Source organism: Bufo gargarizans, chromosome 6, assembly GCF_014858855.1.
Source record: "Bufo gargarizans isolate SCDJY-AF-19 chromosome 6, ASM1485885v1, whole genome shotgun sequence".
NCBI lineage: Eukaryota > Metazoa > Chordata > Amphibia > Anura > Bufonidae > Bufo > Bufo gargarizans.
Genome location: NC_058085.1, coordinates 83,785,781 through 83,857,869, shown reverse-complemented (window position 1 = coordinate 83,857,869; position 72,089 = coordinate 83,785,781). Strand labels below are relative to the sequence as shown.

Genomic DNA, 72,089 nt, shown 5'->3' with positions numbered 1-72,089 from the left:
GCCTTAGTTTTTCCACACGCTTCTTGCGACCCTGTTGACTATTTTGAATGAAACGCTTGATTGTTCGATGATCACGCTTCAGAAGCTTTGCAATTTTAAGAGTGCTGCATCCCTCTGCAAGATATCTCACTATTTTTGACTTTTCTGAGCTTGTCAAGTCCTTCTTTTGACCCATTTTGCCAAAGGAAAGGAAGTTGCCTAATAATTATGCACACCTGATATAGGGTGTTGATTAGGGATGAGCGAACTCGAACTGTATAGTTCGGGTTCGTACCGAATTTTGGGGTGTCCGTGACACGGACCCGAACCCGGACATTTTCGTAAAAGTCCGGGTTCGGGTTCGGTGTTCGTCGCTTTCTTCGCGCTTTTGTGACGCTTTCTTGGCGCTTTTTGAAAGGCTGCAAAGCAGCCAATCAACAAGCGTCATACTACTTGCCCCAAGAGGCCATCACAGCCATGCCTACTATTGGCATGGCTGTGATTGGCCAGAGCACCATGTGACCCAGCCTCTATTTAAGCTGGAGTCACATAGCGCCGCCCGTCACTCTGCTCTGATTAGCGTAGGGAGAGGTTGCGGCTGCGACAGTAGGGCGAGATTAGGCAGATTAACTCCTCCAAAGGACTTGATTAACTGATCGATCTGCAGCTGTGGATCATTGAGCTGCTGATCCTCAATTGCTCACTGTTTTTAGGCTGCCCAGACCGTTTGTCAGTCACATTTTTCTGGGGTGATCGGCGGCCATTTTGTGTCTTGTGGTGCGCCAGCACAAGCTGCGACCAAGTGCATTTAACCCTCAATGGTGTGGTTGTTTTTTGGCTAAAGCCTACATCAGGGTGAAGCTGTCACACCAAGTGCATTTAACCAGCAATAGTCTGTTTATTTTTTGGCCATATACTACATCAGGGGCAAGCTGCGCCTGTCACCAAGTGCATTTAACCCTCAATGGTGCGTTTGTTTTTTGGCTAAAGCCTACATCAGGGTGAAGCTGTCACACCAAGTGCATTTAACCAGCAATAGTCTGTTTATTTTTTGGCCATATACTACATCAGGGGCAAGCTGCGCCCGTCACCAAGTGCATTTAACCCTCAGTAGTGTGGTTGGTCAAGCTATCACACCAAGTGCATTTAACCAGCAATAGTCTGTTCATTTTTTGGCCATATACTAAATCAGGGGCAAGCTGCGCCCGTCACCAAGTGCATTTAACCAGCAATAGTCTGTTCATTTTTTGGCCATATACTACATCAGGGGCAAGCTGCGCCCGTCACCAAGTGCATTTAACCCTCAGTAGTGTGGTTGGTCAAGCTGTGACACCAAGTGCATTTAACCAGCAATAGTCTGTTCATTTTTTGGCCATATACTACATCAGGGGCAAGCTGCGCCCATCACCAAGTGCATTTAACCAGCAATAGTGTGGTTATTTTTTGGCCATATCCCAGTCTAATTCTGTCACTAAATCCATACCGGTCACCCAGCGCCTAAATACTAGGCCTCAAATTTATATCCCGCCAAATCTCTCGTTACCGCTGTCCTGTTGTGGCTGGGAAAGTTATTTAGTGTCCGTCAAAGCACATTTTTTGTTCTGGGTTGAAATACAATTCCCAATTTAGCAATTTAAAAATTTAGTGGTTTCTGCTGTATCAGAGCTATTTGAAATCTATCCCTAAAAGGGTATATAATATTCAAGGTGCACATAGGGTCATTCAGAATAACTTCACACACCCGCTACTGTGCATTTCCAAGTCTAATTCTGTCACTAAACCCATACCTGTCACCCAGCGCCTAAATACTAGGCCTCAAATTCATATCCAGCTAAATCTGTCGTTAGTGCTGTAGCTGGGCGAGTTATTTAGTGTCCGTTCAAGCACATTTCTTGTTCTGGGTTGAAATACAATTCCCAATTTAGCAATTTCATAATTTAGTGGTTTCTGCTATATCAGAGCTATTTGAAATCTATCCCTAAAAGGGTAGATCATATTGAAGGTGCACATAGGGACATTCAGAATAACTTCACACACCCGCTACTGTGCATTTCCAAGTCTAATTCTGTCACTAAACCCATACCTGTCACCCAGCGCCTAAATACTAGGCCTCAAATTTATATCCAGCTAAATCTGTCCTTAGTGCTGTAGCTGGGCGAGTTATTTAGTGTCCGTTCAAGCACATTTCTTGTTCTGGGTTGAAATACAATTCCCAATTTAGCAATTTCATAATTTAGTGGTTTCTGCTATATCAGAGCTATTTGAAATCTATCCCTAAAAGGGTATATAATATTCAAGGTGCACATTGGGTCATTCAGAATAACTTCACACACACCCGCTACTGTGTATTTCCAAGTCTAATTCTGTCACTAAACCCATACCTGTCACCCAGCGCCTAAATACTAGGCCTCAAATTTATATCCAGCTAAATCTGTCCTTAGTGCTGTAGCTGGGCGAGTTATTTAGTGTCCGTTCAAGCACATTTCTTGTTCTGGGTTGAAATACAATTCCCAATTTAGCAATTTCATAATTTAGTGGTTTCTGCTATATCAGAGCTATTTGAAATCTATCCCTAAAAGGGTAGATCATATTGAAGGTGCACATAGGGACATTCAGAATAACTTCACACACCCGCTACTGTGCATTTCCAAGTCTAATTCTGTCACTAAACCCATACCTGTCACCCAGCGCCTAAATACTAGGCCTCAAATTTATATCCAGCTAAATCTGTCCTTAGTGCTGTAGCTGGGCGAGTTATTTAGTGTCCGTTCAAGCACATTTCTTGTTCTGGGTTGAAATACAATTCCCAATTTAGCAATTTCATAATTTAGTGGTTTCTGCTATATCAGAGCTATTTGAAATCTATCCCTAAAAGGGTATATAATATTCAAGGTGCACATTGGGTCATTCAGAATAACTTCACACACACCCGCTACTGTGTATTTCCAAGTCTAATTCTGTCACTAAACCCATACCTGTCACCCAGCGCCTAAATACTAGGCCTCAAATTTATATCCTGCTAAATCTCTCGTTAACGCTGTCCTGTTGTGGCTGGGAAAGTTATTTAGTGTCCGTCAAAGCACATTTTTTGTTCTGGGTTGAAATACAATTCCCAATTTAGCAATTTCATAATTTAGTGGTTTCTGCTATATCAGAGCTATTTGAAATCTATCCCTAAAAGGGTATATAATATTCAAGGTGCACATTGGGTCATTCAGAATAACTTCACACACACCCGCTACTGTGTATTTCCAAGTCTAATTCTGTCACTAAACCCATACCTGTCACCCAGCGCCTAAATACTAGGCCTCAAATTTATATCCAGCTAAATCTGTCCTTAGTGCTGTAGCTGGGCGAGTTATTTAGTGTCCGTTCAAGCACATTTCTTGTTCTGGGTTGAAATACAATTCCCAATTTAGCAATTTCATAATTTAGTGGTTTCTGCTATATCAGAGCTATTTGAAATCTATCCCTAAAAGGGTAGATCATATTGAAGGTGCACATAGGGACATTCAGAATAACTTCACACACCCGCTACTGTGCATTTCCAAGTCTAATTCTGTCACTAAACCCATACCTGTCACCCAGCGCCTAAATACTAGGCCTCAAATTTATATCCAGCTAAATCTGTCCTTAGTGCTGTAGCTGGGCGAGTTATTTAGTGTCCGTTCAAGCACATTTCTTGTTCTGGGTTGAAATACAATTCCCAATTTAGCAATTTCATAATTTAGTGGTTTCTGCTATATCAGAGCTATTTGAAATCTATCCCTAAAAGGGTATATAATATTCAAGGTGCACATTGGGTCATTCAGAATAACTTCACACACACCCGCTACTGTGTATTTCCAAGTCTAATTCTGTCACTAAACCCATACCTGTCACCCAGCGCCTAAATACTAGGCCTCAAATTTATATCCTGCTAAATCTCTCGTTAACGCTGTCCTGTTGTGGCTGGGAAAGTTATTTAGTGTCCGTCAAAGCACATTTTTTGTTCTGGGTTGAAATACAATTCCCAATTTAGCAATTTCATAATTTAGTGGTTTCTGCTATATCAGAGCTATTTGAAATCTATCCCTAAAAGGGTATATAATATTCAAGGTGCACATTGGGTCATTCAGAATAACTTCACACACACCCGCTACTGTGTATTTCTAAGTCTAATTCTGTCACTAAACCCATACCTGTCACCCAGCGCCTAAATACTAGGCCTCAAATTTATATCCAGCTAAATCTGTCCTTAGTGCTGTAGCTGGGCGAGTTATTTAGTGTCCGTTCAAGCACATTTCTTGTTCTGGGTTGAAATACAATTCCCAATTTAGCAATTTCATAATTTAGTGGTTTCTGCTATATCAGAGCTATTTGAAATCTATCCCTAAAAGGGTATATAATATTCAAGGTGCACATTGGGTCATTCAGAATAACTTCACACACACCCGCTACTGTGTATTTCCAAGTCTAATTCTGTCACTAAACCCATACCTGTCACCCAGCGCCTAAATACTAGGCCTCAAATTTATATCCTGCTAAATCTCTCGTTAACGCTGTCCTGTTGTGGCTGGGAAAGTTATTTAGTGTCCGTCAAAGCACATTTTTTGTTCTGGGTTGAAATACAATTCCCAATTTAGCAATTTCATAATTTAGTGGTTTCTGCTATATCAGAGCTATTTGAAATCTATCCCTAAAAGGGTATATAATATTCAAGGTGCACATTGGGTCATTCAGAATAACTTCACACACACACGCTTCTGTGCATTTCCAAGTCTAATTCTGTCACTAAATCCATACCGGTCACCCAGCGCCTAAATACTAGGCCTCAAATTTATATCCTGCTAAATCTCTCGTTAACGCTGTCCTGTTGTGGCTGGGAAAGTTATTTAGTGTCCGTCAAAGCACATTTTTTGTTCTGGGTTGAAATACAATTCCCAATTTAGCAATTTCATAATTTAGTGGTTTCTGCTATATCAGAGCTATTTGAAATCTATCCCTAAAAGGGTATATAATATTCAAGGTGCACATTGGGTCATTCAGAATAACTTCACACACACACGCTTCTGTGCATTTCCAAGTCTAATTCTGTCACTAAATCCATACCGGTCACCCAGCGCCTAAATACTAGGCCTCAAATTTATATCCCGCTGAATTTGAATACAATACATTGGGCCAAATAATATATTTGTTGTTGTGGTGAACCATAACAATGAGAAAAACATCTAGTAAGGGACGCGGACGTGGACATGGTCGTGGTGGTGTTAGTGGACCCTCTGGTGCTGGGAGAGGACGTGGCCGTTCTGCCACATCCACACGTCCTAGTGTACCAACTACCTCAGGTCCCAGTAGCCGCCAGAATTTACAGCGATATATGGTGGGGCCCAATGCCGTTCTAAGGATGGTAAGGCCTGAGCAGGTACAGGCATTAGTCAATTGGGTGGCCGACAGTGGATCCAGCACGTTCACATTATCTCCCACCCAGTCTTCTGCAGAAAGCGCACAGATGGCGCCTGAAAACCAACCCCATCAGTCTGTCACATCACCCCCATGCATACCAGGGAAACTGTCTCAGCCTCAAGTTATGCAGCAGTCTCTTATGCTGTTTGAAGACTCCGCTGGCAGGGTTTCCCAAGGGCATCCACCTAGCCCTTCCCCAGCGGTGAAAGACATAGAATGCACTGACGCACAACCACTTATGTTTCCTGATGATGAGGACATGGGAATACCACCTCAGCATGTCTCTGATGATGACGAAACACAGGTGCCAACTGCTGCGTCTTTCTGCAGTGTGCAGACTGAACAGGAGGTCAGGGATCAAGACTGGGTGGAAGACGATGCAGGGGACGATGAGGTCCTAGACCCCACATGGAATGAAGGTCGTGCCACTGACTTTCACAGTTCGGAGGAAGAGGCAGTGGTGAGACCGAGCCAACAGCGTAGCAAAAGAGGGAGCAGTGGGCAAAAGCAGAACACCCGCCGCCAAGAGACTCCGCCTGCTACTGACCGCCGCCATCTGGGACCGAGCACCCCAAAGGCAGCTTCAAGGAGTTCCCTGGCATGGCACTTCTTCAAACAATGTGCTGACGACAAGACCCGAGTGGTTTGCACGCTGTGCCATCAGAGCCTGAAGCGAGGCATTAACGTTCTGAACCTGAGCACAACCTGCATGACCAGGCACCTGCATGCAAAGCATGAACTGCAGTGGAGTAAACACCTTAAAACCAAGGAAGTCACTCAGGCTCCCCCTGCTACCTCTTCTGCTGCTGCCGCCTCGGCCTATTCTGCTGCTGCCGCCTCGGCCTCTTCCTCCGCCTCTGGAGGAACGTTGGCACCTGCCGCCCAGCAAACAGGGGATGTACCACCAACACCACCACCACCACCTCCGTCACCAAGCGTCTCAACCATGTCACACGCCAGCGTTCAGCTCTCCATCTCACAAACATTTGATAGAAAGCGTAAATTCCCACCTAGCCACCCTCGATCCCTGGCCCTGAATGCCAGCATTTCTAAACTACTGGCCTATGAAATGCTGTCATTTAGGCTGGTGGACACAGACAGCTTCAAACAGCTCATGTCGCTTGCTGTCCCACAGTATGTTGTTCCCAGCCGGCACTACTTCTCCAAGAGAGCCGTGCCTTCCCTGCACAACCAAGTATCCGATAAAATCAAGTGTGCACTGCGCAACGCCATCTGTAGCAAGGTCCACCTAACCACAGATACGTGGACCAGTAAGCACGGCCAGGGACGCTATATCTCCCTAACTGCACACTGGGTAAATGTAGTGGCAGCTGGGCCCCAGGCGGAGAGCTGTTTGGCGCACGTCCTTCCGCCGCCAAGGATCGCAGGGCAACATTCTTTGCCTCCTGTTGCCACCTCCTCCTTCTCGGCTTCCTCCTCCTCTTCTTCCACCTGCTCATCCAGTCAGCCACACACCTTCACCACCAACTTCAGCACAGCCCGGGGTAAACGTCAGCAGGCCATTCTGAAACTCATATGTTTGGGGGACAGGCCCCACACCGCACAGGAGTTGTGGCGGGGTATTGAACAACAGACCGACGAGTGGTTGCTGCCGGTGAGCCTCAAGCCCGGCCTGGTGGTGTGTGATAATGGGCGAAATCTCGTTGCAGCTCTGGGACTAGCCAATTTGACGCACATCCCTTGCTTGGCGCATGTGCTGAATTTGGTGGTGCAGAAGTTCATTCACAACTACCCCGACATGTCAGAGCTGCTGCATAAAGTGCGGGCCGTCTGTTCGCGCTTCCGGCGTTCACATCCTGCTGCTGCTCGCCTGTCTGCGCTACAGCGTAACTTCGGTCTTCCCGCTCACTGCCTCATATGCGACGTGCCCACCAGGTGGAACTCCACCTTGCACATGCTGGACAGACTGTGCGAGCAGCAGCAGGCCATAGTGGAGTTTCAGCTGCAGCACGCACGGGTCAGTCGCACTACAGAACAGCACCACTTCACCACCAATGACTGGGCCTCCATGCGAGACCTGTGTGCCCTGTTGCGCTGTTTCGAGTACTCCACCAACATGGCCAGTGGCGATGACACCGTTATCAGCGTTACAATACCACTTCTATGTCTCCTTGAGAAAACACTTAGGGCGATGATGGAAGAGGAGGTGGCCCAGGAGGAGGAGGAGGAGGAGGAAGAGGGGTCATTTTTAGCACTTTCAGGCCAGTCTCTTCGAAGTGACTCAGAGGGAGGTTTTTGGCAACAGCAGAGGCCAGGTACAAATGTGGCCAGCCAGGGCCCACTACTGGAGGACGAGGAGGACGAGGATGAGGAGGAGGTGGAGGAGGATGAGGATGAAGCATGGTCACAGCGGGGTGGCACCCAACGCAGCTCGGGTCCATCACTGGTGCGTGGCTGGGGGGAAAGGCAGGACGATGACGATACGCCTCCCACAGAGGACAGCTTGTCCTTACCCCTGGGCAGCCTGGCACACATGAGCGACTACATGCTGCAGTGCCTGCGCAACGACAGCAGAGTTGCCCACATTTTAACCTGTGCGGACTACTGGGTTGCCACCCTGCTGGATCCACGCTACAAAGACAATGTGCCCACCTTACTTCCTGCACTGGAGCGTGATAGGAAGATGCGCGAGTACAAGCGCACGTTGGTAGACGCGCTACTGAGAGCATTCCCAAATGTCACAGGGGAACAAGTGGAAGCCCAAGGCCAAGGCAGAGGAGGAGCAAGAGGTCGCCAAGGCAGCTGTGTCACGGCCAGCTCCTCTGAGGGCAGGGTTAGCATGGCAGAGATGTGGAAAACTTTTGTCAACACGCCACAGCTAACTGCACCACCACCTGATACGCAACGTGTTAGCAGGAGGCAACATTTCACTAACATGGTGGAACAGTACGTGTGCACACCAATCCACGTACTGACTGATGGTTCGGCCCCATTCAACTTCTGGGTCTCTAAATTGTCCACGTGGCCAGAGCTAGCCTTTTATGCCTTGGAGGTGCTGGCCTGCCCGGCAGCCAGCGTTTTGTCTGAACGTGTATTCAGCACGGCAGGGGGCGTCATTACAGACAAACGCAGCCGCCTGTCTACAGCCAATGTGGACAAGCTGACGTTCATAAAAATGAACCAGGCATGGATCCCACAGGACCTGTCCGTCCCTTGTCCAGATTAGACATTAACTACCTCCCCATAACCATATATTATTGGACTCCAGGGCACTTCCTCATTCAATCCTATTTTTATTTTCATTTTACCATTATATTGCGAGGCTACCCAAAGTTGAATGAACCTCTCCTCTGCCTGTGTGCTAGGCCTAAATATATGCCAATGGACTGTTGCAGTGGTGGCTGACATGAAGCCTGATTCTCTGCTATGACATGCAGACTAATTCTCTGCTGACATGAAGCCAGATTGTCTGTTACGGGACCTCTCTCCTCTGCCTGGGTGCTGGGCCTAAATTTATGACAATGGACTGTTGCAGTGGTGGCTGACGTGAAGCCTGATTCTCTGCTATGACATGCAGACTGATTCTCTGCTGACATGAAGCCAGATTGTCTGTTACGGGACCTCTCTGCTCTGCCTGTGTGCTAGGCCTAAATATATGCCAATGGACTGTTGCAGTGGTGGGTGACGTGAAGCCTCATTCTCTGCTATGACATGCAGACTGATTCTCTGCTGACATGAAGCCAGATCGTCTGTTACGGGACCTCTCTGCTCTGCCTGTGTGCTAGGCCTAAATATATGCCAATGGACTGTTGCAGTGGTGGGTGACGTGAAGCCTCATTCTCTGCTATGACATGCAGACTGATTCTCTGCTGTCATGAAGCCAGATTGTCTGTTACGGGACCTCTCTGCTCTGCCTGTGTGCTAGGCCTAAATATATGCCAATGGACTGTTGCAGTGGTGGGTGACGTGAAGCCTCATTCTCTGCTATGACATGCAGACTGATTCTCTGCTGACATGAAGCCAGATTGTCTGTTACGGGACCTCTCTCCTCTGCCTGTGTGCTAGGCCTAAATATATGCCAATGGACTGTTGCAGTGGTGGCTGACGTGAAGCCTCATTCTCTGCTATGACATGCAGACTAATTCTCTGCTGACATGAAGCCAGATTCTCTGTTACGGGACCTCTCTCCTCTGCCTGGGTGCTGGGCCTAAATTTATGACAATGGACTGTTGCAGTGGTGGCTGACGTGAAGCCTGATTCTCTGCTATGACATGCAGACTGATTCTCTGCTGACATGAAGCCAGATCCTCTGTTACGGGACCTCTCTCCTCTGCCTGTGTGTGTGCTGGGCCTAAATATATGCCAATGGACTGTTGCAGTGGTGGCTGACGTGAAGCCTCATTCTCTGCTATGACATGCAGACTGATTCTCTGCTGACATGAAGCCAGATTCTCTGTTACGGGACCTCTCTCCTCTGCCTGTGTGTGTGCTGGGCCTAAATATATGCCAATGGACTGTTGCAGTGGTGGCTGACGTGAAGCCTCATTCTCTGCTATGACATGCAGACTAATTCTCTGCTGACATGAAGACAGATTCTCTGTTACGGGACCTCCCTCCTCTGCCTGGGTGCTGGGCCTAAATATATGCCAATGGACTGTTGCAGTGGTGGCTGACGTGAAGCCTCATTCTCTGCTATGACATGCAGACTAATTCTCTGCTGACATGAAGACAGATTCTCTGTTACGGGACCTCCCTCCTCTGCCTGGGTGCTGGGCCTAAATATATGCCAATGGACTGTTGCAGTGGTGGCTGACGTGAAGCCTCATTCTCTGCTATGACATGCAGACTGATTCTCTGCTGACATGAAGACAGATTCTCTGTTACGGGACCTCTCTCCTCTGCCTGTGTGTGTGCTGGGCCTAAATATATGCCAATGGACTGTTGCAGTGGTGGCTGACGTGAAGCCTCATTCTCTGCTATGACATGCAGACTGATTCTCTGCTGACATGAAGCCAGATTGTCTGTTACGGGACCTCTCTCCTCTGCCTGTGTGCTAGGCCTAAATATATGCCAATGGACTGTTGCAGTGGTGGCTGACGTGAAGCCTCATTCTCTGCTATGACATGCAGACTAATTCTCTGCTGACATGAAGCCAGATTCTCTGTTACGGGACCTCTCTCCTCTGCCTGGGTGCTGGGCCTAAATTTATGACAATGGACTGTTGCAGTGGTGGCTGACGTGAAGCCTGATTCTCTGCTATGACATGCAGACTAATTCTCTGCTGACATGAAGCCAGATTCTCTGTTACGGGACCTCTCTCCTCTGCCTGTGTGTGTGCTGGGCCTAAATATATGCCAATGGACTGTTGCAGTGGTGGCTGACGTGAAGCCTCATTCTCTGCTATGACATGCAGACTGATTCTCTGCTGACATGAAGCCAGATTCTCTGTTACGGGACCTCTCTCCTCTGCCTGTGTGTGTGCTGGGCCTAAATATATGCCAATGGACTGTTGCAGTGGTGGCTGACGTGAAGCCTCATTCTCTGCTATGACATGCAGACTAATTCTCTGCTGACATGAAGACAGATTCTCTGTTACGGGACCTCCCTCCTCTGCCTGGGTGCTGGGCCTAAATATATGCCAATGGACTGTTGCAGTGGTGGCTGACGTGAAGCCTCATTCTCTGCTATGACATGCAGACTAATTGTCTGCTGACATGAAGACAGATTCTCTGTTACGGGACCTCTCTCCTCTGCCTGGGTGCCGGGGCCTAAATATCTGAGAATGGACTGTTCCAGTGGTGGGTGACGGGAAGCCAGATTCTCTGCTATGGAACCTCTCTCCAATTGATTTTGGTTAATTTTTATTTATTTAATTTTTATTTTAATTCATTTCCCTATCCACATTTGTTTGCAGGGGATTTACCTACATGTTGCTGCCTTTTGCAGCCCTCTAGCTCTTTCCTGGGCTGTTTTACAGCCTTTTTAGTGCCGAAAAGTTCGGGTCCCCATTGACTTCAATGGGGTTCGGGTTCGGGACGAAGTTCGGATCGGGTTCGGATCCCGAACCCGAACATTTCCGGGATGTTCGGCCGAACTTCTCGAACCCGAACATCCAGGTGTTCGCTCAACTCTAGTGTTGATGTCATTAGACCACACCCCTTCTCATTACAGAGATGCACATCACCTAATATGCTTAATTGGTAGTAGGCTTTCGAGCCTATACAGCTTGGAGTAAGACAACATGCATAAAGAGGATGATGTGGTCAAAATACTCATTTGCCTAATAATTCTGCACTCCCTGTAATGCCTGCAGCCTTCCTCCATAATTAGAAGACTGATACTTACCTGCTCCCTGCCGATCCGGACCTTAGCGTTGGCTCCCACACATTAATTTTCCGATCCCCAGATTGATTACGGTACATCTGCCACGGGCATTGACCGTTGAAGTCAGTAGTTGGCAGCAGCGGAGCATGTGACCATGCCCATGCAGTGGCAGATGTAAACAGTCTGGGGACTGGAACCTAGGCCTGCAAGAGCCAGCACAGAGGACCGGAGTGGCGGGAGGCAGGCAAGTATGAATCTTGTATTTACGGAGGCATGCTGCTGGCATTATGTATAAAGGCATTATTTCTGGAGAACCCCTGTAAGGAGTGTTGTTGTTGACCACGGGACAGCGTTCTTCCTCCTTTGGCCGTGGGCCCTTGGACACTGATGCCCAAATGATTAGGCCACCCCTGCTGGCTAGGTTTTAATGATGTAAGCATTTCCTATGTATTTAAACAAAAGAACAGATAGGATCCTATATACCAGTGATATTGGTTAATGATGATCTGACACCTCTCCTGACATATCTGTTTTAGTAAATACTTGAATTCCCCATAAAATAACATTTCTGGATCATCTGTGTTGTCCCTCTGTTATTCCTACTAGAAAAATAAGAATGGGTGCCCCCTGTGAGTGGCATTGTCTGATTAGTGCTGATCGTATCAGACCCCTTTGACAAGGGTATTGGTAACAGCCAGTTGTCAATTTATTCATAATTATTTAGGAGGAATAACAGAGGAACGGCACAATGTAGCATTCTAAATACATAAAAAAATCCAGAATTGTTAATTCATAGAGAATACAATGATGTCAGGAGAGCGGACCGATCCTCTTTGACAAAAAAGGTTCAAAGTAAGGATTTAAAATGCTTAAAGGTTTAACTTCATTATGCTGAAGACAAAATAGTTGATCTTGACTCTCTGCCCGTGTGCAGGATCTTTTCCAATGTAACCGTTCATATGGGTGGCTAGATTTTAAAAGATTTTGCCAAATTGTGGTTGTGTAGAATGATCTTACCACATGTTAGGTTCTTTTGGCCAAAAAATGCAGCATTTTTTATTTATTTTTTTGCAGATTGAAATAACCATATTATATGAACACTCTATTAAAATTTCCAGCAGTGGAGGTTCTGGTGACCACACAAGCTGCAGTGTAATGTCTACATGTTATACTAGACTGGAATCAGAAAAGTGAAATGAAGGACCAGTACACAGCACGTAGAGTGGTATGGAGTATACACATGTAATAAATACTGGAATAAATTGTGGGATTCAAATTGTTACTTTTGGTAATGATTTACATTCCGCTACAACCCCTGCAATACAGGCTGCCATAAATAGTCATAAAATAGTCTCTACTCTGCTTACATTTTCAGTGTGAGAGCAGCCATTTTCATAGCAACATCTGCACTACAGAGCAACGGTACACTGCAAAATGGCTTAAAATGTATTTTTGTTTGGTAAATACATTTCTGCATATTTATGCACAAGGTGTTAATAGGCCGTAGTATCCACCACCAGCCACTAGGTGGAGCTGTTTAACTTCCCCACAGGGAAGAGTGAATCAGCAAATAGCTAGAGTACTCTGAGTTTAGACTTTGAAGAGTAAATACATGTTAAAGGGTTTATCTAGGAATAGATAATGATGACCTATCCTCAGGATTATCAGATCAGCAGGATTCCGAGTCCCGGCAGCTCTGCCAATCATCTGTTACAGGAAGCCGCCATGCTCACCTGAGCTCTGGTAAGTGCAACCGGCTCCCGGTATCTCTCATCATCTCCGTACATAGTATAGAGCAGGGATGGCCAACCTGAGGCTCTCCAGCTGCTGCAAAACTACAACTACCAGCATGCCTAGACTGCCTACAGCTATCAGCCTACAGCAGGGCATGGTGTGAGTTGTAGTTTTACAACAGCTGGAGAGCCGCAGGTTGGCCAGCCCTGGTATATAGGCTGTGCTTGATATTGCAGCTCAGCCTCATTTACTTCTAGGGGGCTGAGATGCAACTAGGCCATGTGACCAATGTACAGTGATGTAACATGGCCATAAGAAGAAGATGCAGTGCTCATGGAGTGCTGGGCCTCTTCTAACAGCTGATAGGTAGCGGTCCGTGGTGTCGAACCACCACCGATCTGATATTGATTACCTAGCCTGAGGATAGGTCATCAATTTTAATTATTGGATAACCCCTTTAAGTGTTGTAGCTGAGATAGGAATCATCCCTGGGTTAGATGTCAACCAGGGTTCGGCCCAGAGAACTTTGCATACTCAGAAAGCAGGCCAGGTGTACAAGAGGTGTAGTGAGAAGTCCCCTGGAAAGGACCACTGAGTCTCAATTGCTACTTGCCAAGGAATTTCAAAGTCTTATGGTGCCTTGAGAAGTGGCTTGATCACCTGCACAACAGAAACTATCCACATCCCACAGAGGACATTGTGAAGGCATACAATGGAAGTTCGGCAACTTGCTCAAACAAGGTGCAGAGCATAGTCTGACGTTAGGGTCTGCCTTGAGGTTCCATTGCAGAAAAGGAAGTTTTGCTTGTGCAAGATTCAGCTACAGAATTGGAGTGTAAGGGCACATGCACACGGCCGTTGCACAGCCATGGAGTGGCCTAAAACGGAGGCACGGAACCCCATGAAAGCACTACAGAGTGCTTCCGTGGGGTTCCTCTCCATGCCTCCGCAATGCAAAAACCCCCAAATATATAGAACATGCTGAATGGGTCTGGATCCATCTACGGCAACCGCACGGATGGTGCCCTGGCATTGAGGACCGCAAATTGCAGTCCCCAATGCTCAGAACAGCCGACACACGTTCGTGTGCATGGGCCCTAAGGAGGATTGCTTTAAAGAGACACCTTGGCCTAAGGCCCCATGCACACGGCCGTGTTTCACAGCCGTGTGCGGGCCGTGGAACCGCGGCCTGGATCCCTCCTGAGAGCAGGAGCGCACGGCGTCACTGGCTGCTATGACGCCGTGCGCTCCCTGCTGCCGCCGCAATACAGTAGTACACTGGTATGATCTATACCAGTGTATTACTGTACTGTGCCGGCAGCAGGGAGCGCACGGCGTCATAGCAACCAGTGACGCCGTGCTCTCCTGCTCTCAGGAGGGATCCAGGCCGCGGTTCCACGGGCCGCACACGGCTGTGAAACACGGCTGTGTGCATGGGGCCTAATAATTACCTTTACCAGAGATTTAACCTATAGAAACTATGGAAATTGCATGTGTGTACCATCTGCCAGTCCACTGCATGCTGAGAACTGTCACTGATGTGCTTAAAGTGGAATCTTCAGTAAAGAATTGTTCTACTGCAAAGCTGCCTCATCACCCATTACCTCCTCCACCAATAAATGGGACCCTGCCTTGCACCTCAAAACCACCAACACCACCCCAAACTACATCAGGCAGGAGCCCCAAAACCAAAGGGAGGAACAGGTGTGACCTTCCTATAACTACACAGCCCAGGGGTGTGTCAGAGTGTGTCCTGATTACTCACCATTCTTGCTACCATCACTCCTATCCAGTGTTGGACTGTGGTGCCTAGGGCCCACCAGTAAAATTTATTTTTGGGGGCCCACCGTACGGATACATTCAAATATTACCTGCTCACACAGCAACAAGATGCTACCAGATCAGAAGGTAGGTCCTGGGGAGAAGAGGACACTGGCAGGTTTCCTCTATACCTAGAAGTCATCTCAGCCCTGATCGTGTCTATAATAATAAACTGGGGAGTTTCTTTAATAATCTATCAAGTTTTATTATATGAACATAGGCTGGTTGAGGTGCTGTATGGAATATATGTATGTAATGCAGTAAGTCTACTGTGTTATGTGCCACTTGTGCAGGGGGTGGGAGACTAGGGGCCCACCTTGCTCAGGGGCCCGCCGGGGGATTCACCTGTACCCCTGTGGGCCAGTCAGAGCCTGCTCCTATTCTCTTGTCTGCTCTCCTCCTCCTGGGTTACAGCACATCATATATTGGGGTATTGCTATTCATGCATGTTAGTTACCGTATATATTCTAGAGGACTTGTATACACAGCCATATGACTACTTTGTTTTATAATGACTTGCTCTGCTGTAGTTCAGTATGCCTCCATCATCCATATGTTTGCAGTCATTCTCCCATAGATGGCCTGTATGCACTGTCATATTTAAAGTAGTTATCTGGGACTATAAAATTGATGGCCTATAGCTAGAACAGACTATCAATATTAGATTGGTAGAGGTCTGACTCGGCACCCCTGCCAATCAGCTGTTTGGAGGTGCTGGATGCCACAATCAGTACAGATAGCATGTTATAGAACAGGAGTTGCTGAGCAGACTGATATATGTTTTTGGTGGAAAAAGATCCAGTAAAACTGTAATTTATACATTTATAACTTTAAACAGGTTGTCTCACCTTGAACATTGGTGGAATATGGCTAGGATATGCCACTAATATCAGACAGGTGCAGATCCCACTTCTGTGACCCGCACCTATCTCTACAACAAAGCTCCCAAAGAGAATGAGAGCGCATGCGCAGACGTCCTACATTCATTTCTTTAGCAGTGGCAAAAATGGCTAAGCGCTGGCTCGACTATTTTCAGCAGCTCCATAGAAGTAAATAGAGGGCGGCTGCACAGTGTGCTTTCACGAAATTTAAGTACTCCATTTTAGAGATAGGTGTGGGTCCCAGAGGTGGAACCTGCACCTATCTGACATTTGTGGCATAGGTGAGCCAGAAAGGGTTATCCCCATGATTAATGTAAGAAATGAAAATCTGATACCATATAGTACATGAATAACAAACTTAGAACCAGCCCTGTACCTGGATCCAGAGATTCATTCATTGCTCCAACTGCTCTGCTAGATTTATTGTAAGCTGACAGTTTAGGGGGCGTGCACTTTCATGGGGATAGTGTCCTTTCTACTGCAGCTGGTGGCAGGTGAAGGATGGAACTAAGCATATACTTCTACCTCACTGAGCAGGTGTCACGGTAGGTAGGTAAGCAGGGAAATAACCAAACACAGGGAAAACAACCAGAACAATTTACTAGGCCCAAAAGCTAAGGAGAAAAGGGTCACCTCCTAGCGATCCCTAAGGCTTTCCCTATACTGCTGTGCACATGTGCATACCCTTATGGTGGATATGCACATGCCCTCGTGCCTAAGTCTATATACCCTGGGAAAACCCTGAGCTGTAGGGAAGAGGCGACCTGCTTCTTCAAACAGGAAGAAGCAAGCGTTTCCTTAGAGGCCTAGATAAAAGACACCAGGGGAAGAAACAGAGAGGACTTATCTTGAGCTGAGCTGGAGGAGACGATCCACAACACATCCAAAGCCCACAGGAATTAACTATAACCCGCACAGGCCACTGGGAGAAGGAGTAATAAATAGCCTATCTAACAATCAACCCAGTACACCTGAGGGAAGGTGGATCCAGCTCAAACCCAAACCAAAACAAAGAGAAGAGTCAGACATGTGCAGCCAGCCTGGCAGATCTCCGCACATTCACAGAGCAAGGCCTGACAGCAGGGCAGAGAAATTAGAAAAAGAGCAAACAGCAGGTGGCGCCATACAGATAGATTTTAGTGAATAACTGAGTGGCTATACAAAATGTTGAATTACAAGCAATTTCAATAGTATTCTGATCCAGGTGCTGCTTTGAAAAATGTTGAATGTTTTTCGTGGGATGATCCCTTTAAGATGAATCTCTGTGCACTTATACACACAGTGCTATCAATCACTGATAACATCTCTGTGTACAACTCAAGTCAGGAAAAGTAAAGATATAAATGTATAAATTACAAGTTTTACTGAATCTTTTCCACAAACCCGTATATCAATCTGCTCAGCTTCTCCTGCTCTATAACATGTTGCCTGCAGATTACACTACATTTTGTGGTGACCGGTCCCTTTAAAAAGGGGTTCTCCGGGCTGTCATAGACATACAGCAGCGGTGAGAAGGGAGATGGCACGTGTGCACTGCGCACACCGTCTCCTCGATCTGATATTGATGACCTATCCTGAGGATAGCAGAAAGAAATGAAGTTACAGCAGCATCTCCGGCGTATCCTTTATTGAAGCCTTGAGTGTGTACAGATAGCATAAATATGACGTTTAGGCTACATAGTAGCCTTTATCAAGCATGTAAACAATGATTATAGCAGCCATAAATATTAAAAGTTAACTCCTCCCACCAAATGGTGGGACCAACCATCGTAAAGCCACAACCCACTATTATCATCTGTGTAATCAAAAAGTGAACACATTTTAATATCTTAATAAAACACACCAGTGCCTAATTAGTCCATGTGTTTACCCTGTGCAAGATGATCACCGTCATCCCACCTAGAATGTAACTGGACTCCATGTCGGCGTCTAGCAAGGTGCATTGAGCATGTCCGTGACGTCATCGCCAACATACATACCCAACGCCTCCTGAGCGCCCTCATGATCGGCGTATCCACGCCGCCCACTTCCTGAGGATAGGTCATCAATATGGGGCTATGATGGCTAATCTCCGACACTCCAGCTGTGGTAAAACTACCACTCCCAAGATGTACACTTGCTTGGCTGTTCTCAGCACTCCATAGAAATCAATGGAGCATGCTGGGAGTCATAGTTTCACCACAGCTGGAGTGCCGGAGATTAGTCATTACTGATATAGGGCAGCCTGGAGAATTTAATTTTGTTCTTTGCTATGACTTAGGGCTCTTTCACACCTGCGTTATGGTCTTCCGGCATAGAGTTCCGTCGTCGGGGCTCTATGCCGGAAGAATCCTGATCAGGATTATCCTAATGCATTCTGAATGGAGAGAAATCCGTTCAGGATGCATCAGGATGTCTTCAGTTCCGGAACGGAACGTTTTTTGGCCAGAGAAAATAGTGCAGCATGCTGCGCTTTTTGCTCCGGCCAAAAAAACGGAAGACTTGCCGCAAGGCCGGATCCGGAATGAATGCCCATTGAAAGGCATTGATCCGGATCCGGCCTTAAGCTAAACGTCGTTTCGGCGCATTGCCGGATACGACGTTTAGCTTTTTCTCAATGGTTACCATGGCTGCCGGGACGCTAAAGTCCTGGCAGCCATGGTAAAGTGTAGTGGGGAGCGGGGGAGCAGCATACTTACCATCCGTGCGGCTCCCGGGGCGCTCCAGAGTGACGTCAGGGCGCCCCAAGCGCATGGATCACGTGATCGCATGGCACGTCATCCATGCGCATGGGGCGCTCTGACGTCATTCTGGAGCGCCCCGGGAGCCGCACGGATGGTAAGTATACCGCTCCCCCGCTCCCCGCTCCTACTATGGCAACCAGGACTTTAATAGCGTCCTGGGTGCCATAGTAACACTGAAAGCATTTTGCATTTTCGTCTTCAAATGCTTTCAGTACACTTGCGTTTTTCCGGATCCGGCGTGTAATTCCGGCAAGTGGAGTACACGCCGGATCCGGACAACGCAAGTGTGAAAGAGGCCTTAAACCAACAAGTTTTTTTCTTCTGCCTTTATTGTAACTAGGTTATTACCTTATGGCAATAGGTTTGTAAGGGCGCGCTCAGTTGTATCCACTGACATGTTTGGTGACCACAGGAAGTTATGTATCAGCACATCTCGTAATTCTTTTCTGCGCTGTCCTTGCATGGTTTGCTCTCCGCAGCTCATTTTTATGCAGATCTTTCATTGCTTTTACAGCGGCAGATATAATCGTATTTCAACAGCTGGCTACGCTTACTGTAAAACACATGAAGTTAATTGAAGCCTATAAAATTTGGACACTGAATGGAAAACAGATTAATCCCGTTATGTATTCTCACACCCTGCAAATTCCTTAATCTGCAGAGCAAGGGCCGGTGGACGCAGCTAGCGGAGTAGAAACATAACAGGATGAACCAGGAACAGGGCTTCTTTGTGGCTGGAAGAGTGATTTACCCTTCCTGGGTATAGGTCATTGCTGAGTAACTGGTTGCACAAAGCAGGGTGCCACTCGAGTGGAATTTAGGCAGGAATGTGCTGCTTAGTATTCTTCATGGACTGGTTTCAGTGCTTTGGAAACTATACAATAGGTTGACTCTTTTCAAATTAAAGGGCCACCGCTCACACAAATTGTCCGGATCGTGGATCCACATAAATACCAATACCTGGATATGGTGGCTTTGTTACCTTTAGCAGTGAGGGTCATCTGACACTAATATGATTTAGATCCATTACCCTGGGAACTAATCAGCAGACTACAGGCTGGAGTTTACATGAGTCTGTAAATTTAGTAGTTGCACTCGAAAATTGTACAGAATAAAATAATAGGTGCACCTTATGTGGCGTGCCAGAACCACAGGGCCTACACGTGAGGTGCACGGTGGGCTGATGAGGGGCCAATAATAACACAGTTCATCGGTTTACTCACGGTTAGCAGAAAGCCTCCCTGGGCCAGCAGCACAGTGATGAGGAAGACAGCACGAAATCCTCCGAGGCACACTCTGTGGTAGGGAAGCACCAGCCTAGATAGAGGTCAAGGTGCCCTTGATGGCAGTGGTGTTTAGGGTGCTTGTGGCGGCTGGGTCCCTTGGTGGTATTTGTCGCGACGCCAGTACCGTAAATGGTGGTACAACCAGTGGTAAGAATGAACTTTTACTGATGTTGGTTCCAGTTGCAGCATATACATCCAGACAGAATACAGTCTTTTGTTCTTTAGAGGAATTCTGTTGATCCACTGTTAATAGGTTTGGCTGGGTTTTAACTTCGCTTCAAGGTCCCTTTTAAACCAGTGTAATTTGGTGAGGTTGCCAGTGGCTAAAGTATCCTTCACCTGGATTCCCAAAGGTCTTGGATGCCTGGGTAGTGGCTTTTGTCTTTCCTTTCTTTTGTCCCTTCCTGGACTAGACTTTTGCCTGAGCAGTTTGGTGCTTGATCTGCACTCTCTCAAACTTAACAACAGACTGACTACAGATAAGACCTGAGCTGGGCTGGATATCCCAGAGTAGTGCTATCCCCATCTAGTGGTGGGATGTATAAATTACACCTAGCCAGCCTATGAACAGGGATACAACAGGTGATGGAATGCAAATAACATGCAATGCAATAATGCCATTTCACAGTGATTTTGCAGTTCCCACGTGTCCTGAGTGGGACGCTGCACTTAGCCCTTCTGCGCCTTTAAACAGTAAAATTTGTTGCTGTCATCCAAGAGCCATAACTTTTTTTTTTACTTTTTGATTCACAGAGCCATGAGGGTTTTTTTGTTGGACAATTTGTATATTTAAAAGGGTTTTCCAAGATTACTTCAGCTTCTTTCACACTTGCGTTTACATTTTACGGTATTAAGATCCGTCATAGGATCTCAATACTGGAGAAAAACGCTTCCGTTTTGTTCCCATTAATTGTCAATGGGAACAAAACTGAACAGAATGGAATGCTCCAAAATGCATTCTGTTCCGTTTTGTTGCATTCCCATACCAGAGAGAAAACCGCAGCATGCTGTGGTTTTATTTCCATCATGGGATGAGGAGTAAAACTGATCCGGCATAACCCACAATGCAAGTCAATGGGGACGGATCCGTTTTCTCAGACACAATAGAAAACGGATCCATCCCCCATTGACTTTCGATGGAGTTTATTACGGATCCGTCTTGGCTATGTGAAAGATAATGCAACCGGATCCGTTCATAACGGATGCAGGCGGTTGTATTATCAGTAACTGAAGCATTTTTGGATAGGTAATCAGTATCTGATCTGTCGGGGTTCGACACCCGAGACCCCCGTTGATCAGCTGTTTTAGAAGATACCGGCACTGCTGTGAGCCCCGCTGCCTTCTCGCTGCTTACCAAGCACAGTGCTGTCCATTTGGTGCTTGGTCTTGCAGCCCAGCCCCATTCACTTGAATATTACTGAGCTGCTTCACGTGATCAATGAACGTGATGTCATATGGCCTAGGAAAAGCAGAGAGAGGGCCACTGTGCTCACAGGAGAGCTGCAACCTTCTCAAACAGCTGGTCAGCGGGGGTCCCGGGTATTGGACCTCCACCGATCAGATACTGATGATCTGTCATGAGGATAGGTCATCAGTTAAAAATAAATCTCAGAAAACCCCTTTAAGGCTGGGTCCATTCAGACGTCCGTAGCGCATTGCGGATCTGCAATACACCCGACTGGCACCCCCATAGAACTGCAATTGCGGACAAGAATAGGACATAGGACTATTTTTTTCTGGAGCCGCGGACCGGAAGATCGGGGGCAATTTGCGGAACGGGTGCGGACCCATTATACGGACGTGTGAATGGAGCCTATCACATACTGAAAAAACGGAAATAAATTCTGTAGGGTGGTAATGAACCCCCCCTCCCCTCCACACAATTTTGTAATTGTTTTTTGGGTTTTGTTTTGTGCAGCAAAACTAACATGTTACCTTTATTCTGCAGGTCAGTATGATTACAGTGATACTAAAGTTATTTCGTTTTTTTTTTATGCTTTACGACTTTAGTATTGCAGTCTGTGGTGCTTTTGACATCTTCCTATTAAGGCAAGTTTCACACTAGTGTTAAAATCTTCCGGCAGACTGTTTCAGCAGCCTGCCAGAGTTCATCATATCTGGCATAGCTGGATATTGCCTTTCCCCGCTCCAGCCCATTGACTATAATGGGACCTGGCGGGGATCTGGCCTATTTCCAGCATTAGTGCTGGGATTCGGCCGGACAAAAATCGGTGCAACTGAAAATTTTTATTTTATCCATTTGTTCTTTTAGTTATGGGTTAAAAAGGAACTGGACCATTATTAATTCCTTGAATGGTTTTCTGGGGTTTTAATATTGATACGATAGGTTATCAATTGTAGATTAGTAAGGATCCGACTGATCAATGGCCCCTTTTAAAGATGTTTGGGATTAAACAAGAATTCTGCTTTATCTTTAAAAAAAATCATAACCAGTTTTTTCTAATATACAGTACTTTACCTAAATTGTTCTTTAGGTTGTTGTTTCACAGAACTGATAGTCATAAGCATTTCATGTTCTGACGCATGGTGCCTCTTTATATCACTGTGTTCTCCTGTAGAATTATTGTTTCTAGTCATGTAACAAGCTGTAATATTTGTAACTTTTTTTTCTCATCAATTCTGTATGTTCTTGAGAAAAGTTTCAGAGGTACACACATACTGACAGGCCCAGAGATTTTTATGGTAACGTACTACAGAACCGTTTAGGGGTGGGATTCAAATTTTTAACAACAGGTTCCAAATGGCAGACACGCTGTGCCACGACACATGTTTACATATACATACAGACGTGGACAAAATTGTTGGTACCCTTTGGTCAATGAAAGAAAAAGTCACAATGGTCACAGAAATAACTTTAATCTGACAAAAGTAATAATAAATTAAAATTCTATAAATGTTAACCAATGAAAGTCAGACATTGTTTTTCAACCATGCTTCAACAGAATTATGTAAAAAAATAAACTCATGAAACAGGCATGGACAAAAATGATGGTACCCCTAGAAAACACAGAACATAATGTGACCAAAGGGACATGTTAATTCAAGGTGTGTCCACTAATTAGCATCACAGGTGTCTACAACCTTGTAATCAGCCATTGGGCCTATATATATGGCTCCAGGTAATCACTGTGTTGTTTGGTGATATGGTGTGTACCACACTCGACATGGACCAGAGGAAGCAAAGGAAAGAGCTGTCTCAAGAGATCAGAAAGAAAATTATAGACAAGCATGTTAAAGGTAAAGGCTATAAGACCATCTCCAAGCAACTAGATGTTCCTGTGAGTACAGTTGCACATATTATTCATAAGTTTAAGATCCATGGGACTGTAGCCAACCTCCCTGGACGTGGCCGCAGGAGGAAAATTGATGACAAATCTAAGAGACGGATAATCCGAATGGTAACAAAAGAGCCTAGAAAGACTTCTAAAGAGATTCAAGGTGAACTTCATGCTCAAGGAACATCAGTGTCAGATCGCACCATCCGTCGTTGTTTGAGCCAAAGTGGACTACATGGGAGACGACCAAGGAGGACACCATTGTTGAAAACGAATCATAAAAAAGCAAGACTGGAATATGCCAAACTACATGTTGACAAGCCACAAAGCTTCTGGGAGAATGTCCTGTGGACAGATGAGACAAAAATCGAAGTTTTTGCCAAGGCACATCAGCTGTATGTTCACAGACGAAAAAATGAAGCATATCAAGAAAAGAACACTGTCCCTACTGTGAAACATGGAGGAGGCTCTGTTATGTTCTGGGGCTGCTTTGCTGCGTCTGGCACAGGGTGTCTTGAATCTGTGCAGGGTACAATGAAATCTCAAGACTATCAAGGAATTCTAGAGAGAAATGTACTAGCCAGTGTCAGAAAGCTTGGTCTCAGTCGCAGGTCATGGGTCTTGCAACAGGACAATGACCCAAAACACACCGCTAAAAACACCCAAGAATGGCTAAGAGGAAAAAATTGGACTATTCTAAAGTGGCCTTCTATGAGCCCTGACCTCAATCCTATTGAGCATCTTTGGAAGGAGCTGAAACATGCAGTCTGGAAAAGGCACCCTTCAAACCGGACACAACTGGAGCAGTTTGCTCATGAGGAGTGGGCCAAAATACCTGCTGAGAGGTGCAGATGTCTCATTGACAGTTACAGGAAGCGTTTGATTGCAGTGATTGCCTCAAAAGGTTGCGCAACAAAATATTAAGTTAGGGGTACCATCATTTTTGTCCATGCCTGTTTCATGAGTTTATTTTTTTACATAATTCTGTTGAAGCATGGTTGAAAAACAATGTCTGACTTTCATTGGTTAACATTTATAGAATTTTAATTTATTATTACTTTTGTCAGATTAAAGTTATTTCTGTGACCATTGTGACTTTTTCTTTCATTGACCAAAGGGTACCAACAATTTTGTCCACGTCTGTATACCATATATATGCAACCCATGTACATACACCATATAAATAGTACACATGCATAAATTAACCATATACATGGTACACATACATAAATACACCATATATACACTACACACACATACCACCCAACTAAGGAGCTAAACTATCAGCGGCACGCAATGCAATGGAGTTGAACATCTCCAGCTGTCCTGCTACCGCCAGAGCTCCCAATCGGGACTTAGCCAGTACCACAGTTCTCCAATCCAGTTGTAATTTTAACAACCGGATCTGGAGGGAACTGGCTGAATGGAGGGAACTGGCTGAATCCCATCCCTGGAACCGTTCAACACAGATCCATAATACTACTGTGTTTCAGGGTTGAAAACCTTCTATTTAGTTTTTATTTTACAAGAAAAATCTGTAGAGAATTTGGGAAACCACAATGAGAAATATTCTAATATATGTGTATTGCTCAGATACTAATATGAACACATAAGCAATATTTACTGTAGACAGTAAAATGGTGATAATTACAAATCAACTGCACGTGCTCCACCAGCTTAAAAAATTATCCTGGACAGAAATATACGGTATATATTTTTATACATATATATATATACACTCACCTAAAGAATTATTAGGAACACCATACTAATACGGTGTTGGACCCCCTTTTACCTTCAGAACTGCCTTAATTCTACGTGGCATTGATTCAACAAGGTGCTGATAGCATTCTTTAGAAATGTTGGCCCATATTGATAGGATAGCATCTTGCAGTTGATGGAGATTTAAGGGAAGCACATCCAGGGCACGAAGCTCCCGTTCCACCACATCCCAAAGATGCTCTATTGGGTTGAGATCTGGTGACTGTGGGGGCCATTTTAGTACAGTGAACTCATTGTCATGTTCAAGAAACCAATTTGAAATGATTCGAGCTTTGTGACATGGTGCATTATCCTGCTGGAAGTAGCCACCAGAGGATGGGTACATGGTGGTCATGAAGGGATGGACATGGTCAGAAACAATGCTCAGGTAGCCTGTGGCATTTAAACGATGGCCAATTGGCACTAAGGGGCCTAAAGTGTGCCCAGAAAACATCCCCCACACCATTACACCACCACCACCATCCTGCACAGTGGTAACAAGGCATGAGGGATATATGTTCTCATTCTGTTTACGCCAAATTCGGACTCTACCATTTGAATGTCTCAACAGAAATTGAGACTCATCAGACCAGGCAACATTTTTCCAGTCTTCAACAGTCCAATTTTGGTGAGCTTGTGCAAATTGTAGCCTCTTTTTTGGAGATGAGTGGTACCCGGTGGGGTCTTCTGCTGTTGTAGCCCATCCGCCTCAAGGTTGTGCGTGTTGTGGCTTCACAAATGCTTTGCTGCATACCTCGGTTAGAACGAGTGGTTATTTCAGTCAACGTTGCTCTTCTATCAGCTTGAATCGGTCGGCCCATTCTCCTCTGACCTCTAGCATCAGCAAGGCATTTTCGCCCACAGGACTGCCGCATACTAAATGTTTTTCCCTTTTCACACCATTCTTTGTAAACCCTAGAAATGCTAGAAATGGTTGTGCGTGAAAATCCCAGTAACTGAGCAGATTGTGAAATACTCAGACCGGCCCGTCTGGCACCAACAACCATGCCACACTCAAAATTGCTTAAATCACCTTTCTTTCCCATTCTGACATTCAGTTTGGAGTTCAGGAGATTGTCTTGACCAGGACCACAACCCTACATGCATTGAAGCAACTGCCATGTGATTGGTTGACTAGATAATCACATTAATGAGAAATAGAACAGGTGTTCCTAAAAATTCTTTAGGTGAGTGTATATTATACTGTATTGTACTATACAAAAGTCTGGGATTATACAGACAGCCCTGCTCTGTACAAAGTGTAATTTTAAAAAAAATCTGTATGAATGAAAGGCCATTGGAAAAATACATATGGAATTTATGGTGTTAAAGTGGCTGTCCAGTAAGGAGTTAAAAAAAGATATGTAAATCACTACTTATAGATGATCCTTACCTGCTATTTATTTCCCTCTGATCTTGCTCCTTGGCTGCTGACTACAGTTTAGCTACAGTGCATACAGAGAGTCTGAGGTGGTCTGAGACACGCCTCCTGTCTCATAATTGGTTCAGGCTGCTGCTCTCTCCCTCCTCCCTGCAGCACTGCCTCCTCTGATTGGCTGCCTCTTATAAACACAAGTCTATCACGGGCTGGCCAGGAAGTCAGTTCATGGAGAGATGAATTCCCCAGTACAGCAATGGCAGAATAGATATAAAGTTCAGATTAGTAAAGCACAAGTGGGAAAATATCATTTATGATAATACAATGATACGTCTTCAAATCAGTGAGAGCTTTTAGTGCTTGTTCTTTTTGTTATTATGCTTCAATTACCCAAATTACTCTCTGTATCAGAGGAAATGATGGAAAAGCAGCCATAAAAAGCATTACTCTGTATGTTTGTGGCAATTACCTGATAATTTTCTTTTTACAGAGTGTATATAATCGTGACCCAGAAACTGTCATGTGCTGTGTGTGCCAGTAGATGGCCCCAGCCTCCACAGTTAGATTAGCATTAGCCGGTCAGGACTTCAATTTCAATTACTACAACAAAATTATACCTACTTAATCCTACCCCAATGCATAATCTGTAACAGGGTCCCAATCTACCATGTGACATCTATAATATCAGTGTATTTTTCTGCACCAGCCAGGGCATGAACACTATTTCTGTACCTCTTATAGCTATGCCTTTTGAGTCTGTTAATCCTTCTCTTCCTGGTTCATGAATAGAATGGCAGAGCTACTGTGAAAATTCCCACTGACACTAGGTTTACTATAGTGGAGTCATGCCTTCTGTGCCCGATCTGGTTTTGAACAGATCCTGATTGACCCCTTTGAAATGAATGGGGTTCTCTGGGCTTTTACTATTTATGAGGATAGGTTATCAATATCAGATTATTGGGGGTCCGACACCCGACAACCCTGCAGATGAGCTGTATGAGGTGACTGTGCGCGCAGTGCCCTCTCCTGTCTCTCTTCCTGCTCACCACTGCTTTGCCATAGACAGCAGGGTCCATTGGGTTGTTCTATTCTTGCCATTAAAATTAAACTAAAGTCTGAAGGAAAATTTGAATGTCTACAAATGGGTGGATTTTTACATTTCACCTGTTTAGTAACGTGTTGTCCTATATTGAACATGAACGGTGTCTGGCTGCAGTTCTCGCAGTTGCACTCTTCTGTCCTTTTACAATTGCAATACCCCAGATAGGGAATCTGCAATTGTTTGTTCTATTTTGTATTGATGTCATGTTATGTTATTTATCTGCCATATGCTTCAGCAATGATGATATATGGTTGGCATTAGGAATGGAATTTTCCATCCTTCCCGACTAGCTTGGAGTGGGAAGGTCCTACTTCCTGCCAGAAGAAGGTGCCCGGAGTGAGGGAGCATGTCCATTTGCTCCCACTCCATGGACCTTGGGGCTAAAGTCAGAGCTCGTCTGTGAGGTCTACTACTCCAGGGAGACTTCAGGGTCCCAGGCCACCAGAATATCTGCACGTTACAGCGTACCAAGTCAGCATAGTGATCAGCACTACACCTATATAGACTCCACTGCAAGGTGAGGGATAACAAGTTAAGACACCCATCACCACAGTCAGGACAGGCACACTCAATAGACTGCATATCACAATTGGACACCTATAGGCACAAGTTCCAGCTTATTGCTGTTAGTGCAGGGAAATTAGGAGAGTCAGAAGGACTACCCTAGAGTGCTATTGTCTGCCATCTTGCCTGACTCCATACCTCATCTTCTGTGGATTTAGACATTACACCTTGTACAGATGACAGCTGGATGTACTGTAACTCATGCTTTGCACTCAGTAAAGAAAAACGTTTGATGTTCTTCTACATCTAACTAATTCCTTACACCACCTTTTCACTGCACCGATCCCCAGGGAGAAATGGCCTGAGGGAGTACGCCATGTCCCAACATCTCATCGGGGCCACTACCACTCCCATCCTCTGCACCAGGTCCTCATGGTCTCGCTGCACAATGTTTTAGGTATTCAGAAATTAAGATGACCAGTTAGACTATTGAGGTTTGTCATGTCTTCTGTGGAGCCCATCACACCTTTTCAGAGTAACTCTGAAGTTGTTAATGCCTTGTCCTGCCACTGACCTGATGCTTTTCCTCACATTTAAATTTGGAACCTAAAAGTTCCATATTAAGTTGAATTATTTTCCATAGATACCTGACAGCTGGATTTTAGAGCCACAGATGTTAGCATTCCTGTAATAGAAAATGGCAAAAAGACATAGCCAACTTTCTTCATACCTTTACGGAAAATGTATAACTGTGATGGAGGGGAGACGGTGCAGTACATCATGTCCTTAGAGGCAGCTGTCTATCCTGAATGGTTCCATGGAAATTGTTTTAACTGTTGGCTATTGAACCTGGGTTTCCCTGTAAGTTCCATAGTATTCATCCAAAGGGTTTTTGCTCGATACTTTTAAGGATGCTGGATAGTAGAAGTATAGGCTGTAATTTATTTATTTATTTTTTAATCAAAGTCAGCAGCTGAAAGATTCTAACATATGGCTAATGCATGTATTTGGATCTGCTGAAAAATGTAAAAAAAAATTGATCTGTTACTTAGGTCACCCTTCTTAAAATACTATGTTGCCCTATGTATAGTATCTGTTTATCAGGTGGACATACTGACACTGCCGTACAGGGACCTTGAGGGCAGGGAAGCCCCATGTTACCACAACACTGGGACCAATGGATTGTTGATTCATTCTCCAAGGAAACGCGTTGCACCAAGCTGTCCCGTCTCCCCCATTTTATGTCTAAATCTGGTGCTCACACAAACTCTGAGCTCTAGTTTTTATGGCCGATACTGATATGAAGATGTAAGCCATTTTATTACATATGCTTCCCTTACTAAGAACAGTTTTTCAATAAAAAGACAAAAACCTGCTAATTCCACCTCTGTTCTCTGGACATTATCCAGTGCAAATACATTATTGTGAACTGCACAAACAAAGACGTGGACATGTTGGCCAAGGTGGTGACTACTTGGGAACAAGTTTTTATTTTTATATCTGCTGTTGGGTTTGGCAACGTACATGACCATAACTAATTTTCTACTCATACACTGTGTGTATTGTCCTGTGCCAAGAGTCATTTGCTTTAATTGTGTTCTGCCTTTATTACATGCAATTGACATCTTCCCAACATCCTGGTGGAAGGTGGGGTGCCCTTGTTGATGGAAGATTTGTGGGATGTGAGGCAGGAAATGTAGACGGAGGTAGTAGTCTGGTTGCAATTTTAAACAGTTCCCTTAATTGAGCAGCATTTACATTTACATGTATTCACAAGAGGAGCAGGCACAGTACTTGAACATTGCTAACAGGTCCTGAGACGGTGGATATGAGGGACAGTGCAGGCACTCCCTGAATCACTTTCCAAAGTGCCAATGCTATCTTTTGAATCCACCCGAGTGGTGTAAATTCTCGCTGCGGGGTGCAGGCCATTAGATTTCTTTGGTATCACCTGGGAGCCTGAAGGCACTAGCCCAGCTAACGCTGTGGAGAGCAGGAGCCCGAAAGGGCTATGAACATCTTCAGGGCAAGTTTTTATGATTGCATTTTGCTCAGTTTGTGCTAAAAAAAATAATATAAAAATGTTTCTGTGCTAAAAAAATCAATTGGTCTTTATTAAAATTTCCCAACACTTTTTGTGATAAAGGGTTGAGTTTTAGCCTTACAGCTAGGTTCCCTTATCTCTGAACTACTCTGAACTATTAATAGCTCATAAACCCTTTTTTAAATTATATTCTTATCAGAAACCTAAAAATTTAACTATGATGAGTGCAGGGGCGTAGCTATAGGGGGTGAGGAGGTAGCAGTCGCTACCGGGCCCAGGAACCTGAGGGGGTCCAAAGACCCTTGTGCCACCTAAGACACTGGCATTATTGAAAGTGCATGCTGGTCAATTTACACCTCTGCCTGTAGGGAAGGGGTTTGGTCAAGAATTTGGCATGAGGGGGTGTTCTTTCAATGTTTGCCTCAGGCAGCAGGAAGGCTACGTGCTCCCCTGCCCCTTTTCAACAACCACTGAGGGAAGGGGGGCCCAAGCTGAACTCTTGCACTAGGGCCCATGAACTTTTAGCTACGCCCCTGATGAGTGTTTATGAGCTGTCAGGAGATCAGACATAAGGCTGACCGGACACAGTGTGAACACAAAGCCTGTACTGGAGACTCAACACTGTATAGAGAAAGGGGCTAAAAATTTTGAATACCAATAAAAAAAAGACCAATATAAAAAAATATTTTTAACTCAAAATGGGTACAATGCAATAATAAAAATAGCATAAAGGTGCATTTACTCCACAGACTTAAATCATGCACAATCTGTCTGTACTGACTGCTCTACCACCTAGAAACGAATCTGGGCTACTTTCCCTTAGTGGAGACCACTTGATTTGTTTCCTTTGGACCCTTCAGCTGGCTGTTACCTACTTACAGAACTGCTTAAAGGGGTTATGCGCTAATTTCCAGATCTCTTAGACTGGCTAGACCTGAATTGGTAATCAAATTTACCTAATCCCTGGCGCTGGGTCCTGCCTAGTTTGCTCCCCAGCTCGTGCTGCTTGTCGCGGGTCACTCCATGTAAACTTCCAGTTTGACGCTGCTGCAGCCAATCACTGGCCGCAGCAGTTATCTGTGCCCCTTGTGTCACGCAACCATTTAACATGATGCAAGGGGAGCAGCAGCCAGTGATTTGCTGCAGTGGTGTCAAACAGGAAGTTTTAATGTAGGGACCCAAGACAAACAGTGGAAGCTGGGGAGCAAACAAACTTGGCCCCAGCGCCGGGGATCAAGTAAGTATGATCAGAAAGGCGGGTATTGCCAGTCTGAGAGGTCTAAAAATTTGTGCAGAACCCCTTTAAGCAGCATGCTTCTGCTTCCCTCACTGCTCTCCAACTGACCTACAAAACAGCAAAAGAACCCAGCTCAAAGAGGAGGGCCGCACCACTGCCTAGCAGCAGCACCTAGGGAAGAGTTTTTAACCCCACATTCACAGCCATTAGGATAAAAGTTAAACAAACAGCAGTAAGGAAAGAAATACAATTATACAATATAAAACATCACTTTTGCAGTGAACCACTGGGTCACTGCACAATTTTAATATTGATGAGTGTATAGCTAATTTCACATCTCTGGTTGTCCTCTCCAACAGGCTGTTCCGGCATACAATGCGAAACATTGCGTGCAGCGGTTTTCATCTGGCCGATTCTTGGCATATTTGCGACCATTATAGTCAACGGAGACTGGAGGGCAGGCGGCAGTATTTGCCAATTCCGGACTCTGAGAACTCCGGGAGGCTGCTCTATGCCAAAACAGCCTGCTGAAGAGGATAGTTGGAGATGTGAAACTAGCTTATTTTTGTAAAATTCCCCTTCCCCCTTACTTAATACTTAAGCATAAAAACCCCTTTAAGTATTATACAATTTCTATTGAAATCAGCGGGCTGCCGTGTAATGCAGGGACGTGTAGGGTCATGAACCTGGAACTTCCATTCCTAACTACGGATTCCCGTTTATTGGAATTTCATAAATAGTGCTAGAAGAGCAAGCAGCCCTTTTTAATGTCTTGTCGGGGTCTATTCATTGTAATTCATTGTAATAGAGGAAGCCCCCCTTGCTAAGGATCCCACTTACCAAAGCTGCAAAGAGCGCTTCCCATTCTAGAGGACTCGGCACAATGATGAATTACATGGTCCTTCACTAGTTTGAATGGGTACCATGTAATACAACATTTTTTCTCCAGCTTCTACTACAGGAGAAATCTACAACCACCAGCAGCTTCTGACTGCCAGTCCGTCCTCCCTCAGAGAATTGGTGCGGTGGGGGAATATGTTAGACCAGATGGGACAATGGTGTACAATTTGTAATATTTAGTCCTGAAGCAATGTTATCCAAGCACAAAGCTGTGAAGACACATTGAGCATCAAAGTATAGTAGAAAAAAAAAAAAGAACAAATAACCCAAAAAAATACAGCAAATATTCCAGACAATAATAGGAGGCACAGTCAACGAGCAGTCATATTATACAGTATGTGGTAACTTATTACACTTGTTATATTTCCAGTAACAAAGGGGGGATTAATCAAAACCAGTGTAAAAGAAACCAGGCTTAGTTTTCCATGAATCAGATTCCACCTTTCATTTTTCACAGCTCCTTTGGAAAATGAACGGTGGAATCTGATTGGTTTCTATGGGCAAATAAGCCAGTTCTACTTTACACTAGTTTTGATAAATCTCCTCCTAAGTCCCATACAAGCCTTCCCTTTGGTTCACATACAGACACCCAGACCTATATTATATGTGATGAAGCACTATTAGAGCTATGTATAGTTTTGGCATCCTGACAACAAATGTGTCCCACAAATAACACTGCTTATTTCTTTACACAGCGGGCCTAATGCATAAAAATGAATACAGACATAAAATGGGAACGTCCTCCATGACAACCAGTCACATCACTGCTTTCATTTTCTAACCTGTTCTGTAAAAATTAAAGCTGAAAACGTATTTGTTGCTAAGGGCTCCTGCTTCCCCTGTACTGGTTGCTATACATGAGGCCTAGTGCCTGTCACCATCCTGCCTAAATTATACTGTGCGTTTTAGTGTAATTGCTGAAAACTGGTTTATGTCCTGGGTTGTGATGAATAATAATAATCTATCTTTACATTGGTGACCATAGTATCATATGCCGTACAGGAAAGCAATAGGGCAGAGTTTCTACTGTTCATGCCAGATGATAACATGACCTGGGATGAGCGAATTGATTTGTACGATTCATTCATCAAATAGAGTTCTTCATCTACGAGGGGACAATCTGGCATCTGCGCCGCTGGTCCGAGTCGTGGGACAAGTAAAGAGGCTTTGCTGCCGATACCAGACCAGCGACTGCATGGTTGCCAATTATCCTGAGTTTGATGGGACTGTCCCTGATTTTCAAAGACAGTCCCAGCAAATTTGTGCTGTCCTAGGCAAAAAATGGGCGAGACTGACATGAATGCTGCCGATATGTGGGTGTTCCCGGGTAGAGTCGGGGCATTCCGCAGTGCGGGACTTATATGCCCTGATTTTACCAACTGAAATATTGGTAAGTATGGAGACTGTGCAAGTGCCGCTACACTTCTGGGTAGCAGAGCATGAACAGTCCTTGGAAGCAGAGCCACGACCAGCACGAGATTGTCAGGGCCAGGTGAGTTGTCCGGCCATGTCAAATATGTGGAGGGTGGGAGCTTCTTCAGCAGCGGGGACACCCCATCGTAGCTAAATAACTATTTGATGAAAAAGATTTGTATGAATCAATGCGCTCATTGTGCTACATAATATTACATTAGTAAATGTGAGCTAATACGTTTATGCATCAAAAACTACAAACTAGAATTTAGTTTTGGTTTCCATGGTAATGAAAATGTCAGCATATATTAAAAATGCTTAAAAGGTTTTCTGCACTTCATGTATTTCTTGCAAGAACTGACATTTGTTATGTCCTTCTCAGCCTTCAGGAAATGAACTACGTGGGGCAGCTAGCAGGTTCTGTGCTGGGCCGAGTACGAGACCTCTATAAAGGTGTCAATCCAGCAACCTTGTCTGGTTCCATTGATGTGGTTGTGGTCCGACAACCTGATGGCTCCTTTCGATCTTCACCTTTCCATGTACGGTTTGGGAAACTTGGTATCCTGCGGTCGACTGAGATGACTGTAAGTGCAGACTAAAAAGATTATATATACTGGCAGGTAATCCTAGTTGGCTTGTGGAAGTCATCAAATTGACTCTGAAGGGTGGAAAACATGTATACCAGATGGGCACCCTAGCAAACCCCCATCCCCCAATTCTACCTTCTCCTCCATGTACTGAGAGCACTTCTTTTCTTCATGGGACACTTCCATCCACTGTTTATTCACATATGAGCAACATATATGTGAATATTCTAAGTATTTAATAACTCACTCCATGTATACTAGTTACTGTCCAGAGTCTTTACTTTCCTCTCTGCATGGACTTTTAACACGGAAGACAGTCTCACTTAACAATCTTTGCCAGACCAGCAGTCAGACCAGAAAGGACTAAGGGACAGTCACTGTATTAAAGCATCGCAAACAACCCTGGGCTGTTGCAGTATTGTGGTTGGTAAGGGATTGTCAAATAATATTAATTAATGTACTGCTCCTCTGTTTGCACATTTATCTCGGACTATGAAGAGAAAAATAGAACTGTCGTTCTGTCAGTTATTTCAGACCCCCACCTACTATTCTAATGAGGATTACCTTTCAAATAAATCCTACATGGAGTCATAAACTATTATTTTGCTCTCATATTGATGACTATATTTTATATTGAATTTTCAATGGCACAGTACTGACAAAATAAATAAATAAAAATGCTAAAAATTCTGGAAAAAAATTATGGTAAAAATTTCAAGTCAATGTTGTAGGAGTCTGATCTAATTTACACCAAATTTATCAAATGCTGCACAAAGTTTGATAAATTTGGTCACGTGATGCAAGGGGGGGAAGGTCACCAGCCAGTTATTGGCTACAGTGGTGTCAAAGCGGATGTTGACATCGGGGAACCTGAGCGAGGCGAGCCAGTGTGGGAGCAAAGTAGCCAGGGCCCAGTAGTGGGGGGTGGGTAAGTATGCTTCTATTTGCAAGTCTGGCCAGGATAATGCCTCATTCACACATCAGTGTTTTGGTCAGTTATTTCCATCAGTGATTGTGAGCCAAAACCAGGATTGGAGCCTCAACAGAGCCGCACCTGGTTTTGGCCCAGAATGACTGATGAAAAACACTTACCAGTGAATGAGGCTTAAAAGGTCTGCCTAAGCACCTGCTTTAAAGGGGCTGGGCCACTTCAGGAAATGGCATTTATCATGTACACAAAGTTAATACTAGGCACTTGCTAATGTACTGTGATTGTCCATATTGCCTCCTTTTCTGGCTGGACTCACATTATACACTGCTTGTTTATATGGTTACAACCACTAAGCAATCCATCAGCAGTGGCCGTGCTTGCACACTATAGAAAAAAGCACCAGCCTATGTGCACCCTTCTGGCAGGTGGTTTCGGCATTGAATGCCGTGAATTGGCCAGAAAAAACTGCTACATGCAGCTTTTTTTCCCCGGCATATTTGCCGGGTAGCGACTGGATCTCCACTGGACCCCATTATTAATGGGATCGGTGGGCATTCCAGTAAAGTCTGTCAATCCCGGATTCACAGAGCTCCAGCAGGGTGTTCTGCTGGGACAGCCTGCCGGATCTCTTACCGTATATGTGAAATTCGCCGAAGGGGTTTATGTTCCTGTCAATGAGCTTTCCAGTAGCAATCATCTGACTGCTGTTCTGGAGTATAGTGCAAGCTGTACCTCCGGATCAGTATAAATCATATAATGTCCAAAGACCCTGAAGATTTTATGTAGATTTTGTTTGACATGTCATTTAATCTATTTTTGCAGGTGGACATAGAAGTGAATGGAGACCCTGTGGATTTACCAATGAGACTTGGAGAAAATGGAGAAGCTTTCTTTATCCAAGATATGGATGAGAATGATGTAATTATATTATAGAGGCTGCTTGAGAACCTTTCTCACTAGACTCTGTGGTTAGGTGTGATACTATACAGTAAACAGTAAAGATTTACTCTGGTTAGTTGTCCATATAGTCTGTAACATAATTTACGTAGAATAATATCATATATCCTGGTATGTATATTTTATAGGGTATTCATGTATTAGTAATGTCGGTGAGAGCTATTTAAAGGCTATGTACACCTTTGGGGCAATTTATTTTATTAGTGCATTATACTCATTATGAGCTAAAAATCATTTTTTTAATTGGTCTGTGCAGAGCTGAAAAGCTCTAATAGAGGGATCTGGATTGTCTCTCCTTTTTGTCACTTGGGGAGCTGATGGGCTCCTTATCTCTTCTCTCTGACATTATAAACATTATCTTACTGATAAGAATGTGGCATAAATAAGTGTTTATGACCTCTTAGTAGTTTAGAGATAAGGGTTTTTAGATTACCAGCACACAGTAAAAGTGGAAGTAGAAAAAAAAACTGTGTGACAGAATGGTTCAATATTTTTTTTAATAAAAAAACTTTTGGAATTTTTTTTTTTAGCTCCAAATGAGTACAATGCAATCATTAAAAAAAATTGTCCCCAAAGGTGTACATAGCCTTTAAGTGTTAATACGACAGTCCACTAAACACAAGACATCCATGTGCACTCAGAGTACTAAAGTGGCACAAACCACCAGATCTGTAAATAGCAGACTGTTGATGGTTTTCACGTAGCCACTGATTAGCATTTTCACAGTGTAATATAAAAAAAATAAACAAGGCAACAACAAAGATATTGGATTTTGCATTTGCTTACTATTAAACAGTTTAGCTTTCTTTTAAGGCTCTTGCGGATCACCTGGGATTACATAGTGTGTAAAGAAAATATATTTTTATTTTTTTTAAAGGTACCCAATTCCTCCATCAGCTGCCCTCACCTACCTCAGGGTACTTCCTCCCTTTATGTTGGCAGTGAATTAACTGAACCTTCTACAGCTTTCCATTCTCCACTTCCTTTTACTGATACTGCCGCTAAAAGGAAAAACTGGAGCAGGAGAACAATAACCAGCAGAGCCGAGGAGACTTCTGAAGACAAATCTGAAGACACGATTCTGCTTACAAGGTGAAGCTGCATTCTTTAGGACTGATTGTCTGCCGACAGTGTAATCTACTGCTGAGCCTTGCTTTATTATACTATATACTCTGGAGGACCCCCCCCCCGTCTGACATCTATATGTCCTAATAAGCGATGCAGAGAGGGGTCAACCCCTTTACTCGCAGCGTATTCATGCGTGAATATACTCTGGAGGACCCCCCCCGTCTGACATCTATATGTCCTAATAAGCGATGCAGAGAGGGGTCAACCCCTTTACTCGCAGCGTATTCATGCGTGAATATACTCTGGAGGACCCCCCCCCGTCTGACATCTATATGTCCTAATAAGCGATGCAGAGAGGGGTCAACCCCTTTACTCGCAGCGTATTCATGCGTGAATATACTCTGGAGGACCCCCCCCCGTCTGACATCTATATGTCCTAATAAGCGATGCAGAGAGGGGTCAACCCCTTTACTCGCAGCGTATTCATGCGTGAAATTGACATTAAAGTGGAATGTCAGTTGCCGTCTAAAAATATTTCAGTCACAACCTTTGGACAATGTTTATCTGCATTTTTCTTTCTTCGTATTGTCCTATTAGCTGCCTCTTGCCTGGTGACTTCAGCTTAGCAACTGCTGTGTCCCTATCCCATGCTTTATACTGCAGCATCACTTCATGGTATTTGTTGCTGTTGTATAAGGACAAGCCAGCCATGAGTTACTCATTGAAACTAATCCAAATAGAAGCTTTATTATGGTCCATTCTTTTCTTAAAGACTCTCTTCAAGATCTTATATATCCTAGTGATAGCTGTGTAATTCTTAGTTTCTCCTGTGGTGGCGCTGCAGGGCAAATGAAGACTATTCAGTATTTACAGATGATCACTTGGAGTTTCTAACGTTCTACCAAAAAGGGATTATCCAATAGTACGGCTACCTGGCGGCACGAGTCTCTCGACATTGCACATAAGGATCGTCAAGGTGTCACAGTGCGACACGTGACATACTGCTACCCGACAGTCACCAAAAAACAGACTTGACGAATTTCATGTTGCAGGTCAGAAATCACTTGCGACTTTTACTCCACTGACTTTAAGTCGCAGATGACGCGTGCGACTTGGCTAGTTGCAGACAAATTGTGGATATTTTTGTGTTGAGCGTCACATGTCGCCGTGTAGCCATACCCCCATTAAAGGGTTCTATCAAGTCTACTCTTGGTAGAATATACATCTTGATTTTATGAAAGCATGCCTCTCCATTGATCTTGATTGCTTTGACTGGTCTTTTTTTCATTGTGAAACTGAAACTAATTTTGAACACAGCTGTATATTAATAATACTGTCTTCTCTGCTGTGTCTCATTATATCTAGTGATTCCATATACTTCTCCTTCTCTGAGATCCCAGATGACATCTCCCCGTCACAGTCTACAGATCTCCTCACCACTGCTGAAGAGGATCTCTTGCAGTCGTCCACAAGGTAACCTATGAAGCTTGACTATTGGCAAACAGGGTTTGTATGAATAGAGGTGATGTAAAAGACCACCAGGCTCCTGGATGTATGACATGATATCCTTTAATAATTTAAGATCTGGATGATAGTACGTTGTTTTTTAAAGGAGTGCTAAAATAAAAGTAGAAAATGTAAGTAAAGCTGAAAGGGGTTATCCGAAGTCTAAAAGATACCCCCCCTAATGTCCAGGCCCCTCGTATACATTATACTTACTTGCTCCCTGGCACCCGTTTCGCACGATATCCCTGCATGGCCGCTGCTGCATCTCCCCGTTGCACAAATTAAATCATCCGGCGACAGGGGGGTGCTGCCAATAGCGGGCCGCTACGGGAACGAGCCTCCCTACCTGCTAGATGCAACGGCAGCCATGGAGGGATCTGGAGCAATGCAGGCGTCGGGGAGCAGGTAAGTATAATGTATATGAGGGGTCTGGGCATTAGGGGGGTATCTTTTAGACTTCGGATAACCCCTTTAAAGACCAAAACTGTCCATAGTCATTTTGGTATGGTTGTCCAAAAGTCTACCATGTATTTGGAGAAAAGGGAAGTCAGATTGGATTTTTTGACCATTCATTGATCCTTGTCCCTGCTTATACCTTTACTATGTATGACCGTGAAAGTGAGCATGTAAACTGTCTCATAGGTAGACAATGTAAATGACAGCACAAAGTACTGGAAATGGAAATACTTTAGTAAGTAGTGATGGTCAAATATATTCATATCTTCAGCAGTGGAGAAGCACAATCAAGCAATCTTGAAGGGGCACTGTGCTTTCGGATTACTTTTGATATGTCATAGGGACATATGAAAAGTTTTGATTAGTAACAGTCTGAGTGCTGAGACCCCCATCGATCTCTAGAACGAGGAGAGAGAAGCGCTCACTTAGTGCACTCTCTACTCACTGCGTGAAATGGGAGTGTGACGACAGGCCCATAGATTTTCTATTGAGCCCGTTTTGCTTCCTGTCCTGCAGCAAGGAGCGAGAACAAGCTAAACGTTCTCCCCTCCTTCTAGGGATCAATGGGGGTCACAGCGCTCAGACGCCCACAGATCAAAACTTTTGTCCCTATAACATATCAAAATGATTTTTTTTAAAGCACAGGGACTCTTTAAATGTGGGTGCAGGGCTTCAATGTAAAGATTATTCACCCAATATACTAGCAAAGTTTCAGTCTAAAACTTGCTGAGGTGGGATCTAGATTTGTTGTTCCCCTGATAGTAGGAGTCCAGGTACACAGCCATGAAATTCAGATATGCACATGAAAATCCTGTCTATGGTGAGCCAAACCTATATTGCAGGGCAAATAGAAATATGATAGATTTATTGTCTCTTTAATTTAAATACGATTATTGCAAAGTATTGCCGAATATGTTGGTGCCACTTCAATAAAGATTCTTATTATTATTTTCATCTTTTTCAATAGTCGTTCACCCTCCCCAAAAAGTGACTCTGAAGTGGAAGTGAGGGCCCCTGGCTCGTCTCTCTACGAGAGCCGCATAGAATGGGACTGGGGAAGCCTCCCACAGGTGAGAAAAAAATCGTCCATAGGGTTGTTCAGGATTTATAAAAACATGGCTGCTTTCTTCTAGAAACAGTGCCACACCCGTCTATGGGTTGTGTCCGGTATTACAGCTCAATTCTATTAAAATGAGTGGGGCTAGGGTGTAATGCCACTAACAACCTGTGAACAGGTGTGGCACTATTTTGGAAAGAAAGCGGCCATGTTTTTCTAATCCTGGACAACGGTGATCTTTTTTTTTTTTTTCTATCAGGTTTCTCGGCCAGATTTGTATTCTCAGATATCACAGTCTCTCCCACCCAGTCCAACCAGGGAGCTTGAGTTACTTTCACTCACCTCACCAGAACCTAGGCTTCCTGATCCAGAAGAAGATTGTAAAGCTGGCCAGAGTGTCCCAGAATCTGGGGAAACGTCCACGGCTCCATTTAATACAGGTTTGTATTTAGCAAGGAAAATACCACAATCCAGAAGTTTCTTCTCATACCGATTTTTATAATGTTTTCTAATGTTTACATGTGTTTTTATCATTAACTAGAGGTTTTCAGAGACAAAGCTTCACCAGCAGACCGCAAATAGTGATTAAATTATTTTATTCCATGATTTATTCCAGTTAAATCTTGTGCTCATTTCTGGAATCTTAGGTCCATGAGAAGCTTATCCTATAATGCCTTGATGAAGAATGATTTCTATATCTTTCACAATCAAGAATATATCAGTCACTTTCATAATGGTTAATGCCTCGTGTACCCACGAGATGGTAGTGGGAAGATGACTGTGATACTCAGCCCTACTCCCACTGCCACCTGAGGGAGTAGAGACCACTCCAGTCCAGGCAGTTTAGCCTTTTAGATGCAATGGTCAGTACCAACTATGAACACAATGTGGTTTAACAGAGTGAGGGGGTTCCGTCTGTTGACCCACCAGCGCCCCTTCAATGTAGCCATGAGGTACCATGGCAGTTGGAATGACCAAAGGCCCCCAGGTCTGCAAATAGTAATTTCTCTTAGCAGTCTAAAATGTTATAAATCATTATAAAGTATGAACTTCAAGTCCTCTATTGGCAGAATAAAAAAGTGTAAAATTAAAATAAATAAAAACTTTTCCTGTGAAAAGTGCTTTTACTGTTCAAAATTAAAACAATTATGCCAATGAAAAATGTAGCTTGTCCCAGTAAGAACAAGCCTCCAACAGCAACATCTATGGAAAGATAACAAAGGTACAGCACTCTGAAAGTGGTGATACAGAAATGGAAATTTTCTACGATCCTTAAAGGGGTTCTCCAGGAATTAAGAAAATGAAAATATGTAAATATTCCTTTATTATAAATATATTCCTAAATACCTTTCATTACTTATAATGGCTCATTTTGTCTAGGGAGCAATGATTCGGAGAAACAAAATGTCCGCTGTCCTTTTAGTACACACAAAACCTGTCCTAATTACACAGCAGGACAAGTTACTTCACAACACTAAGGTAAAAATGTGCCTCATCCTCCTCTCTGCTCTGCTTGTCAGGGAATAAGATTTTAAATACAGTTTAATATGATATTTAGCTGAATCTTTGTGGGAATGGAGTTCATGAGGAGACATGAAGTACAGAGAAGATGGACAGGGCAGACTGTGGTAATGGAGACTGCATACAAGAGCTGCTGTTCATTAGCCACATCTGTTCATGAACTCAATTCCAACAGAGATTCAGCTAAAGATCTTATCACCTGTATTCAGGATCATAATCCCCGACAGGTAGAGCAGATAGGAGGATGAGGCAGCTCTTTATCTCAGTGTTGTGAAGTAACTTGTCCTGCTGTGTGATTAGGACAGAGGCCATTTTATTTCTCCTAATGATTGCTCCCCATACAAAACGAGCCATTATAACTAATGTAAGGTATTTGTGAATATATTTATAATAAAGTAAAATTTAAGTATTTTCATTTTCTTAATTCCCAGAGAACCCCTTTAAAGATGTTGGTCCAACTCAGACATTGGTGGCATATTACTAGGATATGGCATCCATGTTAGATTGGTGTGGTCCCTACCTCAGGGACCTGCTCCTGTCTCCAGAACTTGGCCTCCAAAGTGAAGGGTAGCACACCGCACATGCTCTCCATTCACTGCTATGAGAGTTCAGAAAATAGCAGAGTTGGAGGATGGACATGAATGGAAGATGGACATCTGCTCTGCTTCACTTCAGGGGGCCCGTTCTGGAGATCAGGAGCCGGTCTCAGAGGTGTTACTAGCGATGTGTCGTCAGTCTGAGATGGGAATACCCCTTTAAAACCAGAATAGTCTTGGTCCTTAGGGCGTTAATATGGTATAGTATAATTTCCTATAACTGTAGCACAGGCAAAATATAATGCTGTGAAAATAACAGGTCAGTGTCCAGGAAGTTGGACATTATATTGACCAGCCAAAAAGTCTGAGCTAACAATAGTTCTGTGTTTTAAGCTAGTTCTTCTCAAGCTCTTTCAAACACTGTTTATCATCCTTATATCATTATGATTCTATCTAGATACAGTCAATGAACCTCCTCCACTACACCCTGATGATGTTCTCTCCCCCGACTCTCAAGAAGTGTCACTTTATTTTCCTAACAGGTAGGAATTACATGAAGCTTCTACTGTATATAGTACTACATATTCATACAGACATCTGCATATTCAATAAGAACCCATCCGATGTCTTGACTGTCATAGGATCGGACCTTGTGAATACAATGTGAACATTGTATCTTTGTTCATTATGCCTGGAAACACATGACAAAACTGGGTTTTACCATTCCCCTTGTCAAAAGTGTGTGTCCCTACATTAGAATGGCTGTCTGTTTATTCTTACATTTCAAGGAGGAAAAACAAGGGAACAGCATAATTCAAAGTTCCAAGAAAAATTACTCTAGTATCACTCTAGACATGCCTAGAGAGCTGAAAGGTCTTTACCCACCAACAGTCACGTCAAAATTGGAAGAACTCTCCCAAAAATTTTACATTTTTTATTGTAGATCTAGAATTTATTTCTGAAGTAAGTATAGGTGGCGCACAACTCAGATGACCTAAGTGCATATTAACCCCTTAGTCACATAACTTTTCTTTTTTTTCTTGAATTTTGCTGTATGAGACCTTGAATTTTGCACGATGAGATGTTGTGGGGTTTTTTGTTACCCTTTTGGGGTACTTTTACGGGGAAATTTATTATGCCAATTTTCTGGTATAGAAAAAAAGTAAAAAACACAGTGTTTCCTACTTTTTAAATGCCACTGCGACACAATTTTGTCGCAAGTGACGTTTCTTCACTTCCCACAACACTTTCTGAGAAGAAGCCGTGGTGAGGGCAGGGCGGGGCCAGTGAGCTTTGCATATTTATTTCTCTGCCAGATACACTGCCACCTGCTGGACAACCAGGGACAGTGCATGAGTTAAATAGCCATTCCTTTATTATTTCTAATAGAAGATATGAATGAAATGCTATTGAGGGTACAGAGGGGAGGTAACCAGTTTGGGGGGTGTACCTGCACAGTCTGAAAATGGCAGCACTGATTGGATAGAGTCAGACTGTGCAGGTACACCCCCCCAACTGGTTACCTCCCCTCTGTACCCTTACTGAAGGCTAATAGCAATTCATTCATAACTTCTATTCGCAATAATAAGGCACATTTGTCAAAAGAAGCGGGAAACAAGGCGCTTATAGGTTAGTATGTTTTAGGTACCAGATCTAGAGAGTATGCTGTGTCAATTGTTATGCTCACCTTCTGGTGTTGTGCATGCGTCAGTACAACACTCACGATGGCGGAGGGGTTGGTGCTGCCGGTATCTTCTTAGTCCTTGGAGTTGCCAGTTCTCCAATGGAGTGATATGAAATGCTGTAAGGAGCTGTGTACTGGGGTCACAACGTGTTTCGGAGTAAGAGTGCTCCTTTTTTCAAGTCTTTAGAACCGGGCACATGCAGTTAGCGCGACCAATCAAGATGCTTTGGTTCGGGCTGTTGTGTGAGCCGCGCCACACACAGCAGCCCGAACCAAAGCATCTTGACTGGTCACACTAACTGCATGTGCCCGGTTCTAAAGACTTGAAAAAGGAGCACTCTTACTCCGAAACGCGTTGTCATCTGATCAAAAATTAAAAACCTTTTTAAAAGACGTCATAGCGGTTGTGGTTTTGCGCCAAGAGGTATCACATTGTGTATGACTCCAGTACACAGCTTCTTACAGCATTAGAAATAATAAAGGAACAGCACAACATACAGTCATAAGGATAGATGCTCCAGAATTGTTATTACATGGGGAATGCATGAAGCTATTAAAGCAGGCATCAGGAGTGGTGAAAGGTCCTCTTCAAACAATAGGCTATTTTTTTATGACACATTCCCTTTAACATTATTTTGTGGGATTTATTTTTATGGCATTCATTGTGTAGTACTGTATTAATAACATGATAACTTTATTCTGTGGGTCAGTATTATTATGATGATGGCAAATTTATATAGTTACTTATGCAATAAAAACACTTCTTTTTACAAAATATTCTGTTTTTGTGCCGCTGCATTCCAAGACAAAGAACATTTAAATTTTTCTGACATGAGAGCACTAATTTATTAGTTTCTGTTCTAATGATAATCATTACCACTATTACTGTCCCGTGTAACAGGTATCGCTAAAGAAGCATATTTGTGTTGGGAGTACAAGTGTTTGGTGTGACTTACTTGACACCATGATCCAGACGCTGTTAACAGTTTGGGTCATGGGGTCAATATACCCTGTTTGGGCATTCTAAGTTAATAGAAGTGAGTACCTGATGCGTAATCTCCATCAAACTGGTGTAGGTGTAGTACATCCAAAGTCCTCTTGATATGTATACCTGAAATGAATGGAGACATAAGACTGGTAGCTCCTCTGGAGTCGGAAAAAATAATCCACTGAATTATTGTCAATACTTGAGAAAAAAATGAGAAAAATGATATATCACTTTTTTGTAGTGATCCACATCCCCCACCTCCACCTCTCCATAATGAAGAGGACTCAGGACAGCCACCAGAAGGCAACACGGAACCATCTACACCATTTGTGGAAATGTCACTCTGCGGGGGTCTCACAGACAAATGGAACATCCCTGAAGGTATAAATATTACAAATAGATATCATACAGGCTCGGACTGGCCCACCGGGGAGCCGATGAATCCCTCGGTGGGCCACTGAGCTAATCAGTAAGGGGTCTTTCTGTCCTCTTCTCTGCGCAAGCAAGCGCTGTCACTGCATTTCTGTGCCCCACACCTTCTTGCTGGAGATCCTATAACCAGTAGGGCCCCCTGAGAGGCGGGTAAGACAGTGGCAGAATTTTTAACTATATCTGCGTCCTAAGGACACGGTTTCAGATGTGGAAAGACAGGGAACCACCACAAGAAAAGCTATTTCCAGTGGTGGTCACTTTAAAGAATAGGGCAGCACCAGCAGGCATACTGCACACTGCGCATGACATCACAAGGCAGAGACAGCAGGAGCGGAGCGAGGGAGTTGCCTGCAAGTTAAGTACTGATTCTGCTCTAGAGTGTAAAGTGTGGAGAGCAGGGTCGGGCTTAGGGTACTTGCGGCAGAGGATTCCGGTAGGCAGTTCAAAACGTATGCAAACTCATGGCATTTGTCAGACGGATCAGGATCCTGATCCGCCTGACAAATGCATTGAAATGCCGGATCCGTCTCTCAGGTGTCATCTGGAAAAACGGATCTGTCATTTATTTATTTTTTACATTTTTTGCGGTCTGAGCATGCGCAGACCCCAAAAACGGATCAGTTTTGCCGGAACACCGGGGCTGGATTCGGCATTCATGCATTTCAATGGGAAAAAAATGCTGGATCCAGCTGTTCCGGAATTTTGAATGGAGATAAAACCGCAGCATGCTGCGGTATTATCTCTGTCCTGAAAAATCTAAAAGACTGAACTGAAGACATCCTGATGCATCCTGAATAGATAGCTCTCTATTCAGAATGCATTAGAATAAAACTGATCAGTTCTTTTCCGGTATAGAGCCCCTAAGAAGGTACTCAATGCCGGAAAAGAATAATGCTAGTGTGAAAGTACCCCTAGTGGTGTGCAACTGCACAGGGATATCACTCTTCTGTGGTACAGGGGGCACCAGATCAGTTCTCCCCACACCAGGAGAGCATGGCCGCATCAAACACTCCATTGATAGTGCAGCAGGTGGTCTGCAGGCATCACCACTGCTGGTACTAACAGCAGTGCCAGAACATATTTCAGGTCTGGAGCTCCAGTGTCATGGAGTAACCTCCAGCAGAGTTTAGACCCAGCGTGTCATGGTGGTGGCAGAGCAAGTATTGCTGCTCGCAAGAAGAGTCGCTGTCAAGAAAAGGCAGACGCGTCCCTACCGTGGTAAGCAGACATAACTTAATGTTATACAGGTTAAACTAACACACCTTCCTGACCATGGACTGCATGACTCTTCTTCTGCCAGTGTCATGAAGGTCTGTTAGTTATGGTGCATGGCGATCAGTGAGCCTGGACTCTGGCAGATGAGGTGCCTGCTCAGTGATTTGAGTTATGCTCAGCAGAAAGTGTAAATCCTAATAATCACTTGCTGTGCCGCCCAGCTGCTGTCAGACACCTCTCAAGAACCTGGTCTTTAGAGATGGGTTTTGTTTTATTTTTTTTTTGCTTTTTTTTAACTTTATTTAGCCCTGTCTGTGGAGGTTCTAATTTATCCAGGTCATGGTATATCTGTAAAGAATAAATCAAGGCAACTGGACTTACTGTAGATTTCTTGAAAACGTTTCACTCGTTCTTCCAACGAGCTTTCTCAATTTTGAGTGAATTGAGAATTAAGAAAGCTTGTTGGAAGAACGAGTGAAACGTTATTCAAGAAATCTACAGTAAGTCCAGTTGCCTTGATTTATTCTTTACAGATATTTATTTAGCCCTCCTTTTTAGAAGAATATTTTTATAGGATCCCACAGGAATTCGGCTGCTTTCTGGCAGAAATGGCGGCTTTCATTCAGACAAAAAGTTGTGCATGCCGGCGGTTCACAGCATTATCCAACTACCGTATTTTCCGCCCTATAAGACGCACTTTTCCCCCCTAAAAGTGGGAGGAAAATAGCAGTGCGTCTTATGGGGCGAAGGCTGACATTTTTTCACTGATACACCGCCGACCGCATGCTGCACAGCGCGAACGGCGTGTGTATCAGCGAGGAGGGGCTGGGGGCCGGCATTTAGTTTTGTAATGGCAGCGGGGCCCGATGCAGTCACTGTATTCTATTGCACCGGGCCCCATAACAGTGTCAGCCACTGTGAATGACTCCCAATACAGGGGGTGGGGGCTGGCATCTACACAAGTTTTTAAATGGCAGCTGGGCCCGGTGCAGTCACTATATTCTATTGCACCATGCACCGCTCACTGTACTAATGGTATCTACTGTAACTGCAGGCATGCAATGGTTAACTATAGATATGTTCGATCCAGCGCTGAGCAGCCTGTACTCACGATCATAGCAGGATGGAGGCAGGAGGCTGGGCGGGTGGGCACTGGCAGCGTAACTTCCTACATCACGTGCCTGCTCCGCCCACTTTATGAATGAAGCCGGCGGCGCAGGCACGTGATGTAGGAAGTTACGCTGCCAGTGCCCACCCGTCCAGCCTCCTGCCTTCTGCCTCCAGCCTGCTATGATCGTAGGTACAGGCTGCTCAGCGCTGGATCGAACGTATCTATAGTTAACCATTGCCTGCCTGCAGTTACAGTAGATACCATTAGTACAGTGAGCGGGGCCCAGTGCAATGGAAAACAATGACTGCACTGGGCCCCCGCTGCCATTTAAAAACTAGTGTAGATGCCAGCCCCCACCCCCTGTATTGGGAGTCATTCACAGTGGCTGACACTGTTATGGGGGTATTTGTGGATGTCAAATAGCATAAGATGCTATTTATCTGTCATCCACAGATCCCCCCCCATAGCAGTGTCATGCCATCCACAGATGCCCCTATAACAGTGCCATCCACAGACGCCCTCATAACAGTGCCATCCACAGACCCCCATAACAGTGTTAACCACAGGCTACCATTAGTTCAAAGCCCACCAAAAGCACACCTTTCGGTTCAAAATATTTTTTTTCTTATTTTCCTCCTCAAAAACCTAGGTGCGTCTTATGGGCCGGTGCGTCTTATAGGGTGAAAAATATGGTATGCCACATAAGGTGATCTCCAAAAACCTGCCGGCTATCTAAACGCATACGTGAAGCTAGTGTAATAATACATTGTTAACAACAACAAAGCAAAATGATCTCCTTCCCTTTGACACATACAGTGCCGAACTGAGCGCCACTGCTAAAAATAATGAAACAAAATTGCAGTGGCATTCAGGTCCATTCATTGCACTAGAGAGGTTTTCCCTACTGCAGCATGGAAAGTGTTTACCACAACTGGAAATCTTATATGCGCAGTGTTTGGGCCTAAATGCCATTGCAATGTTTTTTTTTTTTTAATTGGTAACATTGGTGGACAAATGAAAAAGTTATGCGATAACACAAAAATTTATCTTTTTTCCATAAAGCATTTTGCAGTGCAAAATTAGTAAACTATGAAATAAACTAGACATATTTGGTATTGCCACAAGTTATATAGTGTTTTATACTGCACCGCACATATCATTAAAAAGATAAAAACTATTTCTGATTTACTTTCCCCCTCGAAAATAAAAAAATTAATTAAAGGTTAATCAATAACAGATATTACCCCCACATTGTGGCACTAATAAAGTAAGCCTAGCAGGTGAGTGGGAAAATAAAAAGATGGATTTTGAAATACTATGAAGAAAAATCTAAAAAACAGCATTCTGAAGGCTGAGAAAATTAAATTTTCAATATTTGCATATATAGGGTGGGCCTCCAGAGTCAGTTCTACTGGTGGGCCCTAGGCACCCGAGTCCGACGCTGATATCATAGATAGCATCACGTTAACACGTGTGGTGCCATGATTTATATCTTCTCCTATAATCCAGATGCCCTCTCTTCATATTTAGACAGGTTCCTCAAGTACAAGATCTCATTCTCAGATTTCAGCCAAAACCCTTCACTCGTAGAAAACCCAAGACTGGTGTTGCGAATACACAACAAGTGGGTCCATTTTGTTTCTGGATGTTTTTTGTACTATTTTTTTTTCTATCTACATGTTGTCTTTTATGTTTTTTCTATGCAGATTCTATAACTGGGCAACTGCTGCCCCCATTCTTCTCTGCATGCAAGTGTTCAACCAGATGCTGCCACAGGTAGTAAGCCTCTATCTAGTATGTTATCTGCCTCTCAGTCATTGTGTATTTCCCTTATTGATCCATCTCCCATGTGCTCTTGAAGGGGGTGATTGATCATATTTCTCAGCAGAAGATGCCACCTCAGAGTCGAGGATGGTGGTTTTCTTGGCGCAGAAGGAGCTTGCCTAACCAAATGGTGAGAAACCAAAAATTTGCTATAGGAAATGTTATCTCGTATTCAATCCATGAAACATTGAATGCTATGTTTATATGTGCCTGAGTCAACTTTAAATCTGCTAATACTCTGCAACCCATGCATGTGAATGAGGTATCTGCTATCCTGTTCACATGCATCAAAAAATGTCTGCATGGCTGCCCGGCAGAAATCTGCTGCTGAAGTGGCATGTCACTTATTTTGGCCAGACATGACATTGAATGACAAAAGGGCTAAATCTGCAAGGGATCTGCTGCACACCTGCAGAAAAAAACACAGCAGAAAAATAAGGGTACAGCTTCAAATTTCTGGTGTGCAAATTTGTGAACATAGCCTTGCATTCTGTACTTTTCATCTCCCCATTGTATAAAAGACAGAGCTTCCGTGGATTTTTGCCCTCTATTGAGCTGTCACCTCAGTCCTACTTACCTAAATCCTCCACAATTTCCTTCTGCTAGCTTATCTGTAGACATGACCACCTTAGCCCCTCGCCACTTAATCTGTCTAATAATTTTCTCTCTATCACTCCACCACTAGCACCTCCTCACTGTAGAAAATCTTACAATCATATCCTTAGTTTTCCAATATTTGCTTTCCTTCATATTGCCCTCGCTCACTCTTACCACACTTTCTCCCTCACTCCCTTCCTCAAGCAGCCAGTAACAAACACTAAGGAATATGTGGAGGAGACCGAAGAGTCCAACACCGAGCTGTGAGTATCTTTATGTGAAAAGTCTCTTCCTGTTCTTCACTTTTTCTCTCTTGAAGCATTTGTCTTTTGGATCCTGTCTATATATTTTTTACTTAGGTTGAACGAGAAGATAGAAGATGACAGGAAACCTTCATTAGTTCCTACACAAACTCGGCCATATCGAAAATCACTACGATTGACTTCTGAGCAGATAGTAAGAGGGAACAATTTGTGTTCAGCACTATTCTATTTTTGCTAAGGCTACTTTCATACTCGTGTTTTGGCTTTCAGTTTGTGAGATCCGTTCAGGGCTCTCACACGCGGTCCAAAACTGATCAGTTTAGCCCTAATGCATTCTGAATGGAAAATGATCCGCTCAGAATGCATCAGTTTGCCTCCGTTCAGTCTCCATTCTGCTCTGGAGGTGGACACTAAAACGTTGTCTGTAGCGTTTTGCTGTCCGCTTGACGAAACTGAGCCAAAAGGATCCGTCCCTATTGACTTACATTATTTTCTCTGAGACAATCTGGCAAATAGAAAACTGATCCGTCTTCTATTAACTTTCAATGGAGTTCATGACGGATCAGTTTTGGCTATGTTACAGATAATACAAACGGATCCGTTCTTGCAGATCCATGACGGATCTGCCCGAAACGCAGAGTAGTCTTACTGACTCATCTGCTCACTTACTGGCAAATCCTGTCTTGTTTTAGAAGCTGTTGATGTCTCCATGTTAATATGTGTTAGGGTGGGTTCACATCGCGTTTTATTCCTCCGTTTGAAGTATACGTTAGAAAAAAAGAATAGAAAAACACAGCACACCACGTTCTTATATCCTGAAGAGTATACATTTTTTTTTTATTTTTTTTTTACAATGGAACTCCAGTGGCATTAGTCTGAGGCATCAGGTTTTTTGTAGAAGTTAAATGGATGGGAAAAACGCAATGTGGATCCAGCTTTAAGGATCTGTATTATTTTTGCCACACCCTGTTGTGTAAAAGTATTTTCTAAATGAATTACAGAGACGGCAGTGAGATAACAGCAAGCATCAGTCTATGCTCAAGCTGGTCTGTGCACTCCAATGTATTAGCATAGCCCATGGGAGGACCATTAACATTATTGGGCATAGATATATCCTTGGTTGGATTCAATCTCATGGACCCACAGCTTCCAAACAACCATGCCAGTCTCTAAGCATCCATTATTATCTATATTCCAAGGCAAATCAAGGTTGAGGTAGACTCCATTACCATTAACAATTTAATATAATGTGTGGCTAACATAAGCCTCAACCAGTAGACAAGCGCCACCAAAGCAGTTTGGTGGCTGCTTATCAATATCTACCTTCAAGCAAGAAGAACGGATCTCCGATCATTTGTAATATACAGTAATTTAGTAAAAGCTGTACCACTTCTGCCCCATATTTAAAGGGATTTTCCAAGACTCACATTTTGATGACCTCTCCTCAGGATAGGCCATCAATACCAGATCCCCACCAATCAGCTGTTTGAAGGGGCCATAGTGCTTGGACTAATGCTGTGGCCTCTCCACAGTATATTAAACATAGCACTAAACATTGTATAGTAGCTCTACTTGGTTTGTAGCTCAATACCATTCATTTGAATGGGACTAAGCTGCATGAAGGCCATGTGACTGATGAATGTGATGTGACAGGCCTAGGGGTGCCAGAAGTCAGATCAGAGCAGATATGGAGGACCTGTCCTGAGGACAATCCTTTTACACCTTTATGTTCTTAGAGATACACTTTTAAACTTTACAAAATCCCATATATTGCTGCTAGAGGTCCTATTACACGGGCAGAATATTGTTAAGATGATCCGGGCCGGCTCCAGGTTCATGTGGGCCCTTGGGCGATAAATCTCAGTGGGCCCCCTTGTGTCATTTGTCACCACGGCATCTGAGAGTGTTAAAAAACTGAAGCGTGGGCTTCGTGCTCAGACGCGCCTTCCCCCAGCAGAGATCAGGGTAAGCACCCTGTTGTAAAAATGAGCCGCAGCCTGTACTAGGCTTCCAGACTCATTGTTAGTATATCCAAGTTCAGGCCACTAGGTGGCAGCACTAAACTGTGATATAGTGATTTCTATAGAGAATAATGGAGCAAGTTGCAATCTGATGAAAAGTAATGTAAAAAAAAGTAGAAAAAAAAAGTTTTGAAAATATAAAAAAAAACTTAAAACTTTAAATCACCCAACTTTCCCCAAAAGAAAAATGAACAAAAAAAGAATAAGTTAGCCCATATGGTGAAGATGTAACAGAAAAAAAATAAAAAAGGCTGATTTGCCATTTTTTCATCACTTTATCTCACAAGAAAATTGAATAAAAAGTGATCAAGTCATACACACCCTAAAAATGGTATTGTCAAAAAAGACAGGTTTCCCTCAAATGAGCCCCCACACATCTCTATAAAAAAAGTTATGGGGGTCTCTGGGGAGCAGAGGTTCTGTTAGGGTTGCCACCTTTCCCAACAAAAAATAATAGTTACACAAATTAAAAAGGTTATTGTGTCTATTTAAGTTTTATTTAGCCTCTATTTTTTAAATGATTCTTCTGGGATTTGAACTCACAGCCTTCTACATTAAAGTCAAGAACCTTAAAGGAAACCTGTCATCACTTTCTAAGCCTATTTATCCACTCACTTTTCTAAAAATACTTTTTAATACATTAATAATGATATCAACACACAGTAAGGGATATTGTGAGAGGTACACGTTTAACTTGAAATTCAATTCTCAGCCTGAAGGAACGTTACTAACAAAAATAATTAATTTATTAGGACTAAATCATTGGGTATAGATAAAATCAGGCATACAGGAAATCAGCAGTGCGGAGAGGGATCAGGTAATAGTCCATCCAGCACTCTGATAGCCTGACTAAGTGACCTGTGTATATATGACGAACATCCAGTGTTGGAGCACACTGATTGATGTTAAGCCTATGTTCACAGGATATGGTAGATGCAGCACTCAACTCAGGGGCTGGCAGTGCCTGGCACTATTGATCCAATCCACTGATGTTAGCAGTAGCTAGTGTGTATATAGCAATATAGTGGATTGTCAACACAGTAAGAGCAGCACAGTGGGTCCTGGTGCACCCTAACACTGCTCCCCTAGTGGATGAGTAATGTGTCTGCTCACACATCGGCAGTAATGTGATCAAATTATCACTATTGGTTCCTGCCCTGTTTAGTGAGCACAAATGACATCACAATTCGCTCTACGCGTTTCAACATGACAGGTCAATTTCATGTCTCATCAGGAGCGAGCTGACTATTATTTCAGTGTCAATTCAAGTAAGGCACCGCACTGTAGCGTCCGTCCATAGTTTCTGAATGAACTGTCAGTTCAGAGAAAAACTTTAAATAAATGTTCCCTCCATATATGTAAATGAACCTTAGATGAGTCCTGTCTCCTCTATGCTTCAGAGATGAGTCCAGCGTTCTCTGACTCTCGGAGTGCAGCCACATCCACTGTGAAGGAGCGCAGCACCGCCCTCATCCTCCGAATCTCCTCCTTGCTCCCTGACGTCACAAAGCTAGAGAGCCGTAATCTCGCGATGCGCGAGCTAGCACATGCACAGTTTGTTCCCTGAGGCTGATGCCAGCACAGGGAAAGAACACTATGCCGACACAGCGCTCTAGCTTTGTGACGTCAGGGAGCAAGGAGGAGATTCGGAGGATGCGGGGTGGTGCTGGGCTCCTTTCCTTGGGCTTCTTACTTGCCTCATTTGCATATATATATATAAAATCTTATTTTTTTACAGAATAAAAGCACAGATAACTATGGGGAATGGATATTGCGGAAGTGAACCTGCTGTACATAGATTATGGCTAAAAACCTCAGTACGTAGTAGTTTCCCACATATTATGCATTCATATATATCAGAAGTATGATTTTATATAAAGATATATATATATATATATATATATATATATATTTTTTTTTTATAATTACACATTTATTTTGTGCCATACTTTTTTTACAATTACTGAAAAAATATATAAAATTATACTTCTGCTGTATAGAAATACCTAATATATGAGAAACTACTATCAGGTTTTTCTAGCATAGTTTAGCATTGAGCTCCATAGCTCAGTGGTTAAGGTTCTTGCCTCTAATGTAGAAAGTTGTGAGTTCCAATCCTGGCAGAAACATTTCAGAAATAAAGGCTAAATTAGACATAAATACACTGGGTGTCCCCAAGCATACTGACAATGCTTGGGGATACCCCTTTCATGTTCATAGCACTGACTCCATATATGCAGGGGACTCCTAAGCCGGTAACTAGAGTCCTGACTGTTCAGTAACACTAGGGGATTCCCTGTTCTGCATAGACATTGCTGTAATCGGTTGGGTTCTCTCTCTACAGAAAAGTTTGCATTTAAAAAGTGGAGCAAATGAAGTCGTGTTCAGCATCTGCACTAAGTTTCAAGGCACATGTCGCACTCGAGCACAGATTTACCTATGGGAGAGCACAGACCGCATCATTATTAGCGACATCGATGGAACAGTGACCAGGTCGGTGCCAAGACCACCTGGTTTATTTCCAGTACTGAGAAATGAACTTCTTTGTAGGTCTCATGTATATATAATTACACCACAAGCAGGAAGCTTGTCATTCCAAACTTCTTGCCAGACCTCTTCTAAGGAACATGAATTCTTCAGGAGATTTCTGAACCACAAGAAAACACTATAATATAACAACCGTGTCCCATATTTCAGTGTATGCTGAGCAGTCCACTTCTCTATTTCCTCATTGATTCTCTTAATTACTACCCTCCTCAGGTCAGATGCACTGGGTCACATCTTGCCACAGCTTGGAAAAGACTGGACACAGCCTGGCATAGTGCAGCTATACAATGCCATCCACATGTCAGTATGGGCCTCTTTATCTTCTGCTCATGCTGCAGACTTTAGCTATTATTGTTTGTGCTGGTTTTATTGTAGTTGTGCCTCCACTGTTGCTAAACTACTAAATGTTCTCTTGTGGGCTCAGGAACGACTACAAGTTTGTCTACTGCTCTGCGCGGTCTGTGGGACTAGCGGAAATTACGAAGACCTTTCTACAAAGTGTTAGTGAAGGTGGCTTTACTCTTCCACCGGGGCCTCTACTCCTGTCTCCAACCAGTCTGTTTGCAGCACTTCATAGGTACGGTACAAAGTCCATCAATATCCTACTATCCAGAGCCTAAAGTTTTCTTCTTTACTTCAAATAGATCCAATTAATATAAACAGTAATTCTTAGTAACCAGGGAACTTAAATTGGCCCTGGAATTTTTTTTTTTCTAAAAGTTGTCCTGTTTTTTGTTGTGTCCAAATTGATGGAAGGCAGGGCTAGCAACACCATATTGTGGCACATTATACCACCCCAACAGAGCCAAATACCACAGTCCATCACAAAATACTACCAGCAGCACAAAATACATCCCCAAAAACTTTCACTGGCCGGCCGTGAGGAGGGCTCAGGCGCCCCCCTGGGCATCGGCCCATCGGGAAATTTCCCTGTAAGGTCTATGGCCAATCCGCCCCGGTTAATAAAATATAATCAGTAGGTAAGCAAGAAGTAGAGGAGAGATGGAAAGGAGTACAACCACAGAATCCGATTATACGGGCTTTGCAGCCTGGAAACCCTAGGAGCTGTAGATACAAAATGGTACATTTTCAGTGAAGACCATTTGCAAAGTGTTTTTCTTTTTAGTTGCAGTGAAAAAAATAAAATGGTTGTGATTGTGGATCTTACCTTTAAGCCTCTGCTGGGCTGCAACTCTCTAGGTATTACTAATGTATGTATGTTTTCTTGCAGGGAGGTTATAGAGAAGGCACCAGAACGCTTTAAGATCGCTTGTCTTTCTGACATTCGGCAACTTTTCACAGACTCTTATCCGTTCTACGCTGCCTTTGGCAACAGACCGAATGTGAGTAGAAGGAACTTGTTGACATATTAAGTATAGCCTATGGTGCAATGGAGGAGACTTTATAAGTTATTTGAACCACAAAAATGGTGTGAAAAATGTGCAAATGATGGTATAAGATGTATTTGTGCCACAGTTTGCAACTTTTTGAGCTTCTCAACACTTTTTTAAAAAGGCACAAAAAAAGAGGGTGGGCATTAGCGGAAGGAGTGGAGCCTCCAGTGGCCTGTTGGACACCAGAAACTGGCATACGTTATAGCTCAAGTCCACATCAACCCCTAACTTTCTGGCATCCTGGTTTCATTTCTTAGGCCTCATACGCACGACCATTGTTCGGGTCCGCATTCGAGCCGCAGTTTTTGCCGCAGTTATGCCGCAGTTATCCCATGATTATTGTAAAAATAAAAGTCATACATTCATATAGTATAAGGCTACTTTCACACTGGCGTTCGGTGTGGATCCGTCTTGTATCTGCACAGACAGATCCGCACCGATAATGCAAACGCTTGTACATTGAAAGTCAATGGGGGATGGATCCGTTTTCAATTGCCCCATATTGTGTCAGTGAAAAACTGATTCGTCCCCATTGACTTGCATTGTAAGTTAGGACGGATCCGTTTGGCTCCGCATAGTCAGGCGGACACCAAAACGCTGCAAGCTGTGTTTTAGTGACCACCTAAAAAACACAACCGAGACCAAACCAAATTGATGCATTCTGAACGGATCCTTATCTATTCAGAATGCATTGGGGCTGAACTGATCCGTTTTGGGCCACTTGTGAGAGCCCTGAAACGGATCTCGCAAGCGGACCCAGAAACACTAGTGTAAAAGTAGCCTAAGATGAAGCCCTGTACCTCACATGGATCCAGAGATCTCCACATTCATCGCTCCAGTTGTTCCACTAGCCTAGCTTTATTTCAAGCTGTCAGCTCAGGGGCATGTCCTTTCTGCTGCAGTTCTCTCCCTAGCACAGCTCAGGAGGCAGTTGAAGGATGGAAATGGGCATGTGCATCTACAGAGCAATGAGAAGAAAAAAAACAGCAGGTGGCGCTATACAGATAGATTTGTGTGAATATTTTTTGTGGAATCAACTGGAAAACAAATGCTACTGTACCATTGTTTTAAGCATTTCGTTTTTACAGTGTTCATGGGTCGGTAAAAATGACAGATTACCCTTACTGTGCGAGGCATACGATTAAAGTGATACCAAATGTATTTATTTTTCTTTTTTTAATAATTTCAAAAAAGAAAAGAAAAAGATGATCAAATTTTGATACCCAGAACTTTTTCCATCTACAGACTTTTTTTTAGCAGGTAATGTGACAAAAAAACTGTGATTCAGCTATTTGGATTTTTTTTTTCCGTTGTGGTCTTCACCATACAGAATAGTTTTATATTTTAATATTTTGGACATTTTTAGGTGCAGATAGGGGGTGAATAAAAAATTTTATTCTTTTTTTTGTTTTTTAAATACTTTTTAAAACATCATCAACAGTAGAAGAAAAAAAAGAAAAAAGGCATCACTCACCGAATCTTCGTTAAATCGTAGCTTTATTCAGTTAAAAACATGGCAGGTGCGGGTCACACGTCACAGAAGAAAAGGCAACAGCCGTTTCGCGCAACAATCGCGCTTTGTCAAGCTTGACAAAGAGCAATTGTTGCGCGAAACAGCTGTTGCCTTTTCTTCTGTGACGTGTGACCTGTACCCGCCATGTTTCTAACCGAATAAAGCTACGAAGATTCGGTGAGTGCCGCCCTTTTTCTCTTTTTACTTCTACCGTTGATGACATTTCGCCATTCACTCTGCATGGTTGCTGAGAGTAAGTCACCTACACCGTACCGCATTCAGTAGTGCCGGCTGCGTTTTCTTCTTTGTATTACTTTTTAAAACATGTTTCTTCTTTTTTTAACCTTTATTTGATGGCTAACCTTGGCACTCCAGCTGTGGTGAAACTACGACTCCCAGCATGCTCCATTTATTTCTGTAGAGTTCTGAAAGCAACCAAGCAAGGGGGGAATCTTGGGAGTTGTAGTTTTACCACAGCTGGAGTGCCAAGGTTAGCCATCACTGGCCTAGGGGGTTTGAACAGGCAATCAATATATCTCTTACACTATAGACAGCAGTAGTTTACTATTGCAGTTCATGGCAAAATCTTAGTGTTCCTATAAAGCCCTACCAGTGGCAGGGTTCAATAGGACGTTCTCCATGGAATGCCTGGGATCTGTCACAAGGCTCCCGGCGGCCATAGCAATTGACTGACTCTCGCAATCTCGTCATGAAGGGAGGAGTGCGTTTGGGCATAGGTGGGAACCTCCTCACTACAATGACTGCTAAGATGCTGTGGTTGCAATGAACTGTGGCATCTGAGGGGTTAAATATCTGTAATCAGAGTTGTAGCCAGTCATGGATGTTGCCGGCGGATGTCTGCTGTGTAAAACTATGGCACCCACTTAGTTCCAGAGCAGTTGCCATGTTTAAAGACCTGATATTTACCTTACATGTCAGGAAGAGGTAAGAGGAGTGGTCCGCTGTGTACAATTCTTATATATTAGAAGTTTTCTTTGATCATAAAGTGTCCTCCTGGTAGAACCCCCAGGAGCCTCTGAGGATAGCCCTGGCACTAAGAGTTCAGTTTCCCTGAAGTGCCGCCCACAGGGGAAATTGAGAATTGCACAGTTCAGACTGAATTCAATGGACTGTCTTAGTAATGCAGAATGGGGCAGGTCATTCAGGACAAGAGATGCTCTTTGTAACCACTCTCCATTCTGGGAAAGAGATAAGGATTCTGAATAGGAGGCCCCTATTATTAACATAGCCTGCCCCCTCTGATAACACGTCCTAATAAGGTATGTGAAAATGTTTTTTTTAAGCTGGAAAACACCTTCCACGTCACCAACGGCTCTTGCATTATGATAACAAGTTATGGCAAGTGCAACGGGCCCACTAAGCCAATACCTGGGGTATCCCTTGCCCCTTAGAAGGTTTCTACAAAATATGTCCCTCTTATAGAGCAAGTAAACGTGACGGCAGCTGCGGTTAAGCAGCAGAAGCTCAAGGCTCCCTTTTGTAGATGGTAATGTTGGTACCCAGGGGTAGTATTTCCAGAGTGGTGCAGGGTGGCCTACAGTCTCTGTAGATGGTATGTACACGTGTCACGGTGTTCCTACCTGGATATCCGTGGATCCCAGACGTGAAGTGGTCCGAAGCAGTGCAAAAGGGGGTAGTTGAACTTGGATGATGGAGTCCAGACTTGTGGTAACGTTGAACAGTTGCTTTTACTTGGCATGAATTGGTAATCCAAACAGCTTCCAAACGATATTTTGGTCAACAGCAGGTATTGGCTTAACTTTGGCAGGCAAATACTTCTCTGCAACAATCTCAGCTTTGCTATGTGGTAGCTCTCTCAGCTCTGCTGTGCTTGGCTGAATAATAGGAAACTCTTCCTCCTCTGTTGGAACTTAAGTTAGCTGTAGTCTGTAGTCTATTACTGTGATTCTAGGAACTTCTTGTCCTGGCTTTAGAGTACCTCAAGCTTCGGCTCAGCTTGGGTGGATGCAATGCAAGCCCAGGAGGGGACAAGCAACCATGTAGACTTCCGAGACAGGGCCTCTGGGCCTAGCAGAGCAGGCAGTTCTCTGCTAGCCAGCACACAACCTCTCCCTAAGGAGGGTAGACTAGACACTCAATCCTAACTAACTAAACTCCTCCAACTCCCTCCCTGAAGGGAACAAGGAGGTTCCTCTCCAGGGAAGCTAATTCTGCCAATGTTGCCGCCATCTGCTGGTAGACCAGGTAATTGCATGAATACAACAGTTTTAGGAATAAATATGCACAATATTAGGTGATTACATAAAATACATTAGATGTTATACATTAGCACATAGGAGATGGTAGCAAGGTGCCAAAATAAGTGGTAATGGCACTCCGGGACATTACACAAGTATGAAACATTCACAAGTAGGTTATAAGAGACCCACACCAAAATGTATCTGTCCATGTGGAGCCATTTTTCTGATATATATATATTACAGTACAGACCAAAAGTTTGGACACACCTTCTCATTCAAAGAGTTTTCTTTATTTTCATGACTATGAAAATTGTAGATTCACACTGAAGGCATCAAAACTATGAATTAACACACGTGGAATTATATACATAACAAAAAAGTGTGAAACAACTGAAAATATGTCATATTCTAGGTTCTTCAAAGTAGCCATCTTTTGCTTTGATTACTGCTTTGCACACTCTTGCCATTCTCTTGATGAGCTTCAAGAGGTAGTCACCTGAAATGGTTTTCACTTCCCAGGTGTGCCCTGTCAGGTTTAATAAGTGGGATTTCTTGCCTTATAAATGGGGTTGGGACACAGAGTTCTAGCAGCAGACACATCTCTAGAACAACTGTTAAGAGGAGACTGTGTGAATCAGGCCTTCATGGTAGAATATCTGCTAGGAAACCACTGCTAAGGACAGGCAACAAGCAGAAGAGACTTGTTTGGGCTAAAGAACACAAGGAATGGACATTAGACCAGTGGAAATTTGTCCTTTGGTCTGATGAGTCCAAATTTGAGATCTTTGGTTCCAACCACCGTGTCTTTGTGCGACGCAGAAAAGGTCAACGGATGGACTCTACATGCCCGGTTCCCACCGTGAAGCATGGAGGAGGAGGTTTGATGGTGTGGGGGTGCTTTGCTGGTGACACTGTTGGGGATTTATTCAAAATTGAAGGCATACTGAACCAGCATGGCTACCACAGCATCTTGCAGCGGCATGCTATTCCATCCGGTTTGCGTTTAGTTGGACCATCATTTATTTTTCAACAGGACAATGACCCCAAACACACCTCCAGGCTGTGTAAGGGCTATTTCACCATTAAAGGAAAGTGATGGGGTGCTGGCCACACCGGACCTGAACCCAATCGAGATGGTTTGGGGTGAGCTGGACTGCAGATTGAAGGCAAAAGGGCCAACAAGTGCTAAGCATCTCTGGGAACTCCTTTAAGACTGTTGGAAGACCATTTCAGGTGACTACCTCTTGAAGCTTATCAAGAGAATGCCAAGAGTGTGCAAAGCAGTAATCAAAGCAAAAGGTGGCTACTTTGAAGAACCTAGAATATGACATATTTTCAGTTGTTTCACACTTTTTTGTTATGTATATAATTCCATATGTGTCAATTCATAGTTTTGATGCCTTCAGTGTGAATCTACAATTTTCATAGTCATGAAAATAAAGAAAACTCTTTGAATGAGAAGGTGTGTCCAAACTTTTGGTCTGTACTGTATATATGTGTGTATATATATATATATATGTGTATATATATATATATATATATATTATCAAAAGGCATAAAGGAAAAAAAGACACAAGTTCTATGCTTTCTGTGTGAAGTGTGAGGCCAAGTCCATACGTGGATATAATAAAGGAACAGTGAAAGACAAACAGACCAGAATCATTAACATCAGGATGTAAATCTGGGCCTCAATTAGTGCGGGGGATGCTGAAACACTATATGATGAGAGAGGAGGAATGCGGATTGTATGTAAATGTATGTGTGAGAATATAGCAGAGAAACAAGTAATGCTCTCTTCTCCTGTTTCCCTTTCTCCATTTCCTTGTTTGTCTCCAATCCTTCCCGCTTTTCTGTACTTGTGCCAATCACCCACTCATCGCAGGATGTCGTAGCCTACAGGGAAGTGGCGGTTTCAGAATCACGGATCTTCACTGTGAATCCAAGAGGTGAACTGACCCAGGAGCTGAACTCAAGCTTTAAATCCTCGTGAGTCTATAGGATTTCAGCATGGAGGGGGTTATGTTACACATTTATATTTTGCTCATCTCTTTCTATGTTAGCTTTCACTATTTTTATGTTTTCTACGTATTTTGCTTAGTTGATCTTTATATATTTAGAAAAGAGCATGTTGTAGCCTTCTGATCAGGGAAATATAAAAATAAAAAATTAATTTTAGATATGAGTAAAGTCTACAGTAGAGGTAGTCTGTCAATGACATATTGCCTTGTGGTGAGCATAGCTTTTAGTTTTGCTCCATGCTCCTTCCCCATGTACGATGTGAACCTGTACATGGATTCCTCTCTCAACAAGCACCACAATACTGGCAAACAAGGCTCATGCTGTACTCAATGTTTGCTAGGGAAGGGTTAACAAAAGCTGGGCCCCATTTCCACGGTTGCTATATGCACCTGGATTTGAGATCCCATAATCAAGAGGTCTTTGTTTTCATTCCTTCCCTGCTTCACTTGTCATAATTTCCTTTCATTCCAGGTATGCAGCCCTCAGGGATTTGGTGAATGTCATGTTCCCCCCTTCATCGTCTCATTCGGTCTCAGCTCTGCTCTCACAGGAGTTTAGTGATTTCTCCTTTTGGAAGGATCCACTGATGAGTCTTAGTAAGGAGGACATGGAACATGTATCCTAACAAGAAGACTTGACCTGACCTTCAAATAAAGACCTTAGGTGGTATCCTGAGCCACATCTTCTGTTGTAGTCCAATATACTGCTCACTTCTCCACAAAGAACTACACACATTACATCTCACCCAACGTTTCATAGACCACATGGACACCAGACTTTGTGTATGGATTCAAAGAGTTTTATTACTTAAAAAATAAACAGCTTACTCCTTGCCGGGGTCCGACAACGTACTTCAGTCGGGATCCGTAAAACAACAGTACACACCATAATAATCACAATCGGCATCAACCAAAGTACCAAAAAAGTACAATACAGTCTGAATGTTGTCTCCGGTGTCTGCCTTTTGTAGACCGTATGGAAAAATAATATTATACATCTTACAAGCCCTCAGATACACACCGGATTAATGCTGTCAGACGCAGACTGCAGATCTCCGCTCCTTCCTTGAGGTTAAGAGCTACTTGGAATGTGACTTGAAGGAAGTGTTTACATTGGGGGTGTCACGGGCTGCTGACAACCAGAAAATGTCTGCTCTATTCGTCCTGTCAGCGACCCTTGAGGAAGCTAGCCTGCATAGCCCTAATTTACAAGTCTGTGGGGGCAAGAGACCCTACTGCTGGTCCATAGGAAGCCCTGCTCTCCTGCAAAACTATCATCACTCATATAATTCCACATTCTTCAGCATGAGAAATCTATAAGCTTTGTTTAAAGTGCTTCTGTCATCTACTAGGACTAGAAGTGGCCACTTAGTGTCTTACAGCCTGGCGATACTGTCATGGACCTATGGCTCCACTCACAGAATGGCCTTTCCCTATGGAAGCCTGAAAAGGGACTTGTGGTGGCCAACAGGGGACAATGTGTACTACTGACAATGGGCATTTCCTCTGGCCCTAATTTCTGATAGCATATAGGCAACAAGGACCGTTTTACTTCTGTTAGCCCATTTTGATAAATGATGGTTATTATTATTTTTTGTTAAGAATTACCTGTGATGATTTTGCCTATAGAAATGGATCAAGCTGCGTTATGTGAGTATACCTAAGTGACTTCAATACGAGGACTAAGGGTACTTTCACACTAGCGTTATTCTTTTCCGGCATTGAGTCCTAGGGGCTCAATACCGGAAAATAACTGATCAGTTTTATCCCCATCCATTCTGAATGGAGAGTAATCCGTTCAGGATGCATCAGGATGTCTTCAGTTCAGTCTTTTTGCCTTTTCAGGACGGAGATAATACCGCTGCGGTTTTATCTCCGTCCAAAATTCCGGAACACTTGCCGGAATGCCAGATCTGGCATTTTTTCCAATTGACATGCATTAATACGGCAGTGTTCCGGCAAAACTGATTCTGCATTGTGGTCTGCGCATGCTCAGACCGCAAAAAATGAAAAAAAAAAATGCTGGATCCGTTTTTCTGGATGACACCAGACTGATCCGGCATTTTAATGCATTTGTCATATGGATCAGGATCCTGATCCGTCTGACAAATGCCATCATCATTGCACATGTTTTGCCGGATACGACAGGCAGTTCTGGCGACGGAACTGCCTGCCGGAATCCTCTGCCGCAAGTGTGAAAGTAGCCTAAGAAAACAGCTTGTGCGACAATCGAGTCCCATAGGCACTAGAAATATTCCTTTTGCACAAGAGTAAGGACAGACACACACACAAGCGAGTTCAATGGAAGAAACTCGCAGCATGTGTCAGTATGAGGTCCCGTTCTGACCTCTGCTCCTCTGACTGGTTCACACAGCGTTCTAATGATTTATAAGGCTGTGTGTCCCTGTGAGACCTGAAATCTATTGTATTACACTGACAACGTTATGTGAGTGCAATGCAATAGATTCCAGGACTTTCGGGTTCATACATCATTATAATGCAGTGCAATGCTGTCAGAGGAGCGCTGGTCACGCTAATACACGCTGCGAGTTTCTCGCATTGAACTCGCTTGTGTGTGCCTGGCTTGCTATACAGTGTCTCCAGCTGCGATGTATATAATCTAATAGTTTTTATCTTGTTCTCAAATGTTTCTAACTAAATGTTTTACATTTTGTATAGCCCATCTGATGTATACAATAAATTGATAATTATTAATAATGGAGTTGATTATGAAGTTCTTTGGTTATAAAAAAAATGTGCGTGACAAAATTAAAGGTGCTGTCTTTAGGAAACTAGGCACAGTTACGGACCAACTGAGCCGTGAAAACCAAATATATGTATATTTTATATCGAGATGAATGCTACTGATGTATACATAGGCCAGGAGGGCTGACCCTCTGTTTTCCAGCACTGACTACTCTAGCTGAATGACTGAGAGCCAGAGATTCCTTGTCTCACTTTGCGTGTTGTTGACTGACATTAACCATATTCCTTATACACTGTGAACGTTAATTGAGAAGCTGGTAGCAGGATGTACAGAGACTAAAGCATTTTAAAGGGTCTCATCTGGGATTAAAGGGGTTTTCCACATCTGATCAGTGGAGGCCCAACCCGCCGATCAGCTCCGTTGCTCACCGTAGCACCACAGCCTTCTCTCAGCTCACCAAGCACAGCACCATACATTGTACAGTATCGCTGCTTAGCCCCATTCTCTTCTATGAGCTGCACCTAGGCCATGTGACCGATGAACGTGGCACCACGTGGCCTAGGAAAAGCTGTGAGAAGGCCGATGGTTGGACCCCCAGCAATCAGATACTGATGGAAAATCTCTTTAAAAATGTCTCCTTTTTTACAGAAACGGCATCACTCTTTGGCTATATTGCAGTTTAACCCTATTTAGTTCAATGTCAATAGGCTGCAGTGTCAGACATGGTCCATGGAGAAGAGTGGCGCAACCCATGGAAAAAGCAGATACAGTTCTATAGTTCTGGACACCCCTTGAAATATTAAGTTCCAACTCAGTTTATTATTTCAAAAATCTGATTACATGGCATAAAAGATGTATGCTTTGAGTAAAGCTTTGTCCTTACTTTAGTGTCAATTTGACCTTTTTAGGTAAAACCAGTGTAATCTGACAAATTGGTAGCCAGTTCTTCCTTGACATTTGTAGTTGAGGGGGAAAACTGCATTGGGTGTTTAGGATTTCAACATATTATAACTTTGCCAAAAGTTTCTGACTGTGTCTTTTGCAAGTTCTTAGTGGCCATAAACATGTATGCCTGACCACAATTAATGTTCACGTTTATAGGGGAGTGGCTTTAGAAAGTGTCAGCTTGTTAAGGACCATGCCATTCTCCATCTCAGTCTGCCTTACTAATGAGATTTTTCTGACAATACATTTAGGTGTAGATTATTTTTTTCAATACTTGCTATACTTCCAATGCAGTGGACACTGAAAATCAATATTCCAGTTAGTACTTTTCACTATTCTACTTACAAGGACAAGCAGATGTGCAACAGATTTAGCACCTCAAGCCCCAGTTCTCTTTATATTCTCTAAGGGCCTTCCGACCAGAGTTAATGCCTTATACAGTTATTTTACTGACCTGAACAACCTCCATGAATGGAATGAAGAACTACACAAAATAGTAAAAAAAAAAAAAAAAAAAGGTAGATAGAAAGAGAGGCTAAATGGTTGTGGAAAAGCAAGCATGGGGGTGAAAGCTTTTGTAACCACACTCATATTCTGAGTCAGGACTGGACAGATGGGAATGGCCGAACTGTTTGGGTCTAAGGATGTCTATGACAGGTCTTATAGGTGGCTACTAAAATATTCGGCTGCAAAGTCTCCAGTTACGTCATTTGTCCTCTTCTGTCTTAAAGTGGACCTCTCCTGACATGTCTAGGTTAGTAACTACCTTATTAATAACAATTCTGGAGCATCTAGTCTTATTATGCTATATTGTGCCATTTCTTTATTATTCCTGCTAGAATTTATAAATGAACTGCCAACAGTCTACAATAATGGTCCAGATGGGTTTCACCAGTTTGGGGTGTCAATAGAAACACTGATTGGATAGTGTAAGAGTTCACAAGAACACCCCCAACTGGTAACACCCATCTGGACCTTCTTCTTTTTTGCAGGGTGCTAGCCATTCATTCATAACTTCTAGCAGGAATAATAAAGGAATGGTACAACATGGAGTCATAAGAATAGATGCTTCAGAATTGTTATTAAAAGGGAAATGCGCATAGTTCCTAACAGACATGTCAGGAGAGGAGACGGGTCCTCTTTAAAGCAGCTCTGTCATGTCTCTTTGAGGGCAGTGTAGGATATAGAAGGACATGCTGAGCTCCAGGATATATAGTTTTCTATGATACAAATCTACGATTTTCTTGTAGAAAACTGTGTGATCAAAGCCTTTGAGTCCTTCTTCCCCCGACCACATACAGTGACTTATAGCTTTTCCTGTATATGTATACAGTGGGACCTGTCAATCACTGGGTGTGGGCGGAGGAAGCAGGACTCCCAGGCTTTATCTAGGAGTCCTGGCAGCATTGACACAGCTTTATACAAAAAATTATGAGTTAATTACTAGAACTCCATATATCCCTGCTCTTTGCCTATCCCCCCTCTGTTATATACAATCAGATAGGAGATCTGACAGAGCCACTATAAATAATGTATCATTAATATGTCACTGTTGTCATATTCTGCCTTTATTATTATATTTAAGGGAGCCCACGAGCCCCCTTAAATTCTATGCAGGTGACGGGATCAAGCCCTGGGAACACAACTTTTAAAGGGGTATTACACAGGGCAGTGATGGCTAACCTCCGAGACTCCAGCTGTGGTGAAACTACGACTCCCAGCATGCTCCATTCATTTCTATGGAGTTCTGAAAACAGCCAAGCAACTGTACATCTTGGGATTTGTAGTTTTACCACAGCTGGAGTGCCGGAGGTTAGCCATCACAGATGTAGGGTGCAATACCATATATAATATAATTTCTGTATCAAGATCTCTGCTTGCAGTCATTCAATGGGAAACTTTGTTGTTTACTTCCAAAGGTTAATAACCAGTCATGGTCATGTGAAGGACACACAGATGCATGCAGGGGTGCACCTAGCCTTTCTGCTGCCTGAAGTGAAAACGGCGCCCCAACCCCCCAATGCCAACTTCTTAACCTAACCCCTTCCCTCCAGCCCTACTGTAAAATACATACTTGGAAAACATTACATACAGAGCTACAAAACATACAGGGTAATACAGCGCCACATACTGTGCCCACTGTGCTTCCCAATACTATACTACAGAAGCAGATAATCCCCCTTCCGCTGCCTGAGGCAATCGCCTCACCTCGCCTCATTGGTGGTGCACCCCTGGATGCATGGCTAGAAGAGATATCAGATTACTAGACTGTAACAAGCTGAGCGCCTGGGTTTCAATCACCATCAGGAGTCAATTTTGAATGACTGCAAGCAGAGGTATTGAAAGCTGGCAAGAACTGATGCAGAAATTATATTTAAAAAATTTAATACAATTCCTTTTATTTCCTAAATCTGTAATAGCCCGTTATGATGTCGGTCAAGTAGTACATGGCACTTAATTTGGCAGTCACAGGTCTCGATCCTGGAGAACTATGGTACTGCAGATAATACTGATGTACTAGCTGCTCCCACTGAACCCGGTGGTTGTACAAATGATGCATTACTACAATGGAGTGTGAACATTTAAACACGCTTTTATATGCAGTTTGCATTTCAGACCCCATTTGCATTTTATATGGAAAACGTACACCTCACTTGTATCTGCTGTTATCCGGCTTATTCTCCATCCTGTATTTAATAATATTACTCACAAATTACCTGACTGTGCACAGAGGAAGTTCTGACCCAGAAATTGTTGGTTGCAATGTAATTCCAAAAATATCCAGTAGGAGGAGTATGTGCAAAGCAGTAGAACTGAGTAGGGTATTGTGACTATAGTGTGCTCAGGCAGTGTACTGGTGGTACCCAAGCAGATGACACCTACTGTATATCTGTAGATATTTCACCTTTAGTACCTAGTGTTTTCTGCTTTGTACATAGATTTTTGTGTACTTTTTGTGCATTTTTGAGCTTTGTTTTGCTACAGCGCATGAAGATAGGACTTCTTGTAGGGACAGGGTTGCGTCATATAGTAGGGTTATCTAATAAGGTCATCCACCCCCTGCAGTGCATAATTGATAACAGGAAGTAAATGAAATATATAAATTATTCAAATCTAGTCCTTGGTATATTAATAATGCCCTAGCACCATACACATCCCTACATTGCCTTATCATCTCAGACAACCACAAGGCAATGTAAATTTACCCTCCCAAAGTGGCTTAGCTGCCCCAAAATCAAGGAACATACATTTTTATGATTTTTCTTCTTTTTTTTTTTTAGGTCCCCTCCTGTCCTGCCACTTGGGCATTTTGCTTTCCAGTTTATACCTACTTTTTGCCACTGTTTAAATAAGTTTTGCTGCACCACTTTACTCTTGCTATTTCTTTCCTGTAGTTTCTTGTGTGGTGGGTGGCAGTTCCAGGCTTGGCACCTGATGGTTGAATTTGCTCATCTCATGTCTGAGGATTTCCAGGCCCTGCTCATGAGATACGAGTGTGCTGTTAACCTGGTCCAGATAACTAAGCAAACTTGTTTCTTGAGTCCCACAAGACCCTTCCACCTGAGCCACCCTATGTTCAAACTTGGACATCTCCCCTTGAAATTCACGAGCCAAGGAATGACAGGTTCCCATTTGTCCTGCAAGTCGTGCTTTCATCCTCTCCATGTCCCCACGCAAACCTAAAAGCTGTGATTTGCTGGTGCGGATTTCAGAACCTTGTCCATCTACTTGGCCTTGAACAGTGAGCAGTTCTTCAGTTATTCGGGTTCCACGTTCCTCTGCAGTTGAGTTGACTTGGACTACAGTATCAGCAAATCTACTTACAGACTCCTCCAAACCATGCAAAGAGCGCCCAATGGTCCTCAAGTTAACTTGCAGTAGAGTGATCTCACCTTGTAATGCTTCTTCCTTTTGTCTTTCAAATTGCCTCTTGATGCCCAGAATGGTATTGTTGAGATGACCTAGCTGTTTTTGAACATCCTGGTTCTGCTTTTGGCATTGTGAAAGTTCAGTGTGAACCTCTATGAGAGATTCTCCTACTGACGTGGAGCAACCAGCAGCACACAATTCTTCAACAGCAGCAAGTCGACTCTGTACCCCATCTAAAACTTCAAGACCTTCTTTCCTTACCCCTGACAAATGTGCATCCAGCAGTGGCATCACTGCTCCATCCAGTGCCATAGGAGCTGAGGCATTGGTGAGCTCTCCAACAGCTGTCAGCAGCCTCTCTTCCAAGACTCTTACTTTGTCATCCACAGAGGCCCTCACCCCATCCAACTCTACCAAGAAGTGCCCTCTTTCTTCTCCTTCTTGGCAACATCTCCTGACACCCTCTTCAGTATAGTTGAGTCTGCTCTCCACTTCATCCAGTCTCACTCCAATTTGTGGTTCCAGCATAAGCCTTGTGAGTTCTACATCCACTTTCTGGCTTAGGGCATGGTGGTCTTCAGTTAGCTGGCGCATGCTACGTTCCAGTTCCTCTACACGTCTGCTGAGTTCCTCCAGGCGCCCACAGCAGCCATCAGGTGCACTTATTCCTTGTACTTTGGTAGTTAATCCTAATATCTCTCTTCTCACTGCCACTTCTCGCCCATCCATTTCTTGCTGCATTCTGTGACCTACTGCCTGCTCAGCCTCTTGGCATTGTTTTTGCACTGCTTGTACTTTGACATCACAGCTACCTTGAATCTTATGCAGCCGAGCCTCTATTCCATCCAAAAGCTTTGCCTGAGCCTCAGCCAGCTTTCCCTCCAAAAACTGTTCTAACATTTCAGTGGATGTAAGTGGAGACGGTCTTGCAGCTTCTAGTAGATGCTGGAGCTGTGCTTCATGGCCCATGACCATCCCATTTACCTCTTCTAGAAGATCTGATTTTGAACGGAGCATCTCACTCACCTCAGCTACTTTCCCAGTCAAGTCACCAGGGATATGTGGGGCCTCAGCCAATGCATCAGGAATCATCCCAAAGCCAACAGAGGACTGTGAGGAAGAACTGGGCCCACTCACTAGTGAACCAATCATCTTGTTAGTGTCCTCCTGGATGGTAAGGCGTAAAGAGTCTCCCAGACCGCTTATCATTCCCTGCATGCTGTCATAAGCCTGTGATAGGCGTCTGACTTCTTCTTCCACACGGTCCATACGTTCTCCAAACACTGGGGCCAATTTTCTTCCTGAAAAATGCAGACAATTATGGTTTACCATTTTTGTAATTATAGAAAAGACCATTCTAAGTGCAGGCATTATGGCTGCGTTACAAGCAACAATGTGACTCTGAGGCCACATTCAAATGACCGTGAAAAACTGAGAAAGAATAGCCACTTATTTGATGGTACATGGATAGCAGAGATGCTGCGAGCACAGAATTATAAGCATCAGCCCAGGAGGAGTGTGTAGAGGATAACAGTGGTGGTTGTGGCTCTGAGGGTTGTGGTAGTACTTACAGACCAGGGTGTCAATCTCCACTCCAGCGCTCCCAAGTGCGGCGTAACTAAAGGGCTCATCCTTGTATTGGGGCTCCTGCCTGATGGGTGCCGTTCTACTGTACATCGCAGTGCAATATTATCCCAATAGCAGCATATGGACAGCAACAATGATGGTGGTTATAGTACTTCCTCTCTCTAAAGACACTTTGCTGTCTCTGAGCAGAAGCACAGGCATGCAATGAGGTTCTTGTTAATTCCTTCGTAATTTCCTGGACTGAGCCAATCCAGTGCATGGTCTTGTAAATTCTAGACCTTCTAATCTTCTTCTCTCTGGAGTGCTATGGTAATCTGGCTGCTTTCTGGGCAGTTGTAGGCTCAGAGACTATGGTTCTCACACACGTATTTCCTTCAAGCTGCTTAAGACTAGACTCTATCTAACCAGGGGGCAGACCTGGTCCATCATACTGACAACCTAACACCGTCTGCCATATGCTGTCCATACTTTGCTATTAAGTGCATGTACATCACAACATTTAACTCGAGAAACATTATATTAACTCTGTCAATAGTAATTATTTTTTGCAGTAGTCCTTCTGGGGTACTGCATATGTATAAGGTCAGAAATCGTTGGAGCCATGTACAGGCACACTGGTGGCTTTGGACATTATTATGACATTATAACAACATTACTGTGGGTGATTTTATGGGCACTATTATAGCTACAGTAGTCAACTATATGGCTTGCAGTGTTGTAAGGCCCCAGTTGTGTGTGCACTG

At 43.6% G+C, this 72,089-nt stretch overlaps 2 protein-coding genes across 3 annotated transcripts in view; one reads left to right on the top strand and one right to left on the bottom strand.

The window, feature by feature from the left end:
• Positions 1 to 13,318: 13,318 nt before the first annotated feature.
• Positions 13,319 to 64,034, top strand: LPIN3 (lipin 3). 2 transcript variants are annotated; one of them, XM_044299015.1, is made up of 20 exons: positions 13,319 to 13,452; positions 34,172 to 34,373; positions 36,130 to 36,225; positions 37,142 to 37,356; positions 38,698 to 38,805; positions 40,262 to 40,364; positions 40,611 to 40,791; positions 42,866 to 42,950; positions 45,322 to 45,461; positions 49,369 to 49,462; positions 49,545 to 49,614; positions 49,700 to 49,792; positions 50,467 to 50,522; positions 50,619 to 50,715; positions 54,888 to 55,036; positions 55,304 to 55,390; positions 55,515 to 55,667; positions 56,322 to 56,433; positions 62,102 to 62,205; positions 62,710 to 64,034. In XM_044299015.1, exons 2-20 carry the CDS (start codon positions 34,182 to 34,184, stop codon positions 62,861 to 62,863), a joined length of 2,289 nt encoding a protein of 762 aa, XP_044154950.1. In that variant the 5' UTR covers positions 13,319 to 13,452; positions 34,172 to 34,181; the 3' UTR covers positions 62,864 to 64,034. The 2 variants fall into 2 exon arrangements, with proteins under 2 accessions (XP_044154950.1, XP_044154949.1); XM_044299014.1 differs by having other exon boundaries at positions 50,464 to 50,522.
• Positions 64,035 to 69,223: 5,189 nt separating this feature from the next.
• Positions 69,224 to 72,089, bottom strand: part of EMILIN3 (elastin microfibril interfacer 3) — an 8,085-nt gene continuing 5,219 nt past the window's right edge. Inside the window, exon 4 of the mRNA XM_044299473.1 lies at positions 69,224 to 71,060. Within this exon, the coding sequence (XP_044155408.1) occupies positions 69,268 to 71,060 (1,793 nt within the window). The 3' untranslated portion in view covers positions 69,224 to 69,267. The remainder of the gene's footprint in view (positions 71,061 to 72,089) is intronic.

What these genes read in the sequence shown, in the direction of transcription:
- LPIN3 (XM_044299014.1), top strand. Translation starts at nt 34,182, where the DNA reads ATGAACTACGTGGGGCAGCTAGCAGGTTCTGTGCTGGGCCGAGTACGA. An exon ending in TCAACCAGATGCTGCCACAG is followed by an intron (nt 49,615 to 49,699) that starts GTAGTAAGCCTC and finishes GTGCTCTTGAAG; the next exon opens with GGGGTGATTGATCATATTTC. An exon ending in CTGTTTGCAGCACTTCATAG is followed by an intron (nt 55,668 to 56,321) that starts GTACGGTACAAA and finishes GTTTTCTTGCAG; the next exon opens with GGAGGTTATAGAGAAGGCAC.